The following is a 72,089-nucleotide window of genomic DNA, read 5'->3' on the forward strand; positions in this document are numbered from 1 at the left end:
GAGGACTTCGCATACACGGGATCATCTGCGGTCGACACAGGGGCCGGTTTACTCACGGGGCGGCCGCACGGGGGCGTCGCATTGCTACGGAGGAAGTCTGCGTTCTCGGAAGTCACAGTAGTGGAGTGCGAAAATGTACGGTTAGTGGCAATAAAAGTGAAAGTGCGGGAGTCCTCTTTCTTGGTGTTTAGTGTATACATGCCGGTAAATGCTCCTGAAAATGTGCCGCTGTTCACAGAATGCTTAGGGGAAATCAGTGCAATCAGTGAGGACAACACGGACGTTGAGGCGATATACGTGCTGGGAGACTTTAATGCACACCCAAATGAGTTGTTTTATAATGAGTTGCTGCAGTTCTGTGAAACACAGGTGTGGGGATGCGTGGACTTAGAAATGCTAGGCTCCGACTCTGGGACATTTACATTTACCAGTGAGGCTCATGGATGTAACAGGTGGTTGGATCACTGTGTTGTCACGGAGGCAGCGCGGCAAACGGTTTGCAACGTAAGGGTAAAATATGACGCATATTGGTCCGACCACCTGCCGCTCATAATTGAATGTAAACTAAACAAGATACAGATTAAGTGTAGTAGTGGCAGGTTACGTAATGAGGGGGTAAGATGGGGCGAAAGGCAACCCTCCCAAATAGAATTGTACCAAGCACTCTGTAATGACAGGTTGAAAATGCTGGACTTTCCAGCCGAGCTAACGCCGTGTGCCGACAAACTATGTATGGACCGCAATCATTCGGTAATTTTAGATAAGATGTATGACGATATAATTGACACTCTGACGGAGGCGGCGAGAAAGTCTAGCAGGAGAGGGCACAGTAAACGGAAGGTCGTTGTGGGATGGAACAAGCACGTCGCAAGCGCGCATAGACTAGCAAGAGACAAATTTCTGGCCTGGGTGTCGGCTAATAAACCTAGTCAGGGCTCAATATATGAGGGTATGCGTGATTCCAGGAGGGCTTTCAAGTCAAAGTTAAAATGGTGCCAAGATAAGCAGGAACAAATTAAAGCAGACATTTTGGCCACCAAACGGGCAACAAATGACTTTAAAGCCTTTTGGAAGAGCACAAACCAGCATAATGTGAGACCTAGTGTTCCTGTGAGTATAGGGGGAGTTAGCGACAAGAAAGATATAGCGAATAGCTTCAGGCGTGCTTTTTCTGTACAGCCACTTTTGCAGAGACCTGCAAAAGAGGTGCGAAATGCTGAGGCAGTCATGGCTGAGAGTACCCTTAGTTTTACAGCTAAGCAGGTTCACACAGTGATTAAAAATATGCAGAGGGGTAAATCACCAGGTCATGACGGGCTCAGCATAGAGCATCTCAAGTATGCAGGAGTACACCTTCCGAGAGTGCTAGCGATGTTTTATACGATGTGCCTAAGACATGCATATCTCCCTAGTAACCTCACTAGAACGGTGGTAGTGCCGTTGGTAAAGAACAGAACGGGGGATCTGTCAGATCTGGGAAATTATCGGCCCATCTCGCTGGCAACTGTACTTGCTAAGGTGCTTGATAGTCTTCTTAATGAGCAACTCTGTAAATACATTAAGCTGCACGATGCACAATTCGGCTTTAGGCCAGGATTGTCCACAGAAACTGCGATATTGTGTTTTAAGAAGGCTGTCAAGTACTATAAAGATAGGAACACACCTATATATGCATGTTTTTTGGACCTCTCAAAAGCGTTTGACCTGGTTGTGTACGACGTACTGTGGGACAAGTTAGCGAAAACCGATATACCGGGAGAGTGCGTCGAACTGTTAAAGTACTGGTACAGCAGCCAGGTCAACTGTGTGAGATGGGCAGGTGAGGACTCGGATGACTATGCTCTAAAATGTGGGGTTCGTCAAGGCGGACTAACATCTCCCGTGCTGTTCAACCTCTATGTAAATGGGTTAATTGAGGGGCTCAGCAACACACATGTCGGATGTCATATAGATAAAACATGTTTTAACAACATCAGTTACGCTGACGACATGGTGTTGCTGGGTCCGTCAAGTGACTCGTTAAGGCAACTCATTTGTGTGTGTGAGGGGTATGCTGTGGAACATGGTCTTAGGTATAACACTAGCAAGAGCGAGTTCGTTCTCTTTAAAGCTAGTAAGTACAACCCTACAACAATACCTACGATCATGTTGTGCGGCGTGCCCTTAAAGAGAGTTGAGAGGTTTAAATACCTGGGACATGTCATTACGGAGGACCTTAAGGATGACTTGGATCTGGAGAGGGAGAGAAGGGCGATGGCAGTGCGTGGCAATATGCTTGCCCGCAGGTTTGCAAAGTGTAATGAACAGGTCAAGTTGACGCTTTTTAAAGCCTACTGTCAAACGTTCTACACTTGCAGCCTGTGGGTAGCGTTTACCCAGAGGGCATATAACGCACTGAGAGTGCAGTATAACAATATTCTGAGGATGCTCTTGCGGCTGCCGAAGCATTGTAGTGCGTCCGGCATGTTTGCCGAAGTGCGAACTGACGACTTTTTCGCAATCAGACGCAAGCGTGTTGGATCGTTGCTTAGGCGAGTGCGTGGCAGCAGCAATAGCCTCCTCAGAGTACTGTCTGGGAACTACGACTGCCCCATAATTAAATACTGGGTGGAAGTTGCCATCGGCAAGGCTAAGTAAGAGTGTGTGTGTGTGTGTGTGTGTGTGTGTGTGTGTGTGTGTGTGTGTGTGTGTGTGTGTGTGTGTGTGTGTGTGTGTGTGTGTGTGTGTGTGTGTGTGTGTGTGTGTGTGTGTGTGTGTGTGTGTGTGTGTGTGTGTGTGTGTGTGTGTGTGTGTGTGTGTAATGTGTGTGGGTTTTCTTGTGAGTGTGTATGATAATTATTATGAATCTACTAACATAGTTTGTAAGTTAAAATTGTTACTAATATATTCTATGGATCAGTGGTCTGCAATAAATGTTTTTTATTTATTTTATTTATTTATTTATTTTAATAATTTTTCTACTCTCGAACTGTTATTCGTCATTTACAGGGTCGTGCGTATGAGTAGATCTTTAAACCCCTACATAAAAGTCTATTCCCCAAAGACAGCGTCCACCGGCTTTCCGCGCATGCGCGCAGTATCGAAAAAACTGAAAACACACTGTTTGGCTCTGTAACCATGGCAACGCATTGTTATAAAGATACTGCGCGCGTGCGCGGAAGGCTTTGGGCAGCTGAGCTGACAGTGCAAACCTTTGCGTCAAAATACAGGAAACAGTGTGAATTTCACGAAAGTTATTCAAAACTATTAAAAACTAAGTGCATGGACGTAGAAAAATTATTATAATATGCAACGGTGTTTAACTGAGTTAAAAAATACTCGTGGCGTCTTAATAACAATTTTCGGCTTCGCCTCGAATTGTTACCCACGCCACTCGTCTTTTTTGCCCTCCTTTAAACGCCTGTTGTGCATGAAATACTATTCTTTGTTGTGTTTTTTTTTTATTTAAGAATCAAAGAAATCAAAATAAAATTCGACAGATTTTTATTTATATGTTTATTCTTGCTAATGTTTTTCGTACATGCCTCTAAATATTAACGACCTCCACCGAGGTCTCCTTAAAATTCCATACAAACTTTAATCCTAAGACAAATGGAAACCCTTGTCCACTTCCCCTATATATCTGCATACGATCCTTCATCCCAACACGCATCACCAAGTTTCCAAACTTGCATTTGTTCCCATGGGGACCAAACTTTACTAAATTCACGCAACCTCTTATCTACATCAACCACGCTACTCTAAAAACAACCTAACCAAGAATTATATGGTTGAGATTAGAATGAGCGCTTCGAACGGTTGAAGAAGGTTGGAAGGTTGGTTGTTAAAGAGTTGTAACTCAAAATAGATGTTTCACAAGAAGGGTCCAAGGCGGATGTCTTAAGTGAGCCAAAGGGCCCGGGGCAGGATATTTATATTCTCAATATATCCGCTAACTCCTGTTTGAGATAGTTGAGGCTTGTCGCACTTGTGATGAGTAGTTGTTAGGACTTAGGTACTATTGGCAGCGGATTTTCCCTTTGCGTGTGACTTATTGTATGCTTATTGTGGTAGAAAAAATAAACACTTGAAGACAAGTTGGGTTATTAGCTACAAATGTGTTCTTTTTAACCCCCGACGCAAAAACGAAGGGGTGTTATAAGTTTGACGTGTCTGTCTGTCTGTCTGTCCGTCTGTCTGTCTGTCTGTCTGTCTGTCTGTCTGTCTGTCTGTCTGTTTGTCTGTCTGTGTGTGTGTGTCTGTCTGTGGCATCGTAGCTCCCGAACGGATGAACAGATTTAGATTTAGTTTTTTTTGTCTGAAAGCTGAGTTAGTCGGGAGTGTTCTTGTGTTGTGTATGTAGCCCGGAGATAGTAACTAGGTTCTTAGTGTATTTCTAGGAGCAGTAATGAAACACCAAGCTAGCTTAACCGTGTGTATTTCGGAACTGACAGTCTGAGTTAATAACTACCCTCTAGTCGGCGCAAGTAAAGTTAGGGCTACCCCCTATTACATATATAACACCCCCCTGCTTAATCTATAATACTACTTTATAACAAATCTAGGAAATAACTCTACAGTGGATTACATGCCTTATGAGTAGGTCTTACATAACTAAGTTGTACAACTAAACTAGGCATACATATGTAATACCTAAAGAGGAAAAGTATACAAATAAAGTACGTTTATTACTACGTGGTATGGGTTTGTCTTAGTTTCGATATAAATACAAATTTTAATATCAAATAAACAGTGTTATCGGTCTAAACCATTTTGTAGAACTACATTACAAACGTAAAATTATGTTTTATGTTTTCTTCCAAAATATAACATTGATTAGACAAATAATGATACCATGATTATTAGTACACCTGCCAAACCACTAATCTATCTCAAAACCGTAACGTACAGGTGGTCTCCTGGTACGTTTCGATTCTGGGATTTCTGAGACTGGGGCTAGTGTCAATGCGGGCTCGGTAGGTGGCGCTAGCGGCGCGGGCACCGGCGCGGCTGGAGAGCGCGGTGGCGACCCCGGTGTGCGGTCTGGTGACACCTGCGGGGTGCTATCTGACGGAATCGAGCTTGGCAAACAATATACCATTCGCGACTTTAATTGGTTACAGTGTCTATTGCATGTGGAGCCATTTTCCTTTGTTACTACGTAATTACGAGAACCCTTTACCTTTGATACTGTTCCCGGTACCCACTTATCCCTCGAATTAAATTCCTGAATCCATACTGGATCTCCTTCGTTCATTTGAGTCGACAAAATGCCTCCGGCTGATTCGATCTGTTTCTGTTGCGCGCGATGTACTCTCTTTTCTACTGCACAAGAAGGTTTTAATTGATCCAGTCTAGAACGAAGCTGTCGTTTCTGTAGTAACATAGCTGGTGTTTCGCCCGTGGTGCCTTGTTCACAGTTACGATAGTTAAGTAAGAATGTTTGTAACGTTTCTTCTATGTCTTGATTTTCTCTTACAGCTTTTTTTATAGCCCCCTTACACAGTTTTACCGCCCCTTCTGCGGCCCCATTCGATGCAGGTTGGTAAGGTGCCGTAAATATATGTGTTATTCCATTTAACTTCATAAACTCGTCCATCTCTTGACTCGTGAACGGCGGTCCGTTATCTGACACGATCTCTTTTGGCAGTCCGAACCTCGCGAAAGTCTCTCGTAGCACCTTAATTACCGCCTTTGCAGTTGTTCTTGCCATTAAGAAAGCCTCTATCCATTTGGTAGTCGCGTCAATCAAAATAAAAAAAGTTTTTCCTTCATAGGGTCCTAGAAAGTCTACATGAAGCCTGCTCCAGGGTTCCGAGTAGTACGGCCAGGGTTGAGACTTAACTCGAGGTGGCGCAGAAGCTTCTACAGCGCAAATTACGCAGCTTCGACTTATTTGTTCTATATCCCGATCTATATTTGGCCACCAAACAAAACTTCGAGCCACACTCTTCATCTTAACCATACCTTGGTGACTACTATGCAATTCCTTTAAAATGCTCGTTCTTAAATTTTCTGGGATGATCATACGATAGCCCCACATTATACAACCACCTTCAACGTACAGTTCCTGCCTTCTGGAGAAAAATGGTTTTAATTCTTCACTAGTACAATATGATGGCCACCCTCCTTTAATATACATTAGTACTTGTCTCAAAACAACATGTTTCTCCGTCGCTTTTTGGACGTCTTGGCTGGTGATGGGCAAAAAGTTCTGTACGAAATTCAGATACGTTGTTTCTTCGCTGATCTGATTACTTACGGGCTTGTGCGGAGGTAATCGGGACAAGGCATCGGCTCCGTTTTTAGTAGTATGTACGTACTCAATATCATATTGATAACCTCCTAAAATAATTGCCCACCTTTGCATGCGACTCGCCGCCATCGCTGGAATCCCAGCTTTGTCTCCGAAGATCGTCACCAACGGCTTATGGTCGGTCCTCAAAATGAATTTGCGGCCGTACAGATATTGGTGGAATTTCTTTACTCCATAGATGATGGCAAGGCCCTCCCGTTCTATTTGTGAATATGCCTTCTCCGCGCTGTTCAGTACTCTCGAAGCGTAGGCTATTGGGCGCTCCGTACCGTCCGGCCACATATGTGATATCACAGCGGCCACACCCACGCTGCTCGCATCCGTCGTCAAAATAAGAGGGAGGTCTGGTGAGTAGTGGGCCAGCACCTCACTGGAAGCCAACATACGTTTTACCTTATTAAAAGCCTCCTGACAAGATTGAGACCACTCAAATTTTACATCTTTTTTTAGCAACTCATACAGGGGCGTCAGTATAGTACTAATATTTTTCACAAATTTGGCATAGTACATCGCCATTCCTAGAAAAGAGCGTAATTCGGACACGTTACTGGGCGTTGTTACATTCAATATATCCCTAACCTTCTTAGGGCAGGTGTGGAGTCCCTCTTTATCCACTACATAACCTAAATAGGTAATTGAATTAGCTAGGAAGGAGCATTTCTCTTTTTTAATCTTTAACCCGTATTTTTCTAGCCTTTCAAATACCTTATATAGGTTTTCTATATGTTCCTGGTCGTTTTCACCCGTAATGACCACATCGTCTAGAAACACCCCCACTTTCGGCAAATCGGCGAACATCTGTTCCAGAATCCTTTGGAAAATGCCTGGACTCGAGGATAAACCATAAATCAAACGATTATATTTAAACAAACCTTTGTGCGTATTAATTACCGTATATTTGGCAGTATCATCTAGCACCAATTGTGCATAAGCTTGAGATAGGTCAATTTTGCTAAATCTTTGACCTCCATGCAATTTAGTAAACAAATCCTCGACCCTAGGCAAAGGAAAACGGTCCACATCTAAATGTTTATTAAGACTTATCTTGTAATCTCCGCAGATGCGTATAGTTCCGTCAGACTTGACCACCGGTACGATAGGTGTCGCCCAGTCGGAGGTCTCCACGGGCGTGATGACGCCGTCGCGCTCCAGCCGCTCCAGCTCCCGCTCCACCGGCTCGCGCAGCGCGTACGCCAGCGGGCGCGCGCGCAGGAACACGGGCCGCGCGTCCTCCCGCACTCGCAGTGACACTAGCCCGCCGTTGTACCTCCCCAGGCCCTCCGAGAACACATTTTTAAACCTGGAACTGAAATTTATCAGATTAAAATTTTTCGATGCATTTACATAATTAATCAATTCTGACTCGAACGAACCCTTAATAATTCCCAATTCAACCAACCACTGTTTGCCTAATAAGTTAGTTTTACCATCCTCTATGACAAACAAATCGAGCGGCATTGAACGATCTTTATACTTAATGAGCGGTTTTAATCTACCTAACGGAAGTACTTTTTCCCCCGAATAATATCTTAATATTAGACGGCCCGGTTTTAGTTCACAGTCAGAAAAATATTTTTGATAAACTTCCGGACTAACGCAACTTATAGCACTACCCGTATCAATTTCCATCCTGATATCATGATTATTGACGTTAAGGGTCACATAATACGGTTTGTATTTACTAAAATTATCTTCTTTAACAAAGGAAAGATTTACCTCTAAGTCATAAGTTTCCTCTTCCGAATACTCATTTTCCACGTAGTTAACTTTCGTTAGCCTCGGGCACATTTTCTTCAAGTGCCCGTCCTGATTACAAACCCGGCAAACATAAAGTCGAAATTTGCATGTCTGAACCGCATGCGCACCTCCACACGCCGAGCACGTTCCTTGACCTTGACCTAATTGCGCGCGGTTGCCGTCAGCTGATCTCGACGTCACCTGTCCCCGGTAGGTATTGCTCGGCCGCTGTCCGTTCGGTCTCCCTCGGTTAACTTCGTTGTTCACCGCCTTCGTCGGCTCGTCGCGCCTCGGGTAACTTCGGGTGTTCCGTAATGGCGTCTTGAAACTAGTTTTTTTCTCGTAGCCTATAGAAAAACATGGCGCCGTGGCGTCGTTTCCTGATGCACGACCTCGACTTTCCACCGCCGCCGCATTAACCTCTGCTGCTTCCAACGCTATCGCCAAATCCTTAGCCTTAGCAAACTTCAAATCCTTTTCCGTAAATAATCGTAGTCGAATTGTTTCATTATATAGACCACATACCAATTGATCTCGCAAGCTATCATCCAACCAGGTACCAAAATCACAGTACTTGGTAAGCCTTTGCAAGTCCGCAATGAAATCCGCTATCGATTCATGTTTTAATTGCTTGCGTTGCCTAAATTTATATCTTTCGGCTAAAACACTCGGCTGTGGCTGCAGATGATCTGACATAATTTTGATAAGCTCTTTATAGGTTTTTTCTGATGGCTTAGTTGGAGTACACAAAGTCACCAATAAATCGTAGCTATCTGCGCCCATCGCAGTAATTAATAATGGTACTTTACGTCCATCTTGCACGTCATTAACAATAAAGTACTGCTCCAGCCTGTCTATATAAGTCGCCCAATTGTCCTTGTGCCGGTCAAACGCGTCCATCTTGCCCACGGTCATTTTCGCCATCCTGTTCGCACAAGGTATCACTTCACCACGTTCGCGCACACGTTGGTTTGATCACGACTCGTCGCCAGTTGTTGTGTATGTAGCCCGGAGATAGTAACTAGGTTCTTAGTGTATTTCTAGGAGCAGTAATGAAACACCAAGCTAGCTTAACCGTGTGTATTTCGGAACTGACAGTCTGAGTTAATAACTACCCTCTAGTCGGCGCAAGTAAAGTTAGGGCTACCCCCTATTACATATATAACAGCCATGTTTCATGAAAATCGGTCAACTATGTCGGGGTCGGGGGTTTTTTCAAAATTTTAATTTTGTGGTTAGGTTATTGTTCAACATTACAGATATTTTTTTTATTGTATGATGAAGTGTATTTAGATCCGTGAGATCAAAAATACCGTACTGAAAGAAAATTAAGTGTTGTAAACTAGTACCTACGTAGCAAACAAATAAAGAAATATGTAAGTAAGTAGGTATTTTTAAAACCCTTCTCGTTTAGTTGTGTCATGTACGTAATTATATGTAGGTACAACAGTAAGCTTTAATTAGAACACAAACTATGGTTTATTATAGTTATGGTCATGATATATTCATACTAATATTATAAATGGGAAAGTGTGTGTCTGTTTGTTTGTCCGTCTTTCACGTCAAAACGGAGAGACGGATTGACGTGATTATTTAGGCGGAGATAGTTGAAGGGATGGAAAGTGACATAGGCTACTTTTTGTCTCTTTCTAACCCTCCACTTCCCTAAAATGGGGGGTGGAAGTTTGTATGGAACATTCTACAATTATCGAATTTAACGCGAGCGAAGCCGCGGGCAAAAGCTACTATAAAGTATTATAAAGAACTAGGTATCACCATTCATAATATTATATTGTCCTATCCTATTTATTAAATATGTTGTCCTTTTATTTCTATATATTTCTGAGTATTTGATTCAATAAGAGATGACATGAATTGTGAATGTTTGGATGAGGCAATATCTTAGGTAGTCAACTCGTAAAATTTACATTCCATGAAAATACTTATAGTTCTTACATATATTTGGTCATGTCGAAAATCTAAGTAGGTACTCCTCACTGTTTCAGAGAGTGACATCGTAAAGTCGCCGTCAATAGAATTTGTGAACAATGTAAACAAACCTTGTAGTTAAAATATCTTTGATTCCCATTCTAACTCATCACCATCAGACACTGGCAAAATCCGTGTTATTTAATCAATTCATATCACATTACGATCCTCAACCTTTAAAATAATAAAATTGTGATAGAATATTGATATTTTATAGAATGGTTTGTTTATATTGTTGACAATTTCTATTGACGGCGATTTTAGTATCTAATTGTTAATCACGCTGCTGATCACGATCTATTTTGTTTTTATTGTATGGGTTTTGGGTTTAGTTTTAATTTAGGTTTTTTTCACTGTATTTATTTTATTGTGAGATATGTAATAAATATTTTTTTTTTAAACTCTTAGGTTTGGTATTGTTAATAGAAATTATACTCAGGGCACAGTATAATAAAGAGTATTATCGTATGCTCAGGATGTTAAAATATTGGGCATTAGGTTGTTAAGCACTAAGAATATTGCCTTAGTAATAATAAATATATTGCGTTTTTAATTGGTCTCAATCATCCGGAAAATGTGTGGTTTTTCTAATTAAATATGTATCATACTTAATTATCACGCCACTCCCATCTAAAGTTATGCTCTACATTATAGCGTTTTCCCGGCCTAGCTATAGCTATAATATTTATAAATAATACTTTGGAAATGTTGCCTTATTCAAAATAATACGCTCCACGGTCAGCCAAGTGAAGGGAGAAAAATCTGCTGCGTACGGTGCTTAGGCTGATTGAATAAGTTTCGGCCGTGCCAGCGTTCTTGTGCGAAATTAGACCCCGACTACCCCGGGTCAACCCGACGGACATCGGCCTTTCGTATCGACCTCGAGCTTTTCTGCACACTTTTAAAGTAGGTATAGGTACAGTCACCGGCATAAATAAGTGATGATTTCTGTACCTTGTCGCTTTTAATCGTTTGACAATTTTGACAATTTCGTATGACATTTCAAACAAGATGTTAATGTGACAAGGTACCTATAGAAATCATCACTTATTTAGAGATATGACGGTGATATACATACCTTATATGGGCCTTATATGGGCGATAAATTAAACCAGACATAGAATAGAATAGGAATATCTTTAATTAAGCGGTGTTTTTGAGTTACTCTTAATTTTCACCCCATAATTAACTTCTCAAAATTTGCGATGAGAGTCAGTGACAACTTTCAACGTGTTTTACGCGAGTGTGTTTGCATTACATTGCGGGATATTTCGATAAGCATAGCAATGCATTAATAAAATTTGCCGCACATTTTTAATTAGATAATCAGACGAACACAACACAAGCCGTCTTGAGCGTACCTTAGCTTGGACACAGTATAGGTATAATAAAGAGTACTATCGTACAGTATGGCCACTTCCGCTCCCCGCTGAAAGTGCCGCCCACCCCCTCTCGGCTACCTCAAAGTTACCGTCTGTCAGAAACGCGAACGTCGATCTGTCATATCTCACTCATACAAGCATGGTACGCGTTCACATACACGAGCTTAGAATGTGTGCTAGGAACGCGCCTTTTTCATATATTTGATCGCCAGTGTCCGAGATGTGCCTTGGAACCTAGTCAATGATAATGATGAGTATTTGACATTTTAGAATACGTTACCTTAAGATTTGTAAACGTCAATATAATTTTCATTCAAAATCAGTCAATTTCCTATACGTATAATCAGTTTTTGGGTTGATGACGGGTTTAACCCAATCGTGGCAAATATGTGTACCTAATACCTACCTTTTTGTGATGTTATGTGTAAATAATTTTCTCTTGTTGATTTGTATCTGTGTAGTTTTTTCTTCATTTTGCCATGAATTAAAATATTTCTATTTCTATTATTTAACCTCCTGGATCTGGATCCTGGCGAGTACATAAGGTTTGAACTTTTACAAGAATAAAAGAAAGTTCTAAATTCAAAAGCACAAACATTTTCCAGGGATCCACGAGGTTAAAAAATACTTGTGTAAAACAAAAGATAAATTTGTTTAGCATTGAAAAAACTTGGAAATATAAGAAGTTAAAAGCAAACTAGGAAACAATTACTCAATACTTCTGTAACCTTATACGAAAACTGCACAGACAACTTTACAGCGTCCACGATGACCCTTTGAAATGCGACTCGTTTTTCATACAAACACCAACGTTTTTATTCAGTTTTCTACTCTTTTATTCTCAAGGTTTAAGGTTGAAATAGGGGTGGATGGGGGTAAAAGGGGTGGGTTGGTAATATTGGCGTGATCACGAGGTTGACACGTGGGCCGCGCCGGCAAACTTTGGCGACGGCGGGGCTGCCATTACTCGAGTAATGGAAGGTAGTCCCTATTGCTGATATATTTAGGAATTTGTAGTTTGTAGGTTGTGTATGCCGACTTATTTTATGCTTGATTAATATTTGTTTACCAGTCTAGGCAGTATGTATTTCACCAAATCGGAAAATATTGCAAAATGAAGAGCAACGAGCATGTACGACGAACGTTATGAAAGTGCGTGAAGCGAAAGTGATTCGTTAGGATCGTTGCAAATAAAAATCCGTGATCTTTGCCTACCCCTCTGGGAAACAGGCGTAAGTATGTATGTTTTAAAACCCACCTCCAATGTTACCGGTTAAAATTCCACAATAGAGCGACACGTAACACCATCATTCGCGGCAGGTGAGCCCCCGAATTCCGCGCGCGCCCTTCGCGCGTGCATTGAATCGGGCCAATTTCATGAACCTGCTCAAATAGAGAGATATTCAGCGTGTTATCTTTATACTTATATACTTACAACCTATGTGGATAATATGCAGTTTTAAACAGAAATAACCATAATATAAAAGTTTGATAACAGTTGGTACTTACCTAATTGCCTAAATAAATAAGTATACACTTTTAGTGACTTATTTTTTTTGGCTATAGACATGTTTGGGCTTTACACGTATATGTTTCGGTTGACTTGACACAGTTTTGATGATTTGAAAGCAAACACAATGTTTATGACCTTAGATAGTCAACGGGCAGAAGTTTCAATCAATAAGGAAAAATACAATATTATTATGTTTATAGTATCCACCTACTCCTATACATACCTACCTACATATTTATACAAGTACTTTTTTAAGATAACGAACATGAAGATGTCTCGTCATCAGAGCGTAACAGATTACAAACCGAAGTACTTTTAATAAGTTTTTAGATGTACTTTTAAAAAGATCTTGAAATTAATAGGAGGTTACTTTCAAAATAACGAGAACGAAGAACGAAACGAGAAAACGAGAAGTCGCAGAAATGCATACTAATAATGTTATTTTAAAACCAGGAAAATTGCAAATCAAGCAAATTCTGAGTACTGACTATTTAAATTGGTTAATGCAAGGTCAGCCGATAAAAGAATTTATCAGTAATATATTTTGACTAACAACATAATATATGGTAACCGCATACAGTGTGCGGGTGAGGGCGATAAATTAAACTAGACACATAGAATTCATGAATGTTATCATTAATAGAGGTGTTTTTGAATTGATTTTTCTCCGCAGCAATACGATGAGAGTCAGTGACAGCTGTCAACGAGCGTTTTACGCCGTGTCTTGCGTGGGCGACGGTCACGCGACCGTCGCGCGACCGTCGCCGTCGCGTCTCATACTTCCATATCGATAAGGTTTGTTTTCGTATGCGTCGCATCGCCGTCGCGCCACCATCGCACAACCGTCGCCCATGCAAGCCACGGCGTTAACACGAGTGTGTTTGCATCACATTCCGGGCCGCAGTATTTTGTTTGGATACATTTTTTATTGTAGTTTTTATGTCTTATATATACCTACTCACCACTGTTAAGAGATTCGCCCGTAAATGCTTTACACACTGTATAAAAACGATTAAGATTAATGTCAATAGGTCAAGATGTTATCTTCACAAGCAAGTAAACATTATAGGTAATAAATACTCAGTTCACTTTTAAATTTCTCGCGAAGACATTGTCTCAACTCGTTTTCATAATGAAGATTACTATAATTGCTATATTTTGTTTCATATCAGCAATAAATTTAGTAGAAGGTGGTGTTGTGAAAGAAGATATCGTAAAGTTAGATGTCAATCAAATTTGGGGAGTGGACAGTGATAACAACAATGCTAACCAAGATAAGAATGCAGTCAATAAAGTACCGTCAATGACAAGAGAAGAACCAAAGGTAACAGAAAATCCTCCGATATATACGACACCTAAAGTTGACCAAGAAACAACCACTGATAAAGGAAGAGAGAATTTCAAAGGAGCTTGTGTGACTGGATATAGGCGGACAGCTGATGGTAGATGTATGCCCGTTGCTTGAACAATAAGTTTTGTGGTCTAAAAAGGATACTCCGAAGCGTTATAAAAATAAAACTGAATGTAATAAAATAATACTGAATTAAAAAGTCTAAAATGAGTTGTGTGTTTTATTCATGAATGTATTTCATAGTGAATAAGGTAGGTAAGAGTTAATCTATGTTAAATCATAAAATCACAGATTAAAAAAATAGTTACTAGGTACATACATGCAAAATGAAGTTCACCACATTTTTTTTTCATACAGTTTTTTCATACAGTTTTTCTACGTGATATTACAAATATCGCATCGTATTATAGGTAAGGCACAGCGGTGGTACCTTTACGTATTTGTAAATGAGTATAGCTACCTCTTAAAATAGGCGCTCATTAGATCCAGGATAATTTAAAGGGTGGTAGGTACAGTAACGCACAATTACTGTGTACATTACGCTCCTACAATTACGAACAGGCCTCCGTACACAACAATTCGCCCACCGTACAAGCTAACATAGTTATCATTAATCAGAATTGTATTGTATTCACGTGTGGCATATCCTCCTCAATCCCTAAATGTTCAAATTTCGCTGTTATTACTTTAGAGTAAAGTTGGTATTTAAATGTTGGTATATACAGGACACACAGACTATATAGACACCGCGTTACGAAGTCTTTACAAGGACAGCTTGAGATCACTCAACATAAATGTACCTCTACAATTTTACTGGCAAAATACCATGATTTGAGTGTAGCAATCGAGTAAAATCTTACACGACTCGTCTTAGTTATAACAGCCCAGGTTCAATACTAAAACTCATTGTTTAACCCCCGACGCAAAAACGACGGGGTGTTATAAGTTTGACGTGTCTGTCTGTCTGATATGTGTGTATCTGACGGTCGTAGCTCTCGAACAGATGAACCGATTTAGATTTAGTTTTGTTGGTTGAAAGTCGGGAGTGTTCTTAAATAGCCATGCTTCGTGAAAATCGGTCCACTAATATAGAGGGTTTTTTTCAAGATTTTAATGTTGTGGTTAGGTTAGGTTATTGTAAATATTACAAAATAACACGAGTGCTGGTTGTAAACGTTGACAAAAGTGGATCAAGAGGTTGCGTTCCCATAATAAATTATCACGGGAGAACATGTGGTAGGTTTGAGTTGCTTTGACTGTTCCGTCTAGTGGTTATGGTAGTCTGTGAGACAGGAGCAATCATTGGTGACAATCCGTAATGCTTGTTGATGGTAGTGTAAATACGGCATTAATTAGACTAAGACGATTATTGCCTGATTTACAGCGGTGCAGTGTTGACTTTGATTGAGTCGGCTAACAACCGTGGCCTTTGTATAATCAAGGGGCTGCTGGTATAACTGAGGTGTTAATTGTCAGCCCGGATAGTGTAGGTAGCCGAATGCAGAAACGCTCACGAAACACTCACGATGATATTCTCTTTCGTAGCTATCTCTATCGCTCTTGTGTATTGGCGCGACAGAGCCAGACTGCATTACAGCGGCATTTAGGTGGCGTATTTCGCGTCTCAGAAATGCCATTCGGCGGGCCATACAGGTGAGATGCTGTAACTGCCTACAAAGGAGGTACAGACATACCTGACATTGGAGTACAACAGCCATGGTGATGGTGTCTGAAGTTCCGGTTAAAACTGTTGTGACATTGAACTATAGATAATGATGTGGATGTTAAATATCTGTGACTTATTGTCATAGGTCAAGTTACACTGATTACACTACATGCGCGGATCCAGGGGGGGGTCATGGGGGTCATGAACCCCCCTGGAGCCTAAGTTGGCCATACAAATAGACCACGTGACCCCCCCCTGTGGCCCCGGGCCTTTACCACGTGACCCCCCCCTGGGCACGAAGCTGGATCCGCGCTTGTTACACTAACTAGGTAATTTTGAATATAAGTTACGAGTAAATAGGTATCCTCGAGTTAACCCTCCATTTTCGTTGGTGCAAGTTGCCCTTAATCGTGCCATATGTACCTGTACATACATAATTATGTATGTATGAATATGAACACTGTATTGTGATATTTCGACCAAAACGTTCAGTATACATTAACATTTTCAATACATACAGTAAAACTAGCTTCACATCTAGTCGCCATAAAGCAATATAGCTTATCAAACAGGCCCAGCAATCGTATGTGTATCTAATAATAATTTCATCGGCCCACCCTCGGCAGTAAATCATCGCACACGCACGGCTATTTATCACTTCTTTGTCCACCAAGATATATCGGTCTCCGCGGACGTAGATGCTTTGGTGATCAACTTGGATGCTGGGAAATAAATAATAATTTGGGAAAACAATAGTAATATAGTGATTATTTAATTATCTTTACGTCGAATTAGCTCGCGTTAGAAAGAGACAAAAAGTAGCTTATGTCACTCTCCATCCCTTCAGCTATCTCCAAAAAGAAATCAAGTCAATTCGTCGCACTGTTTTGCCGTGAAACACGGACAAACAAACAAACAGACACACACACTTTCCCATTTATAATATTAGTATGGATAGCATGCAAGCTATTTAAATAATTGTTGACGCCATGAATAATTAACCCTCATAAAGGTCAGCTGGCAGTGCTGGCACTTAGTTAGCGGGTTGAAGAACGGCAGCCATCGAAACACGCAAAAATAATGTAAGTATTTAGGTATGTAAATTTAGTCATGGCACCATATATCATACTGTGTCAGATGATAGTTTAGAGTTTGTTATGAACAAAAAAATCAATAACAGGATAGTGGAAAACCTCTCAGAATAGATGGTCGCAAAAACAGGTAGGTCCGTAAAAAATACACGCCTATACTCCTACTCAACTACTCATTATAATTTCTAGAAGCTCATCTTGTGGAAAGCTTTTGGCACGCTGTGCTAAACGAAGTGGGTTGTGTTTCATAAATAAATATTGTTTTGACTTGTAGGCCTCCGCTTAGTACTATAGGTATGATCTGTGCCCACACCTAGGCACCGGCGTGTCGGAGCTACATTCCTAGACCGCGGCCGTCCGCATATCTTAAATAGCTCGCGCGGCACGGCCGGCATGTCAGTCGCCGCCGCGGCGCTCCGCCCATTTGCATAATTATTGGTTATTGCTGCCCTTATAGCAAATACCGTGCCTGAGGTACTAGATTACTTGGATTAGAGATAGTGTTAGGTTGTGCCTGTGTTCATCAAATGTAGGGAGTAGGGGTAGGTTGACTGACTATTAAAAAATTGAGCCAAAAAAATAAAACCGCCTTCAAAAACAAGCGCGTTACAAAACACAGAGAAACTAAAAAGCCAAAAATAATAAACCTTTCAATTCAGATTTCTTATCGTATTGCAATAAGCTAAACATCCAAATTATAAACAAATCAATTATTTTTCTAGTCGGTACCAGACCTGTTCGTCGCCTTGCTATTGCCTGTTTGCCCCACCCAACCATACACAGGCTGGTACCGACTCCAAAAATAATTGATTTGTTTATAATTTGGATGCTTAGCTTATTGCAATACGATAAGAAATCTGAATTGAAAGGTTTATTATTTTTGGCTTTTTAGTTTCTCCGTGTTTTGTAACGCGCTTATTTTTGAAGGCGGTTTTATTTTTTGTTAAAAAGTTTATTTATTTGTTGATTTTTAGTGGTTCCTAGTGATATTATATGTATCAGTCCGAATACATGTACAGTAGTGAAAGAATTATCCTTTAACTCCTAACCATTGAGGAGTTGACCTTCCATCATCAGCTCAGTTGATTTTTAGTGGTTCCTAGTGATATTATATGTATCAGTCCGAATACATGTACAGTAGTGAAAGAATTATCCTTAAACTCCTAACCATTGAGGAGTTGACCTTCCATCATCAGCTCAGCCACATAAAATTATTACCATCAGACGTAAATACTGGTGTACCTTTGAAAAATAGACTAAAAACATTACATGTGCCTATAACATTTGAAGAGTTCCCTCGATTTCTCCAGGATCCCATCATCAGACCCTGACTTGGTGCCAATGGGACCATCTCGGGGTTATACCGGTTCGATCAAAAAAAAAAATTTTGAAAATCGGTCCACGATTCTCGGAGATATCGAGTAACATACATACAAAAAAAAAAAAAAAACATTCAGTCGAATTGAGAACCTCCTCCTTTTTTGAAGTCGGTTAAAAATCAAACTGGAGCCAACCAGTGAGGTACGAAAGTCCGTTGTCCGTCACCTCCCCCCGCTCAGTCACCGGTGACCCTCTCGTACACTGGTATGTGTGATATGGGTCGTCATATCGTATCACTGGTTGGCTCAAGTTTGACTTTTGGCTCAATTTTTTAATAGTTAGTCAACCTATACCCCTATAGTCAACTAGCCCCGGTCTCCACTAAAGCAAATGCTAATTAAACTTAATAGTAGTCCTTGGTTGAAGTGTAACGCGCAAAGTAGAGGAACGGAAGTAGGAAAGCGAACTCAGGCAAAGACTATATAGGACAACACAATGTAATCCATACTTCCATACTAATATTATAAATGGGAAAGTGTGTGTGTCTGTTTGTTTGTCCGTCTTTCACGGCCAAACCGAGCCACGAACTGACGTGATTATTTAAGTGGAGATAGTGGAAGGGATGTAGAGTGACATAGGCTACTTTCTGTCTCTTTCTAACGCGTGCGAAGCCGCAAAAGCTAGTCATTAATAAATTCAAGCTCCTTGGGGAAATAAAATATATTTATGCTCTATACATATGTACTGTATAAAAATGCTTATTATAGCTGATAACTGAACACAGATTTTATGATTTTATTCTCTGTGGTTTATAAAACCGATGGAAATTAGACACAGTTCTTGAGCGACAGTAACTCTTATGATGCCTGTCTTATGATCGTACGATTATCTAATTTACTACATATTATCTAATTTATACATACATATAATCACGCCTGTATCCCAATAAAGGGGTAGGCAGAGCACATGAAACTACTTAAGTCTCAGTGCCACTCTTGGCAATAAAGGGGTTGAAAGGAAACGAAAATTGTGACAATGCAGTGACAGGTTGCCAGCCTCTCGCCTGCGCCACAATTCAACCCAAATCCCACAGTCGACTTCTACGACATCCACGGGAAGACAGGGGGTAGTGAAATTCTTAACCCGTCACCACACGGGCACAGTATAATAACTACTATCGTACAGTATGGCCACTCCCGCTCCCCGCTGAAAGCGCCACCCACCTCCTCTTGGTTACCTCACAGTTACCGCCTGTCATCAACCTGTCATATGTTACTCATACAAGCATGGTACGCGTTCACCTACACGAGCTTAGAATGTGTGCTAAGAACGCGCCTCTTTCATATATTTGATCGCCAGTGTCCGAGATGTGACACGGGCAACAATTTTTTTTGTAGTTTATTCAGAAACCAAACAGTCACATAAACACACTACATATTAGCAATACAAAAATGTACTGCAAGAAAAGAAAACAATAACAAAAGACCTGGAGGTTCACAATTGTAAACTACCTAAATAATGTTCATTTAATGAATATAAGAAAACAACATAACGTAACGTAATACAAGAAAATTAAACTGCATACAAATAACATATGTACATTTATTATTTACATACGTTTACAGCATCATTCTTCGCCCGGTGCTTGTTGTGACTTGCTGTGTGTTCAGTGTTCAATAATTACTTATAAAATAAAAATAACCAACTAAGTAAAGTGAACCTTAATTCAACCGTGCTACAACTTAATCTACTTACTCCATTCAAGCGAACTCTTAATATCTGGCGGCCCGCTTATCAGTTGCTGCAAAAAGTGAGGGAGCACAGAGTACGCTATAATGTCAGATGAAAAAGGAAAATTGCAAATTAAGTTATCTGATGACAAATCTCAGTCACATCAAAATATATCAAATACGGCAATCAGGAAGCGTAAACCAAACCCAGAGATGGAAGACTTGATGACCTTCAAACAGGATATTGGAAAACAACTAGACGGTATCAAACTAAACCAGGATGTTCAAACTCAAAAGTTACAGGATTCTATCGATGCACTAAATGTACAAAACAAAGAGATCTTGAAGACAAATTCAAACATAGAAAAGATACTCTTAAATACAGAAATTTTATACAAAGACTTAAAACGAAAAGTTAATAAATTGGAAGGTGGACATGGTGAAGTTTTAGTGAAAATTAATGCACTAGAAGAACAATTAGATGACATGCAACGAGCCCAGCGTGTATCCACTTTAGAAATACGGAATTTGCCTGAACTTGATAATGAAAACTTGAATGAAATCCTGCAAAACTTACATACAAGTTTAGAAGTCTCAGTCACTTCAGAGCAAATAAAGCAAATTCGACGCATCAAAGCGAGCAAGAATAAAGTAGTTATTGTGGAATATCTTGACAGTCGCGTAAGTTCCTCAGTCTTGAGAGCAATGAAGTCTTACAATAAAACTCACAAAGAAGATAAGTTTAATACTGTGTGCCTCAATCTCCCGGGTAAGAAAACTCCTATATACATAAGCGAATCACTGACGCCGACTAGCCGCAAATTACATTTTCTTGCACGAGAGCTGCGTAAATACCACGGCTACAAACACTGCTGGACTTCAATGGGACGCGAATTTGTTAAGTATGCCGACGGGACACCTCCGATTCAGATTAAGTCTGCTCTGCAAGTCGAAGCTTTGAAGAAACCGGATGATACCGAAGAATCGGCGTTCGATGGTGATCAAGTTCCTGCATCTCGCGACGATTCTTCTGGCGAAGAGGAGGAAGAGGCTTCGAATGCTAGTGAAATGTGACTATTTTTCCTGAATAACATATATCCTAGGTTATTCCCCTTAGCTACTATTCATCTTTTTCTACTAGTATTACTCACACAAAACACAATGTCAAATTCTAAAATCACTAACACTACACACAATACACAACTTCACTCACACACTCTTATCCTTGTTTTGCCATTTACACACTCCTCTTGCATTGTTTTCTGGGCCAAGTCTGCTCCTGCGCCACCAATACTTACTTACATATTACTTGTATATGTACTTTGATCATGTGTGACGTTGAAAAAATTTCTAGCGATATTGACAGTAGTGTCAATATTGGGCAGTCAGTGGCACTGACTGTCCCAGAGCAATGCAAAAGTGTCTTGGGTAATTCTGCCGATTGTTTGAAGATTTTCACATTAAATATAAGAAGCATTAACCGGAATTTTAGTGACCTTCAAGTACTCCTTACTAGGCTAAATATTGACTACGAAGTTATAGTCCTCACAGAATGTTGGCTAAATAATAACACTGTTTTACCAAAATTAAATAACTATCAGTATTTTGCTACTAGTCGAAATTACAATCAAAATTACGGTGTTGTCATATACTTGAGAGATCATATGTTGTTCAAAACTACTGAACCTACTGAAAGTATTGATGCTAATTGCTTAGTAACTACGCTGGGCTTAGAGTATGCAATTATTTCTATTTATAGACCACCTTCTTTTAGAAACTTAGATACTTTTATTAACGGATTAGATGAAATATTGAGTAAACTAAAACAATTTAAAAACATAATCATAACGGGGGACATTAATATCGATATATCTGAAGGGAAACAGGATAATTATGCATCGGATTATTTAGACATGCTTGCAAGTAATGGTATTTTACCGGTCCACACCCTGCCAACTAGGCTTAACACATGCCTCGATCACTGTCTTGTCAAAACTAAACTCCCTATAATAACTATCGTATGTGATCCTGCCACTACTGATCACTCATGTGTAATGACCTCTCTGTCAAACCGTCAGCACCAAAATGTCAATAAATCACGTAAAATAAAGAAAATTGATTATGAAACTGCAATAAGTGAACTTGAGTTAACGAACTGGGAGGAATTGTTATATAACAAGAATAGTAATGATGCGACTAACACTTTTATTTCTCATTTAACTAACATTTTAGATAAATATACTCAATATATAGCAATTTCTCGAAGAAAACACAATATCAAGCCATGGATTACTCCAGGGCTATTAAGGTGTATGAAAAACAGAGACAATTTACATTTAAAATCAAAAAGAGACCCTGATAATATAATTTTAAAAATAACATATCATAGGTATCGTAATACATGTAATAACCTTCTTAATAATCTAAAAAGGGCGTATCAAAGGCATCAAATTAAAACAAATTCACGTAACGTTAAAAAACAATGGGAATTGATCAAGAACATTTACAACATGGATAATAAAGATACAACTACAAACCTCTTAAATCTGAAACCTAGCCCTATTGTGTCGGTAAATTATATCAATCAATATTTTACTAACATTGGTAAAACACTAGCAATAGAGATTCTTGACAAATCACAATTATCCGAACATCAAATTCCATGTTTCTGACACCAACAGAGGATCGAGAAATTGAACGAATCATCTGCACTTTAAATTCGAGTTCAGCTACCGGTTGGGATGGAATTACTACAACCTTCCTAAAAATGAGTGCTTCCATACTAAGCAAGCCATTGGCAGCCATCTTTAATCGCTGCTTTCAAGAAGGAACGTTTCCATACGTTTTGAAGAAATCTGTGGTCATTCCAGTGTTCAAATCTGGGGACAGAGACTGTATAGTCAATTATAGACCAATTTCTTTGTTGCCTACACTTTCTAAAATCTTAGAGAAACTTATTAATAAGAGACTTAGATCATATTTGGACAAAAATAATATACTATCGGCTAATCAGTTTGGTTTCAGAGAACGTAAATCGACTAGTGATACTGTTAAAAGCTTAACTTCAATCATAGTTGACCAACTGGATCAAAGCAAAAAGGTGTTAGGAATATTTCTTGATATAAAAAAAGCCTTTGATACAGTCTCTGTCCCCATCCTCCTCAAGAGGCTCGAGAGCATAGGCGTACGTGGTGTTCCTCTTCAACTCCTCACTGATTACTTATCTAGTAGGACACAGACAGTGAGAGTAGGAGAAAATTTTAGCTCTGCAGAAAAGGTTCTTATTATGTCCAATAAAACACTGGTAAATTGTAAATAACATTTAATATGCTAGGGAGCACATATCGACACGACTTACATAGGAATATAAGTGAAGTACCTTCAGTTACTTTTTATCATAGAAAGTAAAAGAGACTACCCACAACATTACACATATATGACAGTTCTCTATGGTGTTCCACAGGGTAGTGTCCTTGGACCTACCCTCTTTTTAATATACATTAATGAGCTCTGTCAACTTTCACTACTAAATGGACAAATTATAACATTTGCTGACGATACAGCCCTCGTTTTTCAGGATAATACTTGGTCTAAGTTGGCTGAAACTGCGCAAATAGGTTTTAATCAAGTAATCAAGTGGCTTGACTTCAATCTTCTTACCTTAAATTCTTCGAAAACGAAATGCATTTAGCATCCGTAAAAACACTCAGCCTATGCCTGATACGATAACAATCAAAGCTCATTCGTGTTCGCAGGAAATTTCATGCACATGCGGTGTTATCCATAGTGTTGATTCTATAAAATACTTAGGCGTTGAGTTGGATAAAAATTTGAATTGGAAAAAACATATCTCGAATGTAACAAGTAGAGTTCGGAAGCTTATATACTCGTATATATTTAAGAACCTCCGACATGTTTGTGATGCTAAGTTGCTAACCACTATATACTTTGCACTCTGTCAATCAATTGCAACTTACTGCATCACGGCATGGGGAGGTGCTGCAAAAACTACATTAATTACGCTTGAGCGCGCTCAGCGTGCTGTTCTCAAAGTTATGATGTTTAAACCATTCCGATATCCTACACAATTCATTTATAAAGACACGTCTGTATTAACTGTAAGACAATCATTTATTAAAGGCTTGATCTTGGCTCAACATAAACACCCTCCCGACCATAATGTTACACAACGCAGATCTGACATCGTTTATAATATTCCTCCATCTAAGACTGCGTTTTCGCGAAAGTTTCCACATAATCTTGGTCCCAAATGTTAGCTTTCGACATTGAGTTCATAATTTTCATTGATTTTATACGTATACTGGCCTTTATCAAATTATCGGTAGATATAAACGTGCCTGAATAAGATTGGCCCTTTTAAAAAAATAAAACATTAGGCGGGAACCGCATAAATCTTGACAGATGTCACCGTAAAAAAAAGATATAATCGGCATTATGGAAAAACTAGAAAAAGCAACCGTATAACCAAGCTGTGATAATTTTAGGAATTTGTGTATTGTATTGTTAATATCGACTGTGATTGTAACCCAAACTGTTCAGTATGAGATTGGCATTGTAATAAAACAACGAGCAAGGAGAAGTTCTTTCATTTAAGACCAGAACATAGCCTTCAGTTCAGCAAGAGGGATCAAAGGCTTACTGTCGCCTAAACCACGTCCACAACTTTATGAACGGCAGGTAAACAAGTTAATCTGTATTTTTGAGTATTGGAGACCGAGTTATATGATAAAATGATATTAGTGGTCATATAACTGGTAATATCAACAAGTATGGGAAGTGATCGGGTCATACCGATTGTTTGGAATGGACTTGCTAAGTTATGGATTGAGATACAGACACTTATGAGTGGAAAATGTTGTTTTCGTGTAAATACTTATTCTAATTACTTGTGATAGCAAAGGATTGCATCAAATAGTATTACTCTCTGAATGACCTGTTTTAATTCAGGAATGAATGAGCATCAGTAATCAGTATATTTTATTGCTTTCATAGACTACAGGTCAAAGAAACAAACATCCATACTTAATATTATAAATGGGAAAGTGTGTGTGTCTGTTTGTTTGTCTGTCTTTCATGGCAAAACGGAGCGACAAATTGACATGTTTTTTAAGTGAAGATGGTTGGAGGGATGGAGGGTGACATAGGCTACTTTTTGTCTCTTTCTAACGCGAGCGAAGCCACAGGAAATAGCTAGTGAAATATAAACTGAACAATGTTTTATAAACACATGGGATAATTTCTTTTTGGAATAAATACTAATGATGTCTAACTTATTCAGTAATGATAATTATTTCAGAACTAGTTTCACTGTCATATTTCAGTTTAGTGTAAATATTTCATTTTGTGCTTTGAAGTCAAGTGACATCATAATCATTTTATTGGCTTTCAATTCTTTTACCGTTTACTTTTGTCTAGTGTGCTCAAATGCCAGTTGCTTGAAAGTCACATGCCTTTTTGGAGCTCATCTATTCAGGATGAAGTTGATGGGGATGAACTTTAATTAACATTAAGTTCAACATTGTTGTTTTTTGTGTATCAGACTAGGAATGTATTAATCTTTTGACATTGACAGTTTATTTAGTCATTGGTGTTGGATTTCTGTCTAAGCTACTACATTTAAAGTATGACTACAAGGTATAGCAAGAAATCAATGATGGTAAATTATGAGGATGTTAAGCTAAGGATCAGGGTGTTGTATATAAGAAAAACAAACCATAATAAAGAAAAACAAACCATAATAGTGACAGCTCTGGACTAAGGAGGTGGCCGGTGACATGTGTTGTTTGTCTCAACACTAGTGATCCATTTTTTTTTGTTACATGTACAAAAACATATTGAAAAAGTTTTCCTGTATATTACACATCTAATATACTTGTAATTCTACATAAAATTGTTTTACATAGGTAATGTGGTTAAAGGAGGAAGTGAATATTTAGGTACTATAAATAAGAAGGAGGAAGAGGTAATAAAAGGGGAATTTAAAATAAAGCTTATCTAACATATAATTATAATTTGCAGATTGGATGGTGGTACTGATTGAGGAGGAGGATCAGTACAGCTAGCAATTAATGCTGATGAACTTAGCTGCTGCACTAGGATAAAACAGCAGAGAGGTCCAGGATATGGCCATGAATCAAGGATGAAGAACCCGGCACAAATTAATGCTGATGATGGTCTTAGCTGAGGCTTTAGGCTAAGACATCAGGGAGGTCAAGGATACGGTCATGATTTAAGGAGTGCATTGGGTTCAAGGATGGAGAACCCGGCACAAATTAATGCTGATTGTCTTAGCTGTGGTGTTAGGCTATGGCATCAGGGAGGTCAAGGATACAGTCCTGATTTAAGGAGTGTGTTGGGTTTAGGGATGGAGAACCCAGCACAGATTAATGCTGTAGGTCTTAGCTGTGGTGTTAGGCTGAGACATCAGGCAGGTTGAGGACACGGCCATGATTTAAGGACTGCTTTGGGTTCAAGGACGGAGAACACAAATGGTTTCAAGATTTTAGGACGAGTGGTTTCTTGGTTTTGTTTGGAGCAACTCTTATAAGGAAGGTTGGAGAAGTGAGCACTGGAGGTTGAGGGACTATTTTTCAACATCATCTGGGTCTGGTGGCAGTTCATCACCTCAACTTAGGAAATGATGTCGCGGATCAAGTATAGTGTTATATTAAATCAATTCCTTAGTATTCTTGACAAGGTCAAGAGTTCAGACAAACATAAGTTATCCTATAGGGTAGCTAAGACTTGTTATCAAGGATTATCCACCTTTTTATTTACATGGGATGGAGAGAGAAATTTATAGAATCCTTTCCTTGTCGAGAAGACTATGATAAACTTCTTTCATATATGTAATTTTAGTAAGGAAAGTAAAACATCATGTGAAAAGATAGGATATCTTGAAATTTATTGCCATAGAAATAAAAACACTGATTAAAGGAATGAAACTCAAACAACTACTAGTGATAGGACGTATTTGTGAAATTTGTACGGTGTCAGAATCGGTGCTCGCGGTGATTTCGGTCAAAGGAAATAGTAAGTCCAATGTACTTAGGATATGTTTAGGAAAGTGAACGATAGAGGGCGTGAAGGGCAATTGAACGCAAAACTGACGCGTACAAATATATACCGTGGTGCAAGTTGTTACTAGACGTCACTATTACCATTTACCACTGCAAACTGGTTGGCTGGGTGTAAGTATTTCGCTAGATGTCGCTGTACCATCTGCAAACTAGCGAAAGGCGTTCTACGTATGGTTAGTTGTATTTAATTGGCTGTGATTTCTTGGAGAGATGGGTGTTGATAAATAATAATAAATAAATAAATAAATATTATAGGACATTCTTACACAGATCACACAGTGGTTGAAAAATTGCATTTGATCTTTTAATGTGCTAATGTTCTGGATAGTGTTCGCGCCTGGAGGCTTTTACACATGATGATTGTAATTTGGTTGTATTAGGCTCGGATTCTGTGTGAAAAATAAACCTAATTAAAAGTCCCGTCATAAATATGTGACATTCCATGTCAAAAGGGTGCACATGCTTTGTGTGTTATAAGGAACCTTAATAATAGATGGCGATGCATTCGAATATCTTGATAAGTTGATAACTCTATCATACTATTCAATTTTCATATTTAGATTGTCGCGCTGACAATGTTGTGTTACATTTCAAACAATTCATTAATATCATGGCATGATCAATTAGTCATTTGTAGGGTTCCGTATTTCAATTTATTGTGTGATGCATTTTCATTGGATAAAGCAGTTATTTGTTCGGGGATCCAATTCTAAATTTTTGGGCCAACGGTATAATATGTCCTTTTGGTAGATTTGGTCAGTCTGAAGTTGGATGTTTTTGCCACGCCCCTATTCCTGTTCCTTAAGCGTCTCAAGTTGACGACTCTGTGTGGAAATATGTCAATGTGGGTTCTTACGAGCTTTAAAATGTTAAAATATATTGCGATGGTAATGTCATGGTTCATAATGATATATAAATAGTTGTCGAGCTGGCAAACCGGAGGGCGAGTTGGCTATTATTCTTATAGCTCGCTTCTGCAATACGAGGACACCATGCCGGTCAGCGACGACGCTTCTGAAATTCTAGACTAGTTTGGCACAGAATGGAAAAGGACAAAATAACTACTTCGTACTGCTGCTGCAGAATTATGCTGGACTCCTAGACACCCCTAGAGTATGTAGAGGACCATAGAGGACTACATCTACCTGAGGACACTTTAATTTCATTTAAACAAGACTTAGAAAAAGAAATTGAAAGAAGAGTAAATCGAACATGGAACAAGTATTGGTCATTAAAGGAAATTTCAAAGGTAAAAATGTCTACAAAACAAAAATGAAGACTAAAGCAATGGAAATTTGCCTATTTATTACCCTGCCTTATATATGCATGCCAAACCTGGCCCACTAGGAGAGAAACATTTAGGAGAATAAAAGCATGTCAGGGAGGAGTTCAAGGAGGCTACCTAGGACTGAGACTGGAAGATGGAGTAAAAAAATAAACGTTCGAAAGAGGACCGGGGCAAATGAGCAGTTAAGCAGGTATTACGCTTTAAATGGAGATAGGCCGGACACGCAAGGAACCGAGGACGGACACTGGCCAAATGTGGTAAGCGAGTGGCTAACCCAGGGAAAGAGAAGAAGTGGAAAACCACTCATAAGATGGAGCGACGGCATAAAAAAAAATAGTAGGCTACAGCTGGCCAGAAGTAGCAAAAGGAAGAGAATGCTGGAAAGCATTGGAGGAGGCTTTACCGTTCAGGGTGGTCCTTATGAAGATGATGAAGAAGATAAAAAAAAAACATAACTGTAAATATTTATCAAGAAAATAAAAGCTTATATTATATTATTATATGTTTGTGCTTGAGGAAGAACAAGGACAGTATTTTGGGTGCGAAACAGATTCCTGCTAACTTAGTGCGTGCATACTAATTCAATTTGGGTGTCCCATTTTAGTAATTGGTCGAGGGTAACGCTCAAAATTTGGCAGAGGTGACGTGCGGAAGGATTGTGTTGTTCATGGTAACTACTGGCGGTCTCCTTCCTAGGTTAAAGTGGAGAACCTGAGTTATTGATACATTTAAGGACGAGCCCATTAACGAAACCAATGTACTAGGAGTTTATGTACGTCACGGGTGATTGACGTCTTGAAGCTATCGTTGTTCGGAGCAGTTAGTATGTCGTCAGCAAAAACATACATTTGTATTAGAAAGCATAGATTGGGCCATGGACGAGCCCTAGGGGATCCCAATATCTACAGAACCACAGTCAGATTTTACCGAACCACTATTTATTACAACGGATTGCTGTCTTTCCTATAAGAAATCGGCCATGAACTTTAAAACAGGCACCTGGACCGTGGTGCTCAAACTTTTTGATTAGGACGTTGTGATCGCAAAGGTCAAAAGCATTCGTCATGTCGCAAACGACAATGGTTACATGTAAATGGTTCTCTTTAATAATTGAGACACATGAGCGATTTCGTCGATAGGCAAATTGTTTTGTGTGTATTAATTGAAACTTTTCTAAAAAGTTATGCGGCCGATTACTCACTCCCGCTTTTAAAACTTTGGACATAGTGGGAATTATACTTATTGGCCTAGGTATAGTTCCTCAACTCATCTTTCTGACTTTTGCCTTTATAAACGGGAACGACTGTTACATTTTTAAGTATGGTGGGTAAATACCTACTTTAATAATAAAAAAATGTTAGTTAACTGAACTATGCCTAGGTAGTCCAACTTTGAGCATTAGCAACATAGTTGAGGTATCATATACATATATACCACAGGTGTTTTTCTTGTAACAATATTTGTCGCTATATGATTTTATACAACTCATCAAAGGTAAACCGAGACCGATAACTTAACGGAAACGGGACTTGAGGTGCACGAATGTGTAAGAGGTACTTCATTAGTCAGTTCCGGGCGAGCGATAGGTAGGTGCATTTGCAGCAGATAAAAAAAAATTGATATCTTAGCTAACCGGTTCCGCGATGTGTATTGTTCGTCCCGGCTATCTTTTAACGAGTCCAGATTGCATTGTCGCTTGCTGGAGACGCGTGTCGTGACGGTGTTTACGATTTGCCAGAGAGTGTTTAGTTGATAACCACTACTTTGTAACGTTTTAGCGTAGTATTCGCGTTGTGCGATGTGCGTGTGATAGAGATTGTTTAAATTATTAATATTTTGATTGTGATATAATTAGTTTCAATATCTCATTACTATGCGGGTGTTTTTGAGCGATTTCAATTAACTGGACGAGAAGTTTTTTTTTATTTTATTATTAAGTCGTTTGTGACCCACGGATAGTTATATTTCTTGTGTGTTTGTACAAGACTGTATGGAAAACAGATACTGGCAACGTTATTCGAAATATAATGGATGTTAAATGTGTGATTTGAGCATTTTGTTAGATTTTTGGCCAATCAACTGAATAAAGATGTTTTTTTTATATACTCTATGACAGTAGTTACGCTATACATGTTAAGTTTATTGGATTAAATTTCTTGTTGTGTTTCGGATTAAATTATTATTCCATACGACTATCGGTTTTGTTATATCTTATGATCTATTTTTGTTTGTTAATGTAAAATTGAATGACAATGTTGGTATGCCTATAGGTGCAAAATTTAATAAGTAGTACAAATTCATTGTTTTTTTTTTATCGCTGATCTCTAAGCATATTATCTAATTGATAGTTGATACTCGTAGTTCCAGTCGTGACACTGAGAAATGCTCAAGGCGAAGGGACTCGCTTAACAACGAGGATGGCCGATGTACTTATTGCACTCTTCCTGTTACTGTTGTATAGTCGTATTATTATTGTCTGAAAAATGGAGCCTTTGATTTTTTTTTATTGTTATTATTGATGTTATTGATAAGTTTGCTATTGTCAAAACTCGTAAATTTTATTGTATAGTTGTGTTATCATTAACAAGCATGTCAACACCTGGAGGATTAGGTATGTTACCATTACCGTTGTATCAGACGAATGATTATTGTCTGAAACATGCAGCTTTTGATTTATTTGTTGTTAATTTATGTTTTTGAATAGTTTTCTATTGTTGAAACTCGTAACTTTTATTGAAGTTATGTTATCATTACAAGCAATGTTCAATGATATGTTATCATTACCACTGTTGATCTCTAAACTAGTAGGCATAGGAAGTAGGTTTGTGTTATGTCAACAACCTAGGGATCGGTTGCACCAATCCGTCTGTTAACGAATTAAACGTTTGTAATATTTTTGTATGGTAATGTCCGTAGACTTCTGCTGCGAGACGTTGATGTGCCTGCTAGCTGTTGTCTGCGGGTGATGCAACTGGTCCTAAGCGAAGGGCCTCGCTTACACAGGAAGGCCGAGCTGTTAGCTTTCGACATTGAGTTCATAATTTTCATTGATTTTATACGTATACTGGCCTTTATCAAATTATCGGTAGATATAAACGTGCCTGAATAAGATTGGCCCTTTTAAAAAAATAAAACATTAGGCGGGAACCGCATAAATCTTGACAGATGTCACCGTAAAAAAAAGATATAATCGGCATTATGGAAAAACTAGAAAAAGCAACCGTATAACCAAGCTGTGATAATTTTAGGAATTTGTGTATTGTATTGTTAATATCGACTGTGATTGTAACCCAAACTGTTCAGTATGAGATTGGCATTGTAATAAAACAACGAGCAAGGAGAAGTTCTTTCATTTAAGACCAGAACATAGCCTTCACAAATTATATAACACAATAAGTAAATACATAAACTTACGTAATCTAAATATATATCTGTGTAAAAGACGGTTAGACATATTTTTGAATACCCTTAACTACGTAGATACTGAGAATTTATTAAAATAAATGGCAAAACGAAAAAATACTTACTTATCTATCTATATGTCGCAGTAAGATAGATAAAGCCGTTATATAGTTATAACCCTAGGAATATAATTATACGTCGTAACATAGTTAAACGAAAGCGATTAATTGCTATCTTACTAGGAATATAACTATAATACGTTACTAGTTTAGTCATATAGTTATATGACTAGATTCAGTTTAGTGAAATGATTGTAGGCAGGAGTGCGGCGGTGCGGCGGAGGTATAGTTATAACCCTAGGGATATAATTATATGCCGTAACTAGCTAAACAAAAGCGATTACCATCTTACTAGGAATATAATTATAATACGGTATTTAAAATTGCAAACGGGACTTAATCGCGTATTACTATGTATTAAGTCTCGGTTGCAATGTCACTGACGTTAGAACAAAGTTTATTTTGTATCGAACATAGTACACAAGGTTTGGTTACTAAACAAACGAATCCAAGCTATATTAGTTAAAACGTAACAGTTAGGGCATGCTCCCGGTATTTCCCGATTCTTGATTTCCCGGGAAATCCCGGTAATTTTATGGTGGCGAAAGAACCGAGACAAAAATTTAGGAACCGGTGCTCCCGGTTCTTTTCATAATATCGGATTTATTCATTTTTTTAAATTGTATCTGCATTTGGATTTGTGCGATGGCAGTTTTAATTTAATCTAAGATAAACATGATATTTACTATCGCAAATAGTGCAATTTGCAGCACTACACTGCTACAATTATACTACTGAACTTAATCCTGTAATATAACTATATTACTTAACTAGAGACGTATTATAATTATATCCCTAGACTAAGTTTAATCCAGTGATATAATTATATAACTGAACTAGTAACGTATTATAATTATATTCCTAGTAAGATGGTAAGGAATCGCTTTCGTTTAGCTATGTTACGGCATATAATTATATCCCTAGGGTTATAACTATACCTCCGCCGCACCGCCGCACTCCTGCCTACAATCATTTCACTAAACTGAATCCAGTCATATAACTATATGACTAAACTAGTTTAGTATTATAGTTATATTCCTAGTAAGATAGCAATTAATCGCTTTCGTTTAACTATGTTACGACATATAATTATATCCCTAGGATTATAACTATATAACGGCTTTATCTATCTTACTGCGACATATACACATACACACACAAATACACACATACACACACCCCTATACATACTACACCATTTTCAACTTGACTATCTCATATAAACCATTTAATTATAGTTAGCATTTTAGGGCAATATAATATTAAATGCATCTGTATTGTTTGCGTACTCTATGTGTTTACGTTTAAGTTATCTCTTAGTAACCAGGTGTGCATTTGCTTGAAATTACGCAAATATGCCACCACCTGATATTATTTGTTGTATCTTAAAATAATGTACGTAAGGTTCAAATGTTATTGAAGAATTGTTGCTAACTGCGAACAAACATTTTATGCATCTGGTGATATTTTGTTTACGGGTGACGAATCTTACTTCACCGTGATACAGTTTTTAACTAGTACGGGAAGTAATGGACTCATTCTTCGCATTATGTACCTATAACTTGCAACTAATTAGTTTTACTGTTTATGTAAATCGGACAGTTGTTGATACCTATCTACCAATAATGTAACTGTTAGTTGTGTTATATTTGAATAAAGAATTTTATTATTATTATTATTGAACCCGTAGGTATGTAATATATTCACTATAAGTACTTATATAAGGTAAGCTAGCTAGGTCTAAGTAGTGTTGAGTGCAAAAAACCTTTCCTTTATCCCGTAAGAACTTGGCGAGTCCAAATAAAAAAGCTAAGCTTGCAAAGCTATGCAAATGTATAAAGGTCTTGAGGGTCGCCCGGCCCGGCCGGATTAAGGTGCGTCCACACTGCAACGGTCGTTATTTATTTACGTGCTTTTAACTTGAATTATTAATTAAGGGTTATTCATTAGGAGTATCTTCTTTAACTACTTCTTTGTTTAAGCTTATCATTTGTTATGCAATTTACATTACGATACTAGTGCGGAAAAGTGAAAGTTTGAACAAGGAAGGGATGATAAATTAAAACAAGGAAGGAAGTGTCAAAACAAGGAAGAGAAAATCGACACGAGCTAAGAATTTTTCTCTTTTCATTTGACTGTGTTGTACGACGTTTTTAACCCCCGACGCAAAAACGACGGGGTGTTATAAGTTTGACGTGTCTGTCTGTCTGTCTGTTTGTCTGTTTGTCTGTGTGTGTGTCTGTTTGTGGCATCGTAGCTCCCAAACGGGTGAACCAATTTTGATTCAGTTTGTTTTTGTCTAAAAGCGGAGTTAGTCGGGAGTGTTTTTAGCCATGTTTCATAAAAATCGGTCTACTATGTCGCTGTCGGGGGTTTTTTCAAAATTTTAATTTTGTGGTTAGGTTATTCTGTAAAATATAGCCATTTGAAGTTTCGACTTGACAAGAAATGCACTACTTTGCGAACTAGTGCACCGCTTTGTTTTTAACCCCCGACGCGTGTGTGTCTGTCTGGGGCATCGTAGCTACCGAACGGATGAACCAATTTAGATTTCGTTTCTTTTGTGTGAAAGCTGAGTTAGTCGGGAGTGTTCTTAGCCATGTAATCGGTCCACCATGTCGTCCACACGTCAAACTTATAACACCCCATCGTTTTTGCGTCGGGGGTTAAAAAATACAAAATAGTTTATTTACAAAATACACTAATTTCATGATACACAGTGATGATGACTCCCGGTAACCAATATTGCCTGTATTGGGAGCCACCGCTCTTCCTTAGCTGATGGTATGATGAGTCTCGTCAAACGTTCTCCTGAAACGTTTTAGTATCCTATATCTGGCCACCTCCTTACGGGGTCGGGTGGGCTGGACAGCCTAGCCAGAGGGGCGAAGGCTCTCGCTTTGTAGCTGGCTCTTACCCCTTTTTTTTTTTTTTTTTTTATATTGGGGACACCTTACACAGATCAACTTAGCCCCAAACTAAGCAAAGCTTGTACTATGGGTGCTAAGCGACGATATACATACTTAAATAGATAAATACATACTTATATACATAGAAAACATCCATGACTCAGGAATAAATATCTGTGCTCATCACACAAATAAATGCCCTTACCGCGGGATTCGAACCCAGGACCGCGGCTTAGTAGACAGGGTCACTACCGACTGAGCCAGACCGGTCGTCAATAGCAATACCTAATCCTTTAAAATTCACTTTAGTAATAATGGGTGTATATCGATATATCAGAAATACTAATTGTGCACAATACCTGACCTGCAGATAACAGGCCCCGTAGCCGAAAGGCATTTTTACAACGCGAAATTAAAACGAAACGCCGCGAAAGGTAGTTTGGCTCTGTCGCGCCAATACGCAAGAGCGATAGAGATACGTTTCGTTTCATGAGCGTTAGTGCATTCGGCTACGCATGCTGGTCCTTCCTGTATGACTTTCTACTAGGTTGTCAAAACGCTTTATAATATTTCTTTGTCTACAACACTGTGGCCACCTCCTTACGGGGTCGGGCGTCGGGCTGGACAGCCTAGCCAGAGAGGCGAACTCGCTTTGTAGCCGGCTCTAATCCTTTAATAGCAATCGAGCGCGCCTTCTTAACAGATTACCCTGTATTACTCCGTTTTGGATACCTAATTATTGATCGACTTGGAATTAATAAGGCCTATTTGGCTTGACAGTGCTTGGATACCCTTTGGAGTTATGTGATATAAAAATTTTGAAAAAATCCCCGACCGCGACAAAGTAGACCGATTTTCATGAAACATACTGACAAACAAACAGACTTACTCAGCTTTCAGACAAAAAAACTAAATCTAAATCGGTTAGTCCGTTCGGGAGCTACGATGACACAGACAGACACACACACAGACAGACAGACAAACAAACATGCAGACAGACAGACGGACAGACGGACAGACAGACAGACAGACAAACAGACAGACACGTCAAATTTATAACACCCCGTGGTTTTTGCGTCGGGGGTTAATTAAAAAAATGAATGAAGAGGTACAGAATGCCGGTTTTACTAATGAGTACCTATAGTCAATTGTTTTGAAATTTTCTGCTACTAATAAATTAGAAATCAGATGCCCTTTGGGAGCGTAGGTTTGGATCCTACCGGCTGCGCCATGTAAAATATGTATTTAGATGGAAAAGTGAATAGTAAGACTCAAACCTAAACCCGAATCTTTGTTCAACTACTCACATATATTAAAGCATATGACAACAACCTTGAAAATCTCTCTATCAAATAACAATGTATCAACTACATAGATATTTATGATGTCGATTCTTCTTAAGAGGGGGTCGTACGAAATCCTCGAAAAGTGCATTCGGCGTTTAACAAATGCTGCTCACATTTCTAAATTAAATGAAATAAAATAAATGTAGTTATTATCTTAAAGAGTGTGTCTACAACTTTTGACTATTCACAATCTCCAATTATTAACGGTGTAATAACTAAACCCACACAAAGTTGACCTAAAATGAGAAAAACGTATGTCGCCTTTTAGTAAACTTTGTTAAAAAAATTCAATACTTTAGTTATAACATTAAGTGATTCTAAAAGCCAGATAAATGGACTAGAAGTTTTGAGGTTTTTTATATTTTTCCTCTCAAAGGCAACAAAGAAATTTTACCTTAAATTCAAACTATCGTAAAATTTCCATACATTCGCCATTGCTGTCAGAATTCTCCTTTCGATTAGACGCCCTGAGCGGCTCATCGGAGGCAGACGTGTCGCCGGTCGCTCCGCGTTGACGTTTAAATTTGACAAATATTTTGACAGAAAATAGTGTACGTACACGAAAAACCATACCAGTGTAAAACTGTGCTCAAAATAAATAGGGTAAATCAATAATGTCAGGTGGAGATCCAATCTCATTTAAAGTTTAAAGGTGCATGGCTTGTGCATAAAAAATAAATAAAAATATATCACATTATTAAAGAAAATAACGAACACAACCGAATGAGTATAAATGATTTCATTCTAGTTCGGTTAAATTGAAAAAAGTTTCATGTTTTCTTTTACTCATCGGAATACATTTTCATTACGCTGGTATTAACAGTACGTCATTTTAAAAATATATATGACAGCACCTACGTCAAATTTTGTCAACCAAACTTCACAGGTTGTATGTAAACAATTACAATTTAATTTATTCATACATATATTCAGATACTTATTAACTGATTCTTACTTAGAATAGAAAAAAGGGGAATGCGAGCGGGTATAGGTTTAGTGGTTCTAGTTCAAATTTAATTGTATATATAAAAAAATGTCTCAATTTCATTAAAGATTTACTCTGTGCATACCACGAACACGTAACCGTAAGTTGAAAACAATAATAATTATAAAGTACCTAAATATATTGTTGTTTAGAAAGTTAACGCTCGTTTTGAATGGTACTTCTCCACTCAACTAGACTAGACCAAATATTCATGGAACAGTCACCAGCATAATTATATGACTATGAACGGCCGTGCAAAAATATCTAATTTTCTATAAGGGACCATAAGTATATGACGACATATTCCCGGCAAAAATTTGTGATGCTCCGTGACCGGCAAAAACATCGTCTCTCTTTCTAGCGTCTCGCGAGCGTAGCGTCGGGCCAACTGTATGGAAAAAGACGCCGCGTCGGCGCGGCTTAGCCATACAGTTGGCCCGACGCTACGATTGCTAGACGGCAGATGTGGGGAGTGTCCTTATCCGCAGAAATATCTGTATGATCGGGTAGCTTAAAAATATTTGATTCCTTATAAATAAAAATCTAAATTACACTCTCACTCGCATAAATATCTATCCATTGTTAAAGCAAATATATATCTTACGGGCTAGAAATCATTAATATGTAATTAAAGTGCAATAACAAACCCTACCTTAGTTGCCTTAGAGCGGTAAATTGTATGAGGTGATTTGACATCTCACGAAACACGTGAAGTATTGTCAGTGCATATGTCTGTCTCATCTGTTGATAAAATTTGACAAGTAAACTTATTACAAATCTGATATCAGAAGCCTTTTTACAAGCTTTTATTCAACTTGCCTTGTTAGTATTTATCTTAGTTTGGGCCAAAACGTAGAAGCTAAATTTGACCCGCTTTCAGATTTGCGATTGAGCTGAAATTTTGCACACTTATGTAAATCACGTGACAATGCAATATTCTGGTATCATGGAGGTGATCTGATGATGGAGCAGAAAGGTGGTCAGAGGAACTCTGTTATGAAACGTCGTATCCCCATTGAGTAAGTGGTATTTAGAGACATCTCGGAGAGCAATAGATGATTTTTGAAAGAAAGGTACAGTCGGCTAAGGTAAAGCCTGTGCCAAAAATGATTTTTTTGCAAAAAAACTTATTAATTGGGAGGTGAATTTTTATATTATTTTATATAAGAAAAACCGGCCAAGAGCGCATCGGACCACGGTCAGTGTAGGGTTCCGTTCCGTACTTTCCGACATTTTACATATTGACAATTTAATAAATACCGTAATTTGGGGTGAATAGGGTTCCCGGGGTATATAATGCTATTATATTTAAATAATATATTTTATGATTTATGTAAATAATATATTTACAAACATGAAAATGTCTGTCAAAGTAGGCATTCAAATTTATTGGATTTTTTACTCATTTTAACTTCATTTTTGTGTGAAATTTTGCTAAGAATTTGTTCATTATCCTTTTGAATGTAGTGTATACCTATACTTCTAAAGTTTATGTTTAACAGAAAATCATAAGACATATTTTCATTTTTATAATGGTTTTCATGAAGAAAGCGATGCAACTGTGTTGGGGAACTTTTACGGGATGAACAAATATCCGCGGCCTGAGGGGTGAATAGGATCAATAATGGGGGGAAACGGGTCGTAAAGGGGGTGAATAGGTTTACGAAGGGGGTGATTAGGGTCGGAAGAGGGGTGAATTGGGATGTGTAGCCAATGGTTGTCAAATTGTATAAAAGATATATAACTTACCTAAAGTGATGTTTTTATGAATGACCTCTCTGTATATGGACGCAATTTATACGTCAATGTATTGCTTCGTAGTTAGACTAGATACAATAAATTAACATTTAGAAATGTTAATCACACTTCTGTCAACCACAAGTCAACGTTTCTACTTAAGTCCACAAAAATCACCCATGGTTGCTATAATATAAACGGATTACTTTAAAATAAAAATCATAAGTATGAAACTATACATCTAGGGAAGAAATAAAATTATTTTATTGAATAATTTTTGATTTGTTATTTTCAAGTTTATATAAATAATAAATTCTCAATTCGCTCAAAGGTTGGAAGAGATCCCTTATAGGTATAAGTTCGCCTTTGTACACCATAACTATACTGTATTTTTATGTCCTAACTTGTCTTATGTACAATAAAGTGTTCACATACATACATACATAAATTGAAATAGATATCATACACGAAAGAAAAAACGATAAGGCCCACTGGTGGCCGAGCCGGGAATCGAACCCGGGTCTTCAGCTTACGCAGCTAACGTCATTACCACTAGGCCACCCGCCCGCCGTGTGGTACCCGACGAAATTTCTCTAGTGTATGTTATCTCTGATAGGCACATTTTGACCACCTCGTATATGAATCTTTAAGACCCTTTTGCACCAACCACTTAACTCAGGGTTAGTGGGCTGTCAACTGTCAAATTCCATGTAAAATGGTGGGTTAACCCTCAGGTTAACCCTCCATATTCGTTGGTGCAAGTGGCACTTAGAGGATTAGGGTATAGCGAGAGAGATGGCGGGTTCGATTCCCGGCTCAGCCACCAGGAGGCCTTGTCGTTCTTACTTTCGTGCGTGATATCTATTTCAATGCATAAGTATGAAAACGGTTATGACTTTATTTTCAAGTAAGTAATTTTTGCTGATAAACTTTTTTTCGGCATTCAATTTTGTAAGGTATGCTCCCAGCCGAAGATCAGCGCTGATGAAGAGGCACCAAAGAAAACACGTCCGTTCCATACAAGATTTATTAGCAGAGAGCGAAAATATAACCTACCTACAATCAGTCGGCGCCTAATTACTAAACTACCCACATTTGTCACAAATTTATTTCAAAAATACTTAAGTCATTATCAGTTTGCCGTTAATATTTGTGGGATATTAAATTGGACCAGGAGTGATATTTAAAAAAAACTATACATTTATAACCTTTTGAATTTTGGAATTCGGTTAAAAAATCCGGCCAGATGAGAATCTATTTTCGCACAATTGTAAAACTAAATTATCTTTACTAGTTACCTCCAAAATACTAAATGAAATGACATCTATTGCGACTTAAGTAGTTTGCATAAATTAGTTACCCAATTCACCTAGGATGGCGCTGTACTTTGGGCTACTTAGTACATCATTTTCTGAAGATTTTGGGTTCATGGGGTCGGAACGGGTATGAACTAACTTAATTTGTGGTGAATAGGGCCAAAACCGACTTTTGAACGTCGATAGCAGTTTTTTTATATGTGCCATGATAATTTTTTACACAAAAAATCTTCCAGCGGTGTGAACTCCGGGTTGTCTTTGAAAATATGTCGTTTTATTTAGTAATTTTCGCTCACCCTAACGTTGGGGTGAATGGGGTCGGGAAGGGGGTGAATAGGGAAAAGTGCTAGGGTTGACTTTTTTGGATTACGAACAAAACCTGACCTGTCACGAGCATATTATATTTATTTTATCAAAAAATAAGAAACTAATAAATGTTATGAGTAGTCGGTAATATATTAATAAAATAAATTTATCGAAATCTAGACATATGATAACCCTAAACCAACCTTTATAGTTATATGGTGCTCTGACGCAGTGAACAAGTAAGTATGGTCGTGGGCAGTGCGGATAACGTGTCAAAATATAAGCATAGTTTGTTGCTATTTTTCATGTTTAAATAACTTCTAAACTAACGTAGTGGGTAGGTATTAAAGTAAAAGGTTCACAGTGAACATTAGCTTGCCAGACATGTGTTTAGCTATACCATTGTATTGAGTGTTGTATCATAAAGTCAAACTAGGCATTTATTACTAATTATTTACTATGTGGGGTGTCTTTGATCACTTGCATGGGGTAACATTGACCATAATGACACATAGTTGATTATTGTCTGATTAGGTCACGGTACTTGTTGAGACTGATAATTTGATCTCTTCTTGTGATAAATATTGAAACAATTGCAAATAAAGTTGGTTTTTCGAAGATGGTAATTTTTATTTTTAATCAAAGTAACCCCAAAATAGCGTTAAAGAGTTGTAATATTTGACTCTGCGAACCGTTTTTTATCTTTTCTTGAGATAAAATACTTTTGTAAGGGATTACATTCGATTACCATTAAAAAAATACATAGGGTATCAAAGTAACCCCAATGTCAGTTTAAGTTTGATAACATCGTTTTTTTTTGCGTACATTATTTTGTTACCTTTCTATATTTTTAGCAGGAAAAGACTAAAAAAGTTGATGGTCCCATTTTTTTCTTTCTTTGTTACGTTACACTTGTAAAACTTTTATAAATTGTTCTACCTATCAAGTTCAAAATAATTTTCCTAGAAAGTCTTAATAAAGTTCTGCTTTTGAGATTTTTTCATATTTGAGAAAACAGCCCTTATTGCCTGAAATACGGCGACATTGATATTTGCTTTTTCGTATTTTGATGGTATTTTGACTGCACTGTTGTATTTTTTGCCATGCTAATTTGAACCTTATCTCTGAGCGATGTTTTTTAATTTTCAGTCACGTCACAGATGTTTATGACATAACATCTAGGTATTTAGCCATTTAAAAGAAACTACAAGTGGCTTTACAGACGTGGCGACTGCAACTGGTACAGGGCCTAAGCCATAATTTAAAATTATATTGTGATTTTATATGTATTTGTGTTTTATTTAATGCGAAGTATGAGTTTCAACATTTTCAACTCAAGAAACTGAAATTAAGAGAAGAGACTAGGAAATTGGGTATGATCAAGAGTCTGATACAGATAGCGATGGCGGTATTGGATATGATAAGATATGCGTCGATATTCCCTGTCTTCCTTTGGGTCTCTGACTTGACTGCTGCTAGCTGTACTCTATTCATTAGGTTTTTATTTTATACACATGCTTTATTTTTGTATAAACTAAATGATAAAAAAACGAAGCTAAAACGACCAAAAAGAATAAAGAAAATATCTGATAGTCTTTAATACAACCCGCATATACGTAATGCACAGCTCGGGCCTCTGAAGACCTGCAGGGCAATCATGGTCGCGCGATAAATGATAAAACATCGGACCGTCCCTATCGCACTTACAAATAAAGCGATAGGGCTGATGTTTTATCATTTAGCACGCGACCATAATTGTTTGCCTGGAGGTATCGGCCTTCACACACGTCTTTGAAAAATGTTTGCGGGGATAGGCAGGCTGACGATTTTTAATCTAAGTATAGAAAAAATAAGCGCGTTACAAAACACCTCGAACTAAAAAGCAAAAAATAATAAACCTTTGAATTCAGATTTCTTATCGTATTGCAATAATCTAAACATGCAAATTATAAACAAATCAATTATTTTTGTAGTCGGTACCAGACCTGTTCGTCGCCTTGCTATTGCCTGTTTGCCCCACCCAACCATACGCAGGCTGGTACCGACTCCAAAAATAATTGATTTGTTTATAATTTGGATGTTTAGATTATTGCAATACGATAAGAAATCTGAATTCAAAGGTTTATTATTTTTTGCTTTTTAGTTTCTCCGTGTTTTGTAACGCGCTTATTTTTGAAGGCGGTTTTATTTTTTGTTAAAAAGTTTATTTATTTGTTGATTTTTAGTGGTTCCTATTGATATTATATGTATCAGTCCGAATATATGCACACTAGTGAAAGAATTATCCTTTAACTCCTAACCATTGAGGAGTTGACCTTCCATCATCAGCTCAGCCACATAAAATTATTACCATCAGGCGTAAATACTGGTGTACCTTTGAAAAATACACTAAAAACATTACATGTGCCTATAACATTTGAAGAGTTCCCTCGATTTCTCCAGGATCCCATCATCAGACCCCGACTTGGTGCCAATGGGACCATCTCGGGGTTATACCCGTACGATCAAAAAAAAAATTTTGAAAATCGGTCCTCAATTCTCGGAGATATCGAGTAACATACATACAAAAAAATAAAAAAAAAAACATTCAGTCGAACTCCTTTTTTGAAGTCGGTTAAAAAGTAACGCAAAATGAAGTGCAAAGTAATTTGAAATACACCTAGGTAAACAATCAACTGAGCAAGGAACGTTATCTACATATTTAGGTAAATTAAAGTCACATGAGACATGGACAGAGAAGGAAAGCTAGATGACGCGTATTTTTTCTCTGTCTTCTTGTATGCTACCTTTTTTACAGTTTTAATTTCTCAAAGGAGGTCAGTAGTTGACTACAAACTCAAAATAACACTCTTGAAAAAAATTAAGGGTCACTGACCTTTCACATTAAATTGAGGTAGTGTGAGTGAAGGGTGTTTGTGTGTGTAATGGGGTAATTTGACAGATTCTGAAAATTCTCCCTGCTCTACCCCCTCTTAAGATTTCCCACTTCTCATTATTAGGAACTAGCTTTTGGCCGCGGTTTCGCTACCGTTAGAAAAAGAAAAAAGTACCCTATGTCACTCTCCATCCCTTCAACTATCTCCACTTAAGAAATCACGTCAATTCGTTGCTCCGCTTTGCCGTGAAAGATGGACAAACAAACAGACACACACACTTTCCCATTTATAATATTAGTATGGATGATATTATATATTTACATAGCGATTCGGTTGAGTACCACTATTTTTCAAGCCTGACAATGTTTAGCATGATTAGGAAATGTTAACGGTGTCTAAATATTAAAAACAAACTTACTAGGTAGGTAGTGATTTTTGAGGAAACGAGCAGACAGGTTGCCTGATGGTAAGCGATCACTGCCGCCCATGGACACCCGAAACACCAAAAGTGTTGGAGGTGCGTTGCCGGCTTATTGAATTTAAATAATCAGAACTCTCGATGGCCTACATTGCAGTGGCGTATTAGCGTCGATACAAGTCGATTCCCAACGGGTTCCTTAAAATTCTGCAGTATCTGTAGAAGTCCATACAAAACAGATCCCAAAAACTCCTCCGGCTTTACCAACAAAAATTTTCAAGCGTCGCCAGTATTCTCGCAAATATTTTAAAGAGTAAAAGTAATGCCGATAATGTATTCAAATATTTCAAACTCTTTAAGTACCGATTTGATCGACATGAATTAAAACACCGGCTGGTATGGAAGACTAAAGCAGCGGCACAAACAAAAAGAGTCAATAGTGTATGGAGTTAATTCTAGAAACCCGTAAATTCAATGTCGGAACTGCCGTAAAGCTCTCAAAGCTTGTAAATAGTGAAGCAAAGCTCGCCTTCAATGGACGGTAAGAGCCGTACTTAGTGATGTGTTTTTCTGGCAAAATTCCCGTAGTGATTAACATTCCCGGGAACATAACTTGTCTTCAATGGAATCTTCATGTAATAAGAGTCGTAAGCAGTAATGAATCTTCTTGGGAAAATTCGTTGCGGAAATGTTTCTTAGACAAGTGTAGGGTTCCGTTCCGTACTTTCCGACATTTTACATATTGACAATTTAATAAATACCGTAATTTGGGGTGAATAGGGTTCCCGGGGTATATAATGCTATTATATTTAAATAATATATTTTATGATTTATGTAAATAATATATTTACAAACATGAAAATGTCTGTCAAAGTAGGCATTCAAATTTATTGGATTTTTTACTCATTTTAACTTCATTTTTGTGTGAAATTTTGCTAAGAATTTGTTCATTATCCTTTTGAATGTAGTGTATACCTATACTTCTAAAGTTTATGTTTAACAGAAAATCATAAGACATATTTTCATTTTTATAATGGTTTTCATGAAGAAAGCGATGCAACTGTGTTGGGGAACTTTTACGGGATGAACAAATATCCGCGGCCTGAGGGGTGAATAGGATCAATAATGGGGGAAACGGGTCGTAAAGGGGTGAATAGGTTTACGAAGGGGGTGATTAGGGTCGGAAGAGGGGTGAATTGGGATGTGTAGTCAATGGTTGTCAAATTGTATAAAAGATATATAACTTACCTAAAGTGATGTTTTTATGAATGACCTCTCTGTATATGGACGCAATTTATACGTCAATGTATTGCTTCGTAGTTAGACTAGATACAATAAATTAACATTTAGAAATGTTAATCACACTTCTGTCAACCACAAGTCAACGTTTCTACTTAAGTCCACAAAAATCACCCATGGTTGCTATAATATAAACGGATTACTTTAAAATAAAAATCATAAGTATGAAACTATACATCTAGGGAAGAAATAAAATTATTTTATTGAATAATTTTTGATTTGTTATTTTCAAGTTTATATAAATAATAAATTCTCAATTCGCTCAAAGGTTGGAAGAGATCCCTTATAGGTATAAGTTCGCCTTTGTACACCATAACTATACTGTATTTTTATGTCCTAACTTGTCTTATGTACAATAAAGTGTTCACATACATACATACATAAATTGAAATAGATATCATACACGAAAGAAAAAACGATAAGGCCCACTGGTGGCCGAGCCGGGAATCGAACCCGGGTCTTCAGCTTACGCAGCTAACGTCATTACCACTAGGCCACCCGCCCGCCGTGTGGTACCCGACGAAATTTCTCTAGTGTATGTTATCTCTGATAGGCACATTTTGACCACCTCGTATATGAATCTTTAAGACCCTTTTGCACCAACCACTTAACTCAGGGTTAGTGGGCTGTCAACTGTCAAATTCCATGTAAAATGGTGGGTTAACCCTCAGGTTAACCCTCCATATTCGTTGGTGCAAGTGGCACTTAGAGGATTAGGGTATAGCGAGAGAGATGGCGGGTTCGATTCCCGGCTCAGCCACCAGGAGGCCTTGTCGTTCTTACTTTCGTGCGTGATATCTATTTCAATGCATAAGTATGAAAACGGTTATGACTTTATTTTCAAGTAAGTAATTTTTGCTGATAAACTTTTTTTCGGCATTCAATTTTGTAAGGTATGCTCCCAGCCGAAGATCAGCGCTGATGAAGAGGCACCAAAGAAAACACGTCCGTTCCATACAAGATTTATTAGCAGAGAGCGAAAATATAACCTACCTACAATCAGTCGGCGCCTAATTACTAAACTACCCACATTTGTCACAAATTTATTTCAAAAATACTTAAGTCATTATCAGTTTGCCGTTAATATTTGTGGGATATTAAATTGGACCAGGAGTGATATTTAAAAAAAACTATACATTTATAACCTTTTGAATTTTGGAATTCGGTTAAAAAATCCGGCCAGATGAGAATCTATTTTCGCACAATTGTAAAACTAAATTATCTTTACTAGTTACCTCCAAAATACTAAATGAAATGACATCTATTGCGACTTAAGTAGTTTGCATAAATTAGTTACCCAATTCACCTAGGATGGCGCTGTACTTTGGGCTACTTAGTACATCATTTTCTGAAGATTTTGGGTTCATGGGGTCGGAACGGGTATGAACTAACTTAATTTGTGGTGAATAGGGCCAAAACCGACTTTTGAACGTCGATAGCAGTTTTTTTATATGTGCCATGATAATTTTTTACACAAAAAATCTTCCAGCGGTGTGAACTCCGGGTTGTCTTTGAAAATATGTCGTTTTATTTAGTAATTTTCGCTCACCCTAACGTTGGGGTGAATGGGGTCGGGAAGGGGGTGAATAGGGAAAAGTGCTAGGGTTGACTTTTTTGGATTACGAACAAAACCTGACCTGTCACGAGCATATTATATTTATTTTATCAAAAAATAAGAAACTAATAAATGTTATGAGTAGTCGGTAATATATTAATAAAATAAATTTATCGAAATCTAGACATATGATAACCCTAAACCAACCTTTATAGTTATATGGTGCTCTGACGCAGTGAACAAGTAAGTATGGTCGTGGGCAGTGCGGATAACGTGTCAAAATATAAGCATAGTTTGTTGCTATTTTTCATGTTTAAATAACTTCTAAACTAACGTAGTGGGTAGGTATTAAAGTAAAAGGTTCACAGTGAACATTAGCTTGCCAGACATGTGTTTAGCTATACCATTGTATTGAGTGTTGTATCATAAAGTCAAACTAGGCATTTATTACTAATTATTTACTATGTGGGGTGTCTTTGATCACTTGCATGGGGTAACATTGACCATAATGACACATAGTTGATTATTGTCTGATTAGGTCACGGTACTTGTTGAGACTGATAATTTGATCTCTTCTTGTGATAAATATTGAAACAATTGCAAATAAAGTTGGTTTTTCGAAGATGGTAATTTTTATTTTTAATCAAAGTAACCCCAAAATAGCGTTAAAGAGTTGTAATATTTGACTCTGCGAACCGTTTTTTATCTTTTCTTGAGATAAAATACTTTTGTAAGGGATTACATTCGATTACCATTAAAAAAATACATAGGGTATCAAAGTAACCCCAATGTCAGTTTAAGTTTGATAACATCGTTTTTTTTTGCGTACATTATTTTGTTACCTTTCTATATTTTTAGCAGGAAAAGACTAAAAAAGTTGATGGTCCCATTTTTTTCTTTCTTTGTTACGTTACACTTGTAAAACTTTTATAAATTGTTCTACCTATCAAGTTCAAAATAATTTTCCTAGAAAGTCTTAATAAAGTTCTGCTTTTGAGATTTTTTCATATTTGAGAAAACAGCCCTTATTGCCTGAAATACGGCGACATTGATATTTGCTTTTTCGTATTTTGATGGTATTTTGACTGCACTGTTGTATTTTTTGCCATGCTAATTTGAACCTTATCTCTGAGCGATGTTTTTTAATTTTCAGTCACGTCACAGATGTTTATGACATAACATCTAGGTATTTAGCCATTTAAAAGAAACTACAAGTGGCTTTACAGACGTGGCGACTGCAACTGGTACAGGGCCTAAGCCATAATTTAAAATTATATTGTGATTTTATATGTATTTGTGTTTTATTTAATGCGAAGTATGAGTTTCAACATTTTCAACTCAAGAAACTGAAATTAAGAGAAGAGACTAGGAAATTGGGTATGATCAAGAGTCTGATACAGATAGCGATGGCGGTATTGGATATGATAAGATATGCGTCGATATTCCCTGTCTTCCTTTGGGTCTCTGACTTGACTGCTGCTAGCTGTACTCTATTCATTAGGTTTTTATTTTATACACATGCTTTATTTTTGTATAAACTAAATGATAAAAAAACGAAGCTAAAACGACCAAAAAGAATAAAGAAAATATCTGATAGTCTTTAATACAACCCGCATATACGTAATGCACAGCTCGGGCCTCTGAAGACCTGCAGGGCAATCATGGTCGCGCGATAAATGATAAAACATCGGACCGTCCCTATCGCACTTACAAATAAAGCGATAGGGCTGATGTTTTATCATTTAGCACGCGACCATAATTGTTTGCCTGGAGGTATCGGCCTTCACACACGTCTTTGAAAAATGTTTGCGGGGATAGGCAGGCTGACGATTTTTAATCTAAGTATAGAAAAAATAAGCGCGTTACAAAACACCTCGAACTAAAAAGCAAAAAATAATAAACCTTTGAATTCAGATTTCTTATCGTATTGCAATAATCTAAACATGCAAATTATAAACAAATCAATTATTTTTGTAGTCGGTACCAGACCTGTTCGTCGCCTTGCTATTGCCTGTTTGCCCCACCCAACCATACGCAGGCTGGTACCGACTCCAAAAATAATTGATTTGTTTATAATTTGGATGTTTAGATTATTGCAATACGATAAGAAATCTGAATTCAAAGGTTTATTATTTTTTGCTTTTTAGTTTCTCCGTGTTTTGTAACGCGCTTATTTTTGAAGGCGGTTTTATTTTTTGTTAAAAAGTTTATTTATTTGTTGATTTTTAGTGGTTCCTATTGATATTATATGTATCAGTCCGAATATATGCACACTAGTGAAAGAATTATCCTTTAACTCCTAACCATTGAGGAGTTGACCTTCCATCATCAGCTCAGCCACATAAAATTATTACCATCAGGCGTAAATACTGGTGTACCTTTGAAAAATACACTAAAAACATTACATGTGCCTATAACATTTGAAGAGTTCCCTCGATTTCTCCAAGATCCCATCATCAGACCCCGACTTGGTGCCAATGGGACCATCTCGGGGTTATACCCGTACGATCAAAAAAAAAATTTTGAAAATCGGTCCTCAATTCTCGGAGATATCGAGTAACATACATACAAAAAAATAAAAAAAAAACATTCAGTCGAACTCCTTTTTTGAAGTCGGTTAAAAAGTAACGCAAAATGAAGTGCAAAGTAATTTGAAATACACCTAGGTAAACAATCAACTGAGCAAGGAACGTTATCTACATATTTAGGTAAATTAAAGTCACATGAGACATGGACAGAGAAGGAAAGCTAGATGACGCGTATTTTTTCTCTGTCTTCTTGTATGCTACCTTTTTTACAGTTTTAATTTCTCAAAGGAGGTCAGTAGTTGACTACAAACTCAAAATAACACTCTTGAAAAAAATTAAGGGTCACAGTGTTTGTGTGTGTAATGGGGTAATTTGACAGATTCTGAAAATTCTCCCTGCTCTACCCCCTCTTAAGATTTCCCACTTCTCATTATTAGGAACTAGCTTTTGGCCGCGGTTTCGCTACCGTTAGAAAAAGAAAAAAGTACCCTATGTCACTCTCCATCCCTTCAACTATCTCCACTTAAGAAATCACGTCAATTCGTTGCTCCGCTTTGCCGTGAAAGATGGACAAACAAACAGACACACACACTTTCCCATTTATAATATTAGTATGGATGATATTATATATTTACATAGCGATTCGGTTGAGTACCACTATTTTTCAAGCCTGACAATGTTTAGCATGATTAGGAAATGTTAACGGTGTCTAAATATTAAAAACAAACTTACTAGGTAGGTAGTGATTTTTGAGGAAACGAGCAGACAGGTTGCCTGATGGTAAGCGATCACTGCCGCCCATGGACACCCGAAACACCAAAAGTGTTGGAGGTGCGTTGCCGGCTTATTGAATTTAAATAATCAGAACTCTCGATGGCCTACATTGCAGTGGCGTATTAGCGTCGATACAAGTCGATTCCCAACGGGTTCCTTAAAATTCTGCAGTATCTGTAGAAGTCCATACAAAACAGATCCCAAAAACTCCTCCGGCTTTACCAACAAAAATTTTCAAGCGTCGCCAGTATTCTCGCAAATATTTTAAAGAGTAAAAGTAATGCCGATAATGTATTCAAATATTTCAAACTCTTTAAGTACCGATTTGATCGACATGAATTAAAACACCGGCTGGTATGGAAGACTAAAGCAGCGGCACAAACAAAAAGAGTCAATAGTGTATGGAGTTAATTCTAGAAACCCGTAAATTCAATGTCGGAACTGCCGTAAAGCTCTCAAAGCTTGTAAATAGTGAAGCAAAGCTCGCCTTCAATGGACGGTAAGAGCCGTACTTAGTGATGTGTTTTTCTGGCAAAATTCCCGTAGTGATTAACATTCCCGGGAACATAACTTGTCTTCAATGGAATCTTCATGTAATAAGAGTCGTAAGCAGTAATGAATCTTCTTGGGAAAATTCGTTGCGGAAATGTTTCTTAGACAAGGAAACGTTTAACAGATTGTTCAACAGTTAACATAAACCTATACTTATAATGACTTAATATATATTTTATAACTAAAATAAAAAAAATTCTATCGAACGAAATATTAACTTGAAAATAAATTCTCAGAGAATCCCTAAACCGCTTCAAAGACGCCAATTGTGAAACACGCATCATTAAATCGCTAACTCCAATGAACAAACTAAGTTGACAGAAAATACAATATTGTCTTCTCCAACCAATACCTAAATAATAAAGCCACTAGCCATAGTGAGGGAATATGTCCAATATTCCCGGGAAACGGAATATTCCTCTCAGGACATCACTAACCTTAAGCAAGAGAGCTCATGTGCCACTTATCCTCTTAGCTAAGCTTTTAACACGTTCATTGCGGTATCAGGTCTATAAGATCCGATGATGAACTATCCCGCGGGGCGGTAACTAAAATACTATTCCTTCTGCTGGTACGGGACAGGTAGTTTCTATTTCCAGAGGAGTAGAAAAGAGAGAAATGTATTTTTAGAATTGTCTCTATGAATGTTTCATTTCGACATAATAAAAACCTATCGGGTCGATTGTATCTCATACCGACAGGGAAGAAAAAAAATTCACCTAGTGCGGGTATCAGATCTTTTCGACCTGATACCCGAGGACCTGATAGCCGCACTAGAATTATCATTAGTTTCTCTAGTGCAGCCCTCGAGTGCAGTCAGTGTAAACAACATTCGATAGACTACTTTACTGTATGTACGAGTGGATAAAGTGCAAATCTCTAATGCTATTTATTAGCAGTATTAGATAATTGTTTTGTGGTTCGACTGTGATTGTATTGCACCATGAAGCGATCCAGACGAATGCTTTTAATGTCCACTGGAGACGTTGAAAATAACGCCAAACGTCGAAAAGATACGGACATGGGACCACCAAGTAACGAAAGACCTACGCCATTGACACTTCATTCGTTCATCGACTTCGTCGAAAAGTGAGTACCAAGTACCAATAATGACATTTACACAAGTCCAACCACCGGCAACACTTTGATGGTTCTTCAAAATGTATCACATTCACCCGTATCCAGGCCCGCTAATTCGAACCACAAAAATAATGAGTTTTTGGTTTATAAGAAGTTTGTTGATTTATAAGAAGTTTTTGGTTTATAAGAAGTTTTTGGTTTATAAGAAGTTTGTTGATTTATAAGAAGTTTTTTGATTTATAAGAAGTTTGTTTACGTTTTGATTCGTTTTTTACGTTTACTTTTTATATCTTTAATAAAACAGGCACTTATTAAGTTTATCGATATTTTGTTTTCACAACCCTAATCTTTTATCGATTAGTTGATCATTTAGAACGAATATAGGGTCGAAAGGATCTGACAGGTTATTTTTTACATTTAATAGTCTTCCGGTCTGCCGATTTAGAAACGGTTTAAGTGTTATGTTAATTATTTCATTGAAAGTATGTTACAATCAAAAAAAGGACAAAAAAGAGTACTACCAGCCAGTCGATTGCATTTAAAGACATCCATCTCGAACAGATCTTTACGACCCTATAACGCTACAACGATAAGTCAAGAAACAGGTCTAATGAACCTTATACAGCACTACCGTAAAGTTAACGAAATAGACTGCCGCAATGAACGTGTTAATTATTAATGACCGGACTTGCATATTCATTATTTATTTAGATTAGGAATCGTCTTTTGTCTTTTTTATGTGGTCTAGGGCCTGGCAGAAATGACAATCGCTGTCGTTAGACGCCGATCGAAACGCAGTCTGGTTCTGTCTTCATATTCATCGAAACGAAACGCTCGTCGGAAGAGCCACTACCTTTCGCGGCGTTTCGTTTTCGTTTCGCGTCGCAGAAATGCCATTCGGCTACGGCACCAGACTACTTTTCGCGGCGTTTCGTTTTCGTTTTGCGTCGCAGAAATGCCATTCGACTACGGCACCAGGGTGCGTAGCCGAATGGCACAAACGCTCACGAAACGCTCACGAAACGAAACGCTAGTAGATATCTATCTCTATCGCTCTTGCATATTGGCGCGACAGAGCCCGACAAACTGGCGCGGCGTTTCGTTTTCGTTTGGCGTCGCAGAAATGCCATTCGGTTACGGCATCAGTTCTTAAAGTAGTGGTATAAACTAAAGTAAAATCCATAATCCTACGGACCAAATTGACAAGTAAGTGTGAACGAACGTTGCCACAGTTTGGCCAGTGTCGTTCTTATCGATATTAAAATTATTATTACATCGTAGATTTAAGGTGCATCCAGACGGGACAATGAAATTGGCAATTTGATCGGCTAATCAATATACCAACTTTTTCTGTGATTTCGACAGATCAAAGGTCTGTAGACCGCTAATTAGAGATATTTTTTTTATTTCGAAGCATACATAGAACAAACCAAAATGTCTACCTCTTATTTGAAACTCATATACTTATTCTTGATTTAAACTTGTCTGTTGTATGTACTTTACAACTTGTCGATATATTGTTATCGACATATACCCTTCCCTATTTTAATTTTGCTGTTCCTGGTATCATTTTACCTGTCAGTCATTTGTCAATTTAGTCCGTAGGATTATGAATTTTACTTTAAGGAAACATTACATTTGTAGGAACTTATAAATATTGTCATTAATGATAGTTAAATAGGTAGAAATAGAAATAGAAATAGAAATAGAAATAATTTATTATGAATAACATAAGTGTACATTGGTTTTTCTTAAAGACTAAGAATTTTACAAGGGATGATTTATACAAATGCCTGAGCTAGGATAGTTCCTGTGTTTCAGGCAATAACAAGGACTTAATTGGTAAATTATTATTAATTATTCACTATAATAAAGCTAATTATTTTAATTATAAATAAACAAAAAAACATATTACAGCAGGTTCTCAACTAGGTAATTAATTAATTTACAACCATAAGCAAAATTTCTGTATCATCGTACCTACGTCATACAATAAACATAGCTACATAGGTGTATATGAGTAATACGTGTTTTTCTTGTGTTAAGTAATTTAGCTTGATACACATTTTTACTAAAGTATAACATGCTATTTCCTATATCAGCAGAATTTTAATAAACAGGGTCAAAGTCAAATTTACGTAAATCATTTTCAAGTTTGTTTATGCTTCATTAGTGACAAATTGCATGCATTACGTGACTTAAGTATGTTAAAATAAGGTTCTGTAGAGTTATTTAAATTGCTAAAATTGTCAGTGGGTTCCGGCAGAGCCAGAAATTTGTGTGAGAGCCGCGACATCGTATACTTTAGACTCTGACACAGAAAATTGTCTAGGTGGAGCAAGATCATATTATACATAAGAAGGATAATCTAATGGGAATAAAAAGTACTATGAAAATATGTTAAGAGGCGCTCCTAAGCGCCTTCATAGTCTACAGAATTTATGAATCTTTTCTCAGCCATTTGTCTCGCTGGGCAGTCGGGGTCGCCTGTTTGATGGTCGTTCGGTTTCTTGAAGTGCGAACAGGTTGCACACTTCGGAGGTTTGTCCTTTTTTGGACATTCTTTGAAAGTGTGACCCGCTTCCCCGCAATGTCCGCAGATGTTGCACTCCATTTTGCAGGTCTTTGCAGCATGATTGTAGAGCTGGCATTTGAAGCAACGTGTGACTAGGGTGAAATCTCTCACTGGGCACGACGACCAGTTCACAAAAATCCTGTCATTCTTAATTAGGGCCTTGCGGATCACTCCAGGAACCTCAATTATGTAATTACAGGACTCAGCATCCTTTTTCCCGGATTTGTGACTAAGTCTCGTAGCGGTCAAAAATTTCTCGAGCGTCCAGTCCTGTATCTTATCGTCCAAGTTTTGTTTATAAATGCACTTCAGGACATCATTTTCATGCATTTCCGCGGGAACTCCAATTATGACAATTCTGGGCTTGCGTTTTAGTGGCTCGTCAACAGTGAGTCCAGAGGTAGTGAACTGTGATGATTGTTTCAGTTTTACAATGTCCTCTTTAGAATCAGTGCTTATCACTACACCGCCGTTTCTCACTTTGCGTAACCCTCTCACGTGCAGTTTCATTTCGTCGGGCCGAATAATCTTTTGAACGAGGGATTTTGTCTCCTCGCTCGACTTCAATTTGTCCACTGGGTATATTGCGACTGAGCTGATATTAGACGGTTGGACATACCTCGTTCCAGATTTCTTCAGGGCATCGGCAAATGAAACTGGACCAGGGGCTGGTCGGCTGGATTCCTCAATCGTCCTCTGTAGGTCTTGGATGCGTTGCACTAGGTCAGTTTTTTCCTGGTGAGCTTGATGCGACTGATAAGCTTGGATCGCATGGGATTTTAGCGATTGGTACTCAATAGCCATTTGTGAGGCGTAATGAGTTACGTTGCGACAAAGAGTGCTTATTCTGAGCTTCTGGTCAATGTTAAGTTTACCTTCTGCTGCTGTTTGGCTAATGTCTTGCAAGTTTAGATCTATCTTTTTAAACCAAGCTTTGATGTCACTTGTAGCAATGACCTTCGGGGGCTCTTCATCCTGCTCCATGTTTGCGGGCGCGGGCGCGGGCGGGACGGGCTGCGGCGTGGGCGTCGAGGGCGGGCTGCGGCGCGTTAGGCCACTCCGGTTAAAGGGACTATTCCCGTTTGACATTTCAAACACTTAGTTATCCTATGTCGACATTATACTACAGCCACGAAACGCGATAGCTGAGTAATGACCCAGATTACGCACGAAATGCAGAATTATGCACGCGAATAATTAAATATCTTAATTAACACGTCCGAACTCATTGACGTCTAGAGAAGTAGGTATTCGTCAAAACTAGTGTCCATAACCTTTTTTTTTTTAACGAGGGGAAATGCGTTACGCATACCATCCCAGGCGCAGGGACCGGCCTGGGATGGTTTTCGCTAAAAAAATTTTCACTTTTGTATGAGCCGGGCCGCGCGAATCGTTCGAATCTCCATACAAAGATAAAAAAATTTTTTGCGAAAAAAAATTTTTATCCTACTTTTTCCTGATGAGAATACGATACTGAATACGCCCTTAAACGGATCACCACCATTTTTGTTACACCCTGTATAGGCTAATGAGACCCATGGTGTACCCACTTAAACCCCTCGATTGCCGCCTCAGGGCTTATTGGACGAGGTCGCAGGCACGTTTCGGCACTCCTCCGCAACTAGTGTCCATAACCTAACCTAACTCCTAAAAACTATGCTAGAGCTTACCTCAATTATTTGAAATTGTATTGAAAAATATATCCCTCTGAACTTGTATTGAATAAGTTCAAAAACATCAGTAAAGTCGACGAACCTGAAAACTCCCAACTCTGTTTCTATTAATTAACGCTATTAGAAAAATTTGACTTCGTAATTTAATACTTTGTTATTCGATTCTGTACCTGATTAATTAGGGGGTGATATGAAACGTAGCTTCCGTCCAGGGTTGCCAGGTGAGGGGAGAAAAATAGCGTAAACCCGATAGATTGAGCAAACTGGTTTTTGAAATTCGAACTATGTGCAATTTCCACAATGTTGATATCTCAAGGACAAATTATCTCGATTTATCGGGTTTCACCAGTAAACCCTCAATTGAATGTCGAATGTTATATCGATGCGAACTTTATGCCACAGTTGTGTCAAGATACATGCTATTTGACGCGTCGTTGACGCGTGATTGTCGCTAGATGTCACTTAACTATGCCTATACAAATAACTCGCATTTACTGATGTATGGAGTTACAACTCTTCCCTGACTTATTCCTTTATGACATAAAGCAAAGTTGACCTTAATGAAAATGTCATGGTTTTCGAAATATTGGCCGTTTAATTTATAAAACCTAGAAAAAAGTGCCAATATCTTAAAGACCATTACATTTCCCTTTCATTAAGATAAAATTATGATAATGATAGCTAAATTAGATGTCCTATAACCCCTTTTAGGTTTGGAGTTGGTTTAAGCGACATTCTGTATACTGTGTAAATTTACATGAACCAAGGTATCTGAACGTGACTCTAATATTATTAGCGTGAAAGAGTTAGGTAATAAGGGTAAGAGTGCCATACGGTGTTAAGTGCGTCTGGCTTTTTCACTCATTGACACAGGTCTTTTTGCGAGTTCATACCTTTGCTATTTGCTACTCACGATTAGTTAGAAAGAGACTAAAAATAGCCTATGTCACTCTCCATCCCTGCAACTATCTCCAGCTAAAAAATCACGTCAATTCGTCGCTCCGTTTTCCCGTGAAAGACGGACAAGCAAACAGACACACACACTTTCCCATTTATAATATTAAGTATGGATAACAACTATGGATTTTTGATCGAAATAAAATTGCATTACCTATTTATTATTATTTATTTATATGACCTCTAAATAAACACTGATTATTGTTTAAACAGGCCTAGTGTGAATGGTCCAAGAGCTGGCAGGATTTTGGAGTAGGTCCTTGAGGCAACCTGGAAAGGTGCTCAGATGCTTCTCTGATCATAGCCAACATCAGGTCTGCAAGTCTGGCAGCTGGGGAGCGGGGCTTTATCGAGCTATGAATTTTTAAACATTTAATTTTTTGAGGCCCAAAAAAGGTGTTTGAGGCAACCTGGAATTATTAAAAAGTGAAAATAGAGTTCCTCAGAAGTCGCATAGTATTTATGCCAGATCATTTGGCCGGGTCCTTCACCGTGCCAGAACGGTACAAAGTGGTAAAAAAAAAATTCCAAAAAAGGTTCTTGAGGCAGTCTGTCATTTTTACCAGTGAAAGATGAGGGTCTAAATAGCCATGGAAAAATAATGCCATGACATGAGGTGGGGTCCGTACCCTGCCATTCGATCTTGAAAGTCAATTTTTTAGTTTTTCGTAAATAACTCGTAAACGGTGGCCCACAGCAAAAAAATATGTTAAACAGAAAATATCTACATAAAATTTCCTACAAGAAAGGTTATGTACGTTTTTTCGATAGGATCAATATATAAATGGATAATTTAGTAAGAAAGTTTTTTTTTAATCGATTACATGCTCCGTTTTTCGTCAATACCTCGTAAACGGTGGCCCACAGCAAAAAATTATGTTAAACAGAAAATATCTACATAAAATTTCCTACAAGAAAGGTTATATAACTTTTTTCGCTAGGATCAATTTTTTAGTTGGAAAGTATTTTTAAATAGATATTTGGGCCGTTTTTTGTTGATAACTCAAAAACGGTGGCTCACAGCCAAAAATAATGTTAGACAGAATTAATCTACATAATATTTCCTACAAGAAAGGTTCTATACGTTTTTTCGCTAGAATCAATATTTTAGTTGGAAAGTATTTTTAAATACATTTCATGGGCAGTTTTTTGTTAATAACTCGAATTCGGTGGCTCACAGCCAAAAATAATGTTAAACAGAATTAATTTACATAATATTTCCCACAAGAAAGGTTCTATAACATTTTTCGCTAGAATCAATATTTTAGTTGGAAAGTATTTTTAAATAGATTACATGGGCCGTTTTTTGTTAATAACTCGAAATCGGTGGCTCACAGCCAAAACTAATGTTACACAAAATTAATCTACATAATATTTCCTACAAGAAGGGTTCTATAACATTTTTCGCTAGAATCAATATTTTAGTTGGAAATTATTTTTAAATAGATTTCATGGGCCGTTTTTTAGGGTTCCGTAGCCAAAATGGCAAAAACGGAACCCTTATAGTTTCGTCATGTCCGTCTGTCCGTCTGTCCGTCTGTCCGTCTGTCCGTCTGTCACAGCCGATTTACTCGGAAACTATAAGTACTACAGTGATGAAATTTGATGGGAATATGTGTTGTATGAACCGCTACAAAATTATGACACTAAATAGTAAAAAAAAAGAATTGGGGTGGGGCCCCCATACATGTAACTGAGGGATGAAAATTTTTTTTTCGATGTACATACCCGTGTGGGGTATCAATGGAAAGGTCTTTTAAAATGATATAAAGTTTTCTTAAAAAACATTTTTCTTAAAGTGAACGGTTTTTGAGATATCAGCTCTCAAAGTCGTAAAAAGTATGTCCCCCCCCCTCTATTTTTATAACTACGGGGTATAAAATTCTAAAAAAAATAGAGGTGATGCATGCTAATTAACTCTTTCAACGATTTTTGGTTTGATCAAAGTATCTCTTATATTTTTTGAGATAGGTTGATTTAACTGTAATTTTGGCAGGTGTATAAATTGACATAATAAGTTTATTATATTTGCTGCTACGGAACCCTTTGTGCGCGAGCCCGACTCGCACTTGGCCGGTTTTTGTTAATAACTCGAAATCGGTGGCTCACAGCCAAAACTAATGTTACACAGAATTAATCTTCATAATATTTCCTACAAGAAAGGTTCTATAATATTTTTCGCTAGGATCAATATTTTAGTTGGGAAGTATTTTTAAATAGATTTCATGGGCTGTTTTTTGTAAATACCTCATAAACGGTGGCCTACAGCTAAATAAAATGTTCACGAGAAAAAAATCTACATAAGATTTTCTACAAGAAAGGTTCTATACGTTTTTTCGCTAGAATCAATATTTTAGTTGGAAAGTATTTTTAAATGGGCCGCTTTTTGTTGATAACTCAAAAACGGTGGCCCACAGCAAAAATAATGGTATACAGAATTAATCGTCATAATATTTCCTACAAGAAAGGTTCTATAAGATTTTTCGCTAGGATCAATATTTTAGTTGGAAAATATTTTTAAATAGATTTCATGGGCCGTTTTTTGTAAATACCTCGTAAACGGTGGCCCACAGCTAAATAAAATGTTCACGAGAATAAAATCTACATAAAATTTCCTATAAGAAAGTTTCTATACGTTTTTTCGCTAGGATCAATATTTTAGTTGGAAAGTATTTTGAAATAGATTACATGGGCCGCTTTTTGTTAATAACATCAAAAACGGTGCCCCATTACCAGAAATAATATTAAACAGAAATAATCTATATAATATTTGCTACAAGAAACGTTATGTATGATTTTTCATTAGGATCAATATTTTAGTAGGACAGTATTTTAAATAGATTACACGAGCCGTTTTTTGCAAATAACTCGAAAACGGTGGTCCACAGCTAAATTAATCTTCAACGGGAATAACAAACATAAAATTTGCTACAATAAAAGTTTTGTACGTTTTTTCGCTAGGATCTATTGATCCTAAAATTGATAATGATAACGTTAAAAAATATTATTATATTTAAATAGATTTATTTATTTATTCACACAAAGAAAATTACACAGTATGACAGTATACAAAACTAAAGCACCGTGAATTTTAAATAAACATTACAACAAGTAACACAAAATTAAATATTAAATAAACAGCAAAATCAAAACATTACCCGATCAATATCACTTTGTAAAGATTGTAAGTCAGAATCTTCCTGGACCCTGTAAATTAGTTTCAGGTCGTCAGCATAGAGTAGGCATTGCGCATGCTTAGGCATAGGCACCAAGGCCAGATCATTGACCATAACACCAAAGAGCAGAGGACCCAGAATAGAGCCCTGACTGACCCCGGAACGGGTGGGGTAGGCACTCGACACATAGCATCCGTGCTGCACATATTGCCGTCTATCACGTAGATAGACGTCGTCATGGCTGGTGTAAAGTTGAGTGATAGGATCAGAAATAGCGTGATAAGAGAGAAGTATGGAGTGGATGTAGATGTGGTGACAAAGATTGAGATGGGTATGTTAAGGTGGTTTGGGCATGTAGAGAGGATGGATGAGAGGAGATTAACGAAGAAAGTATATGAAAAAGGAGTGAAAGGGTCAGTTGGTAGTGGAAGACCTAGGCGAACTTTTCTTGATCAAATCGGGGAAATATTGCAAAAAGGCCAGGTCAGAAGTACTCGAAACCGACGAGCGTGTATGAGAAACGTTATGAAAGTGTGTGAAGCGAAAGTGGTTTGTCAGGATCGTAGTAAATGGAAATCCGTGATCTCTGCCTACCCCTCTGGGAAACAGGCGTGATTGTATGTATGTATGTATGTATGTATGTATCACGTAGATAACTAGCAAAAAGGCAAAACAGTTTAGGCGAGAAACCAATGCTGCATAATTTGCTTAAGAGTACGTCGTTATCTACGCGATCAAAGGCTTTTTTTTAAATCAAAGTACAGCACGTCCACCTGCATCCCTCTATCTAAGTAGCGCGAAACGGAATCAACCAAGGTTAAGAGGCCTTATTCCTAAAGAAGAGCGTTTTTTGCAAAATGAAACATTTTTCATTCAAAACTATAAAGAAACTATACTTAAATGATTATTAAAAAACTGATAATGTTCCTAAAAGAACATATCTTAAGCTAGTTAATCATAATATAATATTTTAAAATATGTCTTTTTATACTTAAAACAAATCAGTTTTTTCGGTAGACGTTTTCAAATTTCGTAGTGGGATCACTCGTTTAGAATCGTGATTGTGCTGTTAAATATGTTATTTGGGGTAATAAATGATCACAATCCTATTTGTTATATCCAGCACGGGAAGCATGGTCGCGCGATAGACGATAAAATATCAGGCCGTCCGGATATCGCACTTACAAATAGTGCGATAGGGACGGCCTGCTATTTTATCGTCTATCGCGCGACCATGCTCCCCGTGCTGTACGAGGTAATCATAGTTTGACATTTTAAGATTTATTTGAAATGGTGGATTTAATAAATAACCTTCCGTATCTTCCCCATTTTTTCGATAAAAAGAGGTTTACATTATGTATTTTTCCTGGGATTCCTGCATTTATTGTATCTCTTAAATAATATTATCCTAAACTAGAACTTCTTGTTGACATATAAGAAAAAAATTATACATATAGGACATACCTTTCTGTCGACAGTCATTTTTTTAAAGCACCTAAAATTCGAATAAAATACACTGTGTTGATACGGGCGCGCTCAGTCTGCGCCGAGCGCTCGTAGGTCGTAGACACAGACCAACCCCTATAGACATCCATTACAAGACGACTCGCGGTCGCCAGCCTTCCTAGTAGGAGGTTCTCTGTGGTCGTAGACAACGGACTTGCGTTCGATCGTCCGGCGCTCCTTGCTTTCGTAAGTAGCTAGATAGTTCCGAGAAATGCTGTATACTGCGACTTAACAAATCTTGATCCCGTGGGTGGCAAACAGGCATACGGTCTTATATATAGCTGCAACCCCACTGATTTCTAACCTCTCCCTATATCTGGAGAACGGCTAAACCGATTTCGACGGTCGAAGTGTCTTTGTATAGAGGGAGCAGGGAGACGTGTGAGAAAAATATGGAATCTGGTCTGCGACTCTTGGGTCAAAAAATGTTGGACGGCCTGGCTAAACGGGGGGAGATATTGGCGGGGTGCTCGACCAAATGTCATAGAGGACCCTGGGCAGTTTTTGAGGCCGCCATTTTTTTTTCAAAATGGCCGACTTGTTTTTTGTCGATTTTTCAAGTTTATCCTAGAGTGCTCAAATTTTGGTCATAGAATCTCTCTAGGGTTTAGATTAGAATGATATAAAAAAAATTTGAAAAATGCTACAAATGGGAAAAAAAATTCCACTTTTTTTGTATGGCAACTTTTAAACCGTAAGAGATAGCCGGGGGGTGCTCGATCAAATGTCATACAGGAGCCCGAGTAGAAAAAAGTTGCATCAAAAAATTCAAAATGGCCGACTTTTTTTTCAAGTTGGTCCGAGCGCGCTGAAATTTTGCATGCGGAGAGGTATGGACCCTTAGAATACAAATGTCCAAAAAATTTTTTCGAAAATCCAAGATGGCCGCCGTTAAGGCAAAATAATTTTTTCAAGTATTTTCGCGAGCCCAAAGGGCGAGCTTCAGGGTGGGAGGCCGAAGGCCGACCGCGGAGGGCCGCAGGAACGGGGCTCACCTTTAGGCTCCCACCCGGGCCAACTCAAAGTAATTTCACTGCGGGCATAAAGTGCTACCATACAATTTCCTTACAAAAGTGTCTTAAACAAGCGTAACCGGTGGGCCGAAGGCCCAACGGTAGAGCTTCGGAGCCGAGCGAAGGCCGAAGGCCGAGCTCCGCGTAGGGCCTAAGGCCCGGAGCGTCCCTGATGGACTCGCCGGCGGTCCGGGAAGTTGGAAAAATACTTTCCAACTAAAATATTGATCCTAGCGAAAAATATTAAAGAACCTTTCTTGTAGGAAATATTATGAAGATTAATTCTGTGAAACATTAGTTTTGGCTGTGAGCCACCGATTTCGAGTTATTAACAAAAAACGGCCCATGAAATCTATTCAAAAATACTTTCCAACTAAAATATTGATTCTAGCGAAAAATGTTATAGAACCTTTCTTGTAGGAAATATTATTTAGATTAATTCTGTATAACATTATTTTTGGCTGTGAGCCACCGATTTCGAGTTATTAACAAAAAACGGCCCATGTAATCTATTTAAAAATACTTTCCAACTAAAATATTGATTCTAGCGAAAAATGTTATAGAACCTTTCTTGTGGGAAATATTATGTAGATTAATTCTGTTTAACATTATTTTTGGCTGTGAGCCACCGAATTCGAGTTATTAACAAAAAACTGCCCATGAAATGTATTTAAAAATACTTTCCAACTAAAATATTGATTCTAGCGAAAAAACGTATAGAACCTTTCTTGTAGGAAATATTATGTAGATTAATTCTGTCTAACATTATTTTTGGCTGTGAGCCACCGTTTTTGAGTTATCAACAAAAAACGGCCCAAATATCTATTTAAAAATACTTTCCAACTAAAAAATTGATCCTAGCGAAAAAAGTTATATAACCTTTCTTGTAGGAAATTTTATGTAGATATTTTCTGTTTAACATAATTTTTTGCTGTGGGCCACCGTTTACGAGGTATTGACGAAAAACGGACCATGTAATCGATTAAAAAAAACTTTCTTACTAAATTATCCATTTATATATTGATCCTATCGAAAAAATGTACATAACCTTTCTTGTAGGAAATTTTATGTAGATATTTTCTGTTTAACATATTTTTTTGCTGTGGGCCACCGTTTACGAGTTATTTACGAAAAACTAAAAAATTGACTTTCAAGATCGAATGGCAGGGTACGGACCCCACCTCATGTCATGGCATTATTTTTCCATGGCTATTTAGACCCTCATCTTTCACTGGTAAAAATGACAGACTGCCTCAAGAACCTTTTTTGGAATTTTTTTTTTTACCACTTTGTACCGTTCTGGCACGGTGAAGGACCCGGCCAAATGATCTGGCATAAATACTATGCGACTTCTGAGGAACTCTATTTTCACTTTTTAATAATTCCAGGTTGCCTCAAACACCTTTTTTGGGCCTCAAAAAATTAAATCTTTAAAAATTCATAGCTCGATAAAGCCCCGCTCCCCAGCTGCCAGACTTGCAGACCTGATGTTGGCTATGATCAGAGAAGCATCTGAGCACCTTTCCAGGTTGCCTCAAGGACCTACTCCAAAATCCTGCCAGCTCTCCGTCTATCAGAAAAACCCTCAAGAACAGAATCTACATTCGACTTCTTAAATACCAAAGCCTTTTGCTTAGTACCTTTAAGATATCGCAATATGCGCTTAGCTTGATTCCAGTGGAATTCAGTATAACAACTGTTAAATTTACTTAAGTATGACACAGCAAACGAAATGTCAGGTCGCGTAGTTACACATAAATACATAAGACTACCAATCAACTCTTGATAAGGAAGCTTCGTTACAATGTTATTCGTAGCATTAACAGAACTCTCAACGACAGAACTAATATTAGTTATCATGGGAGACTTTACAGGCTTACAGTCTGACATGCCAAAACGATCTAACATATTGTCAATCCGCTTTTCCTGACTCAGTTTAATGGAAGTTGCATCACGTTCTACTTTTATACCTAACATGTTTCGTACCGGCCCCAAGTCTTTGAGCTTAAAAACTTTTAACAAAGAACTTTTCAACATCTCAGCCAGACGTTTGTCGTTATAAAACACGAAAAAATCGTCAACATACAGAGCGATAAAAACAATTGACTCACCTGATCTTTTAGTAAAGATGCAGTCCTCTTGTTTACACTGTCTGTATCCCAAAGAAAGTAAGACATCTTTTACCTTTTGGTACCAGGATCTCGATGCTTGCTTCAACCCATAAACAGCCTTTCGTAATCTATAGACTTTGTTCTCACTCCCAGGGCATATGAAACCTTCAGGTTGTTGCATAAAAATCTCCTCCTGCAAATCTCCATTCAGGAATGCTGTCTGCACATCTAAATGATCGATTTTAAGGTTCATTTCCACAGCCAGAGATAACAACAATCTTATAGAACAATGACGAACGACCGGCGAAAAAGTTTCATGAAAATCTTCACCATATCTTTGGGTAAAGCCTTTGGCTACCAACCTTGCCTTGTAACGCGTAATGTTCCCATCTGAGTTTCGTTTAAGGGTAAAAATCCACTTATTTTTAACGACGTTTTTGTCAACCGGTTTATCCGTAAGCTCCCAAGCTCCATGTACGATAAAAGAATCAATTTCCTCTTTCATGGCTTTCTGCCATAACTCCTTATCTTCACAACTCAAAGCTTCTTTGACAGTACGTGGCTCTATGGTCTCCGTCACATTACACACGTTAGTTATGTTGCAGGTTGTTTTAGGCATACGTGGACGTAGGTTATATCGTTGACCAGAAGGCTCTGGTGCCAATTCAGGCAATGTTACCGAATCTTCACAAGCCTCGCGTTCACATTCCAACTCAACAGGATGATCAGGTGATTCAGCTGGAACTTGATCGAGCTCCGCCTCAAGTGGATGATCTGACGACTCTGCCGACATGTAATCCGGCTCCGCCTCAAGTGACGTAGTCTGCAGCATCTCCCTCTCATTGTCACCTCCTGTAAGATAAATAGGTTCAAACAAACGTTTTGACTCTATTTTAGAACGTCGCCCTGGAAACACAGATTCGTTAAACACCACGTCACATGATATAACGATCTTTTTGTCATCAGGGTTGAACAAACGATATCCTTTAACGTTGTCACAGTATCCTAAAAATATTAGCCTCCTACTTTTGGGGTCTAATTTTTTACGTTTACAGTCATCTACATGAGCAAATGCCTCGCAACCAAAGACACGCAGATTTTTAAGGCTCACTTTCTTGCCACTCCACGCCTCTTCTGGTAACCTACCAGAAAGTCTCGAGCTTGGCGAACTATTGATCAGAAATGCCGCTGTGTTTACAGCCTCTGCCCACATCTTGTCATCGAGATTTGCGTTATACAGTAGACATCTGACCTTGTCAAGTAAAGAACGATTCAGGCGCTCCGCGGCTCCATTCTGCTGACTAGAATATGGTACCGTCAACTGATGTACGATGCCTTTCTTTTTAAGAAAGTCCGTCAGCTCAGCATTGACGTACTCAGACCCATTATCAGTTCTCAGTACCTTGACTTTAGCATTACACTGATTTTCTACCAGTCTAATAAAATCTTTAGTGTACTTACACACTTCACTCTTCTTCTCAATGGGATAGACGAACACTTTCCTGGAGTAGTCGTCTAAGAACGTGAGGACATAGCGCTTGCCCCCGAGAGAAGTAGTCGGCATCGGCCCCATGACGTCACTGTGAATGAGCGCCAGCCGCGCCTCGGCTACCTGTTTGTTATGATTGGTCACAAAGGGAGCGCGGGAGTGCTTACCCTTAAGACACACATCACAAACTTTCTTCTGAGCAGTAACCTGAAAGTCAATATCATTAGCAACCTTCCTAAGTGATGCCAAGCTATCAAAATTAAGATGACCTAACCTTTGATGCCATAACATCATATCCTTAGAAGTTGATGACGTTGTCAGATTGACTTTGCCGACAGAATGCAGCCTGTAAATTCTCCCAACTTTCTTAGCATGTAAAACAACTTTACCAGACTTAAGTATATCACATCCATTATTATCAAAAATAAATTTAAATCCCTTTTCAGCGAGAGTAGACACAGATATTAAATTTACAGTAAGGTCAGGTACAAGCATAACATTTTTCAAAGTTGTATCTATAGTTTGTCCACAAGAATTAACCGAAAAATGTACGTCACCTTTCCCGTTCACCAGTAACTTCTTGCCGTTAGCAACACACACCTCCTTAGTCGGCGGCTCATCAAGAGCTTTGAACCACTCTTGGCGTCCTGACATGTTATCCGTCGCTCCAGAGTCAATAATCCACGAACTGTCAGTGTTAAGTGCAGACAACACCATAGAAGTCGACGTCGCGCCGTTACGGTCCGATTGAGGACAGTCCTTCTTGACGTGACCTTTCGAACGACACTTCCAACACCATGACTTGTTCGTACTTGACGAGGTATTAGCGTGTTTTGATGTACTTGAGGCATTCTTCTTTTCGCCTCGGGAACTGGCCTTATCATTATCACGGTAACGTGTAAATAAGCAGCCATCGCTACCATTAGCATTCCCTTTCCATCGCTTATCTTGTAGAAGCTTGGTTTTTACCATATCTGTTGTTAGGTCCGTGCTTGAGTGCTCCAGAGCCATTATCATCGGCTCATACTCTCCAGGCAACCCTTGAAGCATAATAGCAGCCAGGAATTCATCGTCAAGAGGTTTCTTCATACTACTCAATTGTTCCGAAAGTGACAAGATCTCGTTGACATAAATCTCCATGCTATCGAACTGTTCCAGCTTAATCGAGCATAAAGTTCGCAGACAAGACAGTCTTCTATGCAACCCGGTGTCATCGTACGCCTTCCGCAAGGCATCCCATACATCCTTCGCAGTTTTCGCTTGCACAATGTGGGGATAGCACGACCTATCGACGCTCAAACATAGCCTCGCTCGAGCCTTCTCCTCACGACGAGCTAATTTGTCAGCGTCCTCACCTGAGGTTTTGGGTTTTCCATCAGTAACACAATGCCATAAATCCTCGAATATAAGTATATTTTGCATTTGAAATGCCCAATCACGATAGTTAACGGTACCTTTCAGCTTTTCCATCGAAACTTTCGTATTAGTATACTCTTCCATATTTCGAGTAAAATAATAATATTTTCACTAAATATTTTCACTTCACTGGCCTGGTTACCATAACCTTTTATTTGTTATCAGAGTAGAAGGACAAACGCAGCTGGGAAGAGAGTGAAATATTTAATAAATAATATTATAAAATAATGTATGACATGTTTACAAATACAGATTTTGTTGTCGAGTGACAGGCAAAGAGAACACTAGCTACGACATCTAAAATTCAAATTAAAAACTATAGATGGCCAGCGTTACACTCCAACAATAAGTCCTAGACATAATGTACATGACTGCAATAAACCAATATGAATAATATAAGTAGAAGCCAGAGGGGCTTCATAAGATTTCGGATATAGGTCATTCAGATGTTCTGTTTTGGAACCTGAAATTTAGGTGATGTGCTTCTGATTGCGGGTTCCTTAATTGGAACAGTGTCTAAGATCCAGTTGTTGAATCTTCGTAAACGAATTAGACAAAATGCCATTTGCTAAATAAATAAATACGGCATCATCAGGACGTCATCATTCAATTTAATTACCTTACCTTACCTTAAATTGTATGTGTTTCAAATAAATACAATACAAATACTATTTATTGCACACCTTGATAAAATACAACAATACAAAACAAGGAAGCAACACGAACAAAGGTAAACAACAGACGGTCTTATCGCTAAAGAGCGATAAAAAAATGAAATGAAGAGTGATAAAAAATGTTAGCTGTTAAGCAAAATTAGTATAAGATTATTAGTATTACTTAGTATTAAATTTATTTATTTACACAGGACAGTTTATTTATTTATTGTTCACGTATTTTTATAATCTAAAACATACCTTTGCCCAGCAATGGGACACTCCAATGGGCTAAGAAAAAAAAAATATCAGCTTGACCACTAGTGTTCCCCAATGCATATGTAATGGAAAATATCTACAAAACACGCCATCTTTCTTCGTCCGAGTTATTTATGGGCGACAGCGTCCGAGATTTGAATAAGAGATTAATTGAGAAGATAACCTATAAGTTTGTTGTGTTGCCAATTGATTAAGACATATAGTCATAGCCAAGGCGAGACGGATTCAGATTTGAAAATACTATATAGAAGTCAATACCTATAGGGATATTTTCAGTATAACATTTTCTTTCCAACTAAAAACTGCTAAGTTTGAAATAATTTATATTCATTTTCAAAATAACAAGTGCTATGTCGCTAATGAAAATTGATAATAAGGCTGCTTTGTTACCATTTTTTTAATTTTGTGTCAGACAGTCATAAACTGATCCCCCAAAACTTATATAACAAGTTGTTTTCGACGATTTAATGCTTTCTGAAATTTGTGTCATTCGTTTCTAAAAGCTTGGCAACAAAGGAGAGAAATGAAAAAATGGCAACATCATTGTCTCGTTTTCTTACCTGAACATTTCTTATTTTTTCACCACTTTTATAAAATGTGATATTATTGAAAAAAAAAACAAAAATGCTATATCTACTCAGAATCACTAGCTTTTTCCATCCTAGTAGTTAAAAAAATTCTCCCATACGACTTTTTCTTACCATTTTCCGTGCATGTTGTGTGGGGTAACAAAAGAGGAAAAGTAACAAAAATGTATGGAAATTCTGGGACACTTTTTGTCTCCCAGTGAGATTGAAAATATCGTGATTCTGAGTACAATTGACCTAAAATTACCTAAAAAAATCAAAATAAAAAAAAATGGCAAAAAAATGAGAAATGCTCACCTACACAAACAGACTTGAAAGGGACGACGCTACAATGTTGTTACTTTTTAACTATACTATACTCATTATTATATACTCATTTTTGCCACACTGTATCAAAATACGATTCATATTGTATCTTTGAAGTTGGAATACTCCTCTCGGATATAAATCATACGTCCCTCGCCCGAGGGGTCCTAACTTAATAAACTGGGAAAAAGTAACCCGATCCGGCTGGACAAGGAAATACACTTTTAGTTGTCGGCCTTTGCAAGTAGTTCGCAGTTTCGTGGAAATGAATAAAGTGGGTATGGGTTCGATAGTTGTGGAAGATTTGCGGCCTGGGGATCGATTTTTGAATTTCGAACGCACGAATTCGCTGTTCCAAAGTCTGTGGAAAACGACGTAATGCTACTTTTGGAAAAGGACGGCTAGTAATTTTAAAACTAGTGGTAATGACCACTCGTTTTCGATTCTGTAAGTAGAATTTAAATCGCTAGTAGTGGAGATATTATTGAACCAATTTCACGAAATCGAATGGCCGAGATTCAAAAATCGGCCCCCTGATTCGTAAATTCAAGATATAGAAAATTATAACTCTGGATCGGATATGTCAGTGTCGAAGAAGAAGTTTCTTAAATGTTTCTGCTAAAATGAAAGCTGAATTCTATACCTAATTTGCAGGAAATTTCCAAAAAGTCCTTAATATTTACGGAAAAGTTATAAAATGTATAGTATATCTATTATTTAAGGAAAATTTTAAGCTGTAAGTACCTAGATGGTATTAGGTAAAAGGGAAAATTTTAATCTTGGTAAATATGTGAGTTTTGAATGATTCACGGTAATTTTCATTAGACTTATATTGATCGGGATATAGACCGTGATTACCTTTTTGATTTTTGTCAAGCATGCATCATGATCACGGAAAACTCAAAAAGGTAAGATATCACGGTCTATATCCCGGTCAATATAAGTCTAATTGGTAAACATGGTCAAAGTAGCAGATCTTAAAAACAATAATCATAATGAAACGAACATAATGAAAACTACTTAGTAAGGTAACAGCGGGGCAAATCTCGACTTGGGGGAAATGTAACAGGTCCATGTTTTACAATGTTTGTATTATCAAATAGAGTGTCCACCGGTTACATATGGTAGGCGTGTTCAGTGGATACATGTAGAACTCAACATCATAGTGTAATAATGGAAAAAATAGACTAGTTATAATTGCCCCCCCCCCCCCCCCCCCCCCCCCCCCCCCCCCCAGTCGAGATTTGCCACGCTTACGTAAGAAAGGTAGTTAGATCAAAAATTACGAAATAAAGATCTCGAATATTCCCTTCTCACCTTTACAAAGCATGTTATTTTTCACCGGCACTTGCTTACATTTCAGAAGCCAGTCACGTCGCCATTCTTTGTGTTGGAAGGCACGTGGTAGTGGGCAGAATTAGCGGAACGCTACTTTTTATTTGAAACACTTTCATTTGTTATCTGCGTAAGTTTTTCACTCTTTCATTTCAGCGTTAGCGTTAGCGTTAGCCTCAATAGTAAAAATTAAAAAGTGGAAACAGTGTAGTATCGTTCAGTGGTCTTATACAGGATGATTCTTAAGACGTGAGCAGGAATGAACAGGGCATTGGGGAGGATCACACTGCGTATCTTTAACTATTGGGGTGCTACAAATATCTGAATACGCCACTACCTATTTCCATTTCGATTTATTGAATTAGTAATCTGTAATTTTTTGCATAGTTATAGGTATATCGAGGGTTTACTGGTGAAACCCGATAAGTTGAGCAAACTGGTTTTTGAAATTCGAACTATGTGCAATTTCCACAATGTTGTTATTTCAAGGACAAACTATTTCGATTTTTCGGGTTTAAGGTTTACAGTGTAGTGTTTAAGGTGTAAATTACATTTCATTGATGGACGACCGGTCTGGCGTAGTTGGTAGTGACCCTGCTTGCTAAGCCGCGGTCCCGGGTTCGAATCCCGGTAAGGGCATTTATTTGTGTGGCGAACACAGATATTTGTTCCTGTGTCATGGATATTTTCTATGTATTTTCTGTGTATATAAGTATGTATATCGTCACCTGGCATCCATAGTACAAGCTTTGCTTAGTTTGGGGCTAGGTTGATTTGTGTAAGGTGTCACCCAATATTTATTTATTTTATGGACAGCTGTGAACCCTGTCGGCCCAGCCACGACATTGGTCTAAGCGCGACAGCGGTGAGCGGCAGCCATACGTGCGAATGAAAAGTCCCATCGCTGTGTCTCGCTCCAATGTATGGCCGCCGCTCACCGCTGTCGCGCTTAGACCAATGTTATGGCTGGGCCGTGTAAGGGCACTGAAAATTTATATCTTTAGTTAGGACTTTTCATTTGTACGTGAAAATGTAGGCATTTAATAAAGATATCATCAATAGCTTCAACACTAGTGTCAGTAAAATATGTCAACAAATGCGTCGTATTAATATTAGGCTAACTACAGCAATCCTTTACCGGAGGCTGAGTCGGTGGCGGCACCTATAAATCAGCTCCAGGAAGCGACGATCGAGCGGAGTGGAAACAATACAGTAGGCCAACTTCTTTATTTATTTATTATTATTGTTTGTTAATGCACAGGCAGCTTAAAGCTGATACTTGCACGTCAATGTCCTGATGTACTTGTGTTTTGTCCATTCAATACATATTTGTCGAGTCTGTTTTTAAA

At 37.9% G+C, this 72,089-nt stretch overlaps 1 protein-coding gene across 1 annotated transcript; it reads right to left on the reverse strand.

Moving 5' to 3' along the window:
- Positions 1-7,529: 7,529 nt before the first annotated feature.
- LOC125231471 lies at positions 7,530-9,181 on the reverse strand. The gene is made up of 2 exons (XM_048136949.1): positions 8,012-9,181; positions 7,530-7,601 (listed from the first exon to the last, which is right to left on the reverse strand). The coding sequence occupies exons 1-2, from the start codon at positions 8,954-8,956 to the stop codon at positions 7,590-7,592; spliced, it is 957 nt and encodes a 318-aa protein (XP_047992906.1). The 5' UTR covers positions 8,957-9,181; the 3' UTR covers positions 7,530-7,589.
- Positions 9,182-72,089: the final 62,908 nt, after the last annotated feature.

Source organism: Leguminivora glycinivorella, chromosome 11 (assembly GCF_023078275.1).
Source record: "Leguminivora glycinivorella isolate SPB_JAAS2020 chromosome 11, LegGlyc_1.1, whole genome shotgun sequence".
Lineage (NCBI taxonomy): Eukaryota > Metazoa > Arthropoda > Insecta > Lepidoptera > Tortricidae > Leguminivora > Leguminivora glycinivorella.

Coding starts and splice junctions, on each gene's coding strand:
- LOC125231471 (XM_048136949.1), bottom strand. CDS start 8,956: ATGGCGAAAATGACCGTGGGCAAGATGGACGCGTTTGACCGGCACAAG.